Source organism: Apodemus sylvaticus, chromosome 4 (assembly GCF_947179515.1).
Source record: "Apodemus sylvaticus chromosome 4, mApoSyl1.1, whole genome shotgun sequence".
Taxonomy (NCBI): Eukaryota; Metazoa; Chordata; class Mammalia; order Rodentia; family Muridae; genus Apodemus; species Apodemus sylvaticus.
In genome coordinates, this window is record NC_067475.1 from 49846390 (window position 1) to 49918478 (window position 72089).

A 72089-nucleotide genomic window follows, 5' to 3' on the forward strand; every position below is an offset into this window, starting at 1 on the left:
CAAAACGTGTATTACATATATCATATGCATGTAAAATAAATGCTATACAACAGCTAAGAAAGTATTTAAAGAAGCAATTGAGTATAGAGTTAGTACTGAAATGACATGCAGAGACAGTTGCTGATACAGAAGGCTGATGATTATCACTAGATGAAAGATAAATTTAGCCACAAAGATGCTAAGGCACAAAAAAATTAGTCACAGGTCCATATAACAGGCACATTTGAGTGACAGTTTAAAGTGTCTTCCTGAAGCTGACCATATACCATTGACAAGAGGCATGATGTTTGAGGTGAAATCTGTAAAAAGTATGTTCTTTCTCTGGTGCTTCCCACAGGAGAATCCCCTGAGAAGTGACCAGGTTGTGTGCTATGGTGCCAACATCTGGTATTACTACTTCCTTTATAATCTTATGGAGGAAAGTTACATGTGTCTCATGTTACTGATAGCATTTTGAATAATCAGAAATAGAATTTTTAATTATCAGTTTGTCTTTTGATATGTTGGTAAGTAGATGGTGGCTTATTACTTGTTTAAACATGATATAGAGTTGTTCTTTAACCATTGTGCTGACAATGGAGTAAACTCATTAAAAACTCCTTTTTCCCCAAGTAGAGAACTCAGAGTAGTACATAACTCAAAAGCTGCTATTCTCTTCAGCATTGAATAGCTCAGATCATAGCACAGCCTGTTCTCTCCAATCTACCTTGTGACTCTGAGAGCAGAAGTGCAATGCTCTCTGGTCAGAGGAAACACTCATTGTTCTTCCTACATGATGCATCACAGAGATTACCGGTGGATGATCCATGGAAGGATGTTCCCAACCTAATGGCCAAAAATAAAAAAAAATTGTTTTTCTTAGATGATGATAAATTGTCCTGCTCAGGTTAGAGCAGCCATTCTCAGTCCAAATCAGAAGATTCCACCTGCAGTGGAAGGCAGCACATGGTATGTAGTCATTAAAGGATTTGCTAGTTTGAGTATGAATTTCATGTGCATGACTTCTTGTTATTTTGCGAATGCACCTGAGTTTGTGTTTGATATTATGGCTAAATGTTTGTTAAAAATCCATTGACCTGTTTGCTTATTGTTAGTGGAAGGCATTGAGTATTATTTTGAAAGGAATTAATGATACTCAGAAATTACTTGGCTGCACATGAAAATAACTAAGCATGCTCATATCTGAGTATCTATTTCATGTCACAAAGTAATATACATATAAATATACATCAATAAACAATATACATATAAATATATCATCAATAAACCAGAAGCTGGCAATATGATTAAAATGATGTTACCGTTAAAACAGATGCATTTTAATGAAAATAATACTACATGCATGATCTGATCTATGATATTTTTCTTAAAGACGCTTAGAGTATTTCCTTTGATAGCCAGTTCCTCAATAGTATAAGACCCTTCCTTCCCTTTGCAAGTGGTGTGCCTACTAAAAAACTCATTCATCATGAGCTCTTGATCTTTGTTGCTTGACATTATGCTACTTTCTAGCCCTGTGGTAAAATATAGCAAACAAGGATATAATGTTACATTATAGTGCAGGATGGACATTAGGTTAGCAGAGTGAGCTTTCAGTCTTCAATCACAAATGTCCCTGGACCTTTGTTTGTATCACCAAAGAGTTAATATGTTTGAAAAATTATATTACTTCAAATATTAGTCAGTGGTGACTTTGATTTTATTTGTTGAATTTCATGAAATCAAAATATATACTGCAATTCTCATTAGCTAACTGTAATTTATCTGATATATTGACTTATCTCTATGTTACAATTTATAACTTTTGTTCATCAGCTTTAAGCCACCAATTTTTTAAAAATTTTTTAATAGATACTTTCTTTATTTACATTTTAGATATTATCACCTTTCCTGGTTTCCCCTTGAAAAATCCTATATCATCCACCCTCCCACTGCTCACCAACCCACCCACTCCTTCCCTGTCCTGGCACTCCCCTACACTGGTGCATCAAGCCTTCACAGGGCCAAGGGCCTATTCTTGCATTGATTCTGACAAGTCCATCCTCTGCTACATACATGACTGGGGCCATAGGCCCCTCCATGTGTGCTCTTCGGTTGGTGCTTTAGACCCTAGGAGTTCTGAGGGTTCTGCTTGGTTCATTTTGTTGTTCTTCTTATGGTACTATAAATCCCTTCAACTTCTTGGGTTCTTACTCTAGCTCCTTCATTGGGGACCCTGTGATAATTCCAGTGGTTGGGTGAGAGCATCCCCATATGTATTTGTCAGGCACTGGCAGAGCCTCTCAGGAGACAGATATATCAGGCTCCTGTCAGGAAGCAGTTGTTGGCATCCACAATAGTGTCTGGGTTTGGTAAGTGTATATAGATGGATCCCCAGGTGGGGCAGTCTCTGGATGGCCTTTCCTTCTGTCTCTGTTCCACACTTTGTATCTCCTCCCATAGGTATTTTGTACCCCTTCTAAGAAGGACCCAAATATCTACAATTTTGTCTTCCTCTTGAGCTTCATGTGGTCTGTGAATTATATCTTGGGTATTCTGAGCTTCTGGGCTAATATCCACTTATCAGTGTGTTCTTTTGTGATTGAGTTACCTCACTCAGGATGATATTTTCTACTCTCACCCATTTGCCTAAAAATTTCATGAACTCATTGTTTTTAATTGCTGAGTAGTACTCTGTTGTGTAAATGCACCACGTTTTCTCTATCTATTCCTCTGTTAAGGGACATCTTGATTTTTTTTCCAGCTGCTGGTTATTATAAATAAGGCTGCTATGAACATAGTGGAACATGTGTCCTTATAACATGTTGGAGCATCTTTTGGGTATATGCCCAGGAGTGTTAGAGCTGGGCCCTCAGGTAATGCTATGTCCATTTTTTTTTTTCTGAGGAACCACCAAACTGATTTCCAGAATGGTGCAATCCCACCAACAATGGGGGAGTGTTTCTCTTTCTCCACATCCTCACCCGCATCTGCTGTCACCTGAGATTTTGATCTTAGCTATTCTGAATGGTGTGATGTAGAATCTCAAGGTTGTTTGGATTTGCATTTCCCTGATGACTAAAGATTATGAACATTTCTTTAGGTGCTTCTCACCCATTTTGTATATCTTAGTTGAGAATTCTTTGTTTAGCTCTTTAACCTGTTTTTAATAGGGTTATTTGGTTCTCTGTTAATTTTGTACTATTGACAGTGTCCTTTGCCTTACAGAATCTTTGCAATTTTAGGAGGTTCCAACTGTCAATTCTTGGTCTTAGAGGATAAACCATTGGTGTTCAGTTCTTGAAATTTCCCCTTGTGCCATTGTGTTCAATGCTCTTCCCCTCTTTGCTTTCTATCAGTTTCAGTGTAGTTAGTTTTATGTGGAAGTCCTTGATCCATTTGGACTTGAGCTTTGTACAAGGAGATAGGAATGGATTGATTTGCATTCTTCTACATGCTGACCTCTGGTTAAACCAGAACAATTTGTTGAAAATGCTGTCACTTTGCCACTGGGTGGTTTTAACTCCTTTGTCAAAGATCAAATGACCATATGTATGTGGGTTCATTTCTGTGTCTTCTATTCTATTCCATTAATCTACCTGCCTATCTCTGTACAAATACCATGCAGAATTTATCACTATTGCTTTGTAATACAGCTTGAGGTCAGGGATGGTGATTCCCCCAGAAGTTCCTTTATTGTTGAGAATAGTTTTAACTATCCTGTTTTTTTATTATTCCAGATGAATTTGCAAATTGCTCTTTATAACTCTATGAAGAATTGACTTGGAATTTCGATAAGGATTGCATTGAATCTATAGATTGATTTTGGCAAGATGGTGGCCATTTTTACAATATTAATCCTGCCAATTTATGATCATGGGAGCTCTTTCCATCTTCTGAGATCTTCAATTTCTTTCTTCAGAAACTTGAAATTTTTGTGATACAGATCTTTCACTTGCTTGGTTAGTGGAACAACAAAGTATTTTATATTATTTGTGACTATTGTGAAGGGCGTTGTTTCCATAATTTCTTTCTCAGCCTGTATATCCTTTGAGTAGAGGAAGGTCACTGATTTGTTTGAGTTAATTTTATATCTAACCACTTTGCTGAGTTGTTTATCAGGTTTAGGAGTTCTCTGGTGGAATATTGGGAGTCACTTAAGTATAGTATCATATCATCTGTAAATAGTGATAGTTTGACTTCCTCCTTTCTAATTTCTATCCTTTTAACCTCCTGTTATTGTCTAATTGCTTTGGCTATGACTTAGAGTACTACATTGACTTTGTAGGAAGGGAATATGCATCCTTATCTGATTTTAGTGGGATTCCTTCAAGTTTCTCTCCATTTAGTCTGTTGTTGGCTACTGTTTTGCTGTATATTGCTTTTACAATGTTTAGTTATGGGCCTTGAATTCCTGATTTTTCCAAGTCTTTTTTCATGAAGGGGTGTTGAATTCCTTTATAAATGCTTTCTCAGCGTCTGACTGGGTACACATAAGTATAGTAACTATAGTTCTTTATTCCCTGTAAGTTTTGATTGATAAATTAATAACTTGTTATATGTTACAGTTCACACAATGTTTTATGGATTATAGACCAGCAAGTAAATATAAAAAGCATGGGATAAAAAGTGTCAGTATTGAAAGCAAACTCAGAGTAAATCCTGGTGTGGAAGATTGATGCTACTAGCTTAGTGAATGATTAAGAAATTCATCTCAGCACTTCCAAGACCCAGAAAAATAATGCACCTGATAACAGGGCTGGTGCTTTTTTGAGTGTTAGTTGATGTTTTATCCATAGTTGAACTGAAATCTGAGAATAATTGTAAATTTTCTGTGGATCCACCTGAGTAATTCCTGACAAATGACTGGGTGATGTGTATGCCATTGTCGATGTCTTGGAGTGCCTTTGCTTATAGTCTTTATTCATGGGAGAGAGAGCTGGGATCTATTAGCTCATGTTTCTGATACTCCTGAAATATCCATTTGTGGAAAGTTTTGTTGTAACTAATAAAGTATTTATCAGTTGGTGTTTACTTATATAAGCAGCGCATTCATTCTACTTTGGCACTTGCACTCAAAGTGTACTACGTCACGCCAAAATTCTGTTTGTAAAACCAAATCTCTCAGGCAAAGCATAGCCTGAATGTTACCATTCGATACAACAGAGTAGGTCCTGGAGTGTGGCACAACCTTTTCTCTGTGTATATTTAAAGAACTTGTATAAAATCTAATTTTGATACTAAAAGAAAAATAATGGACCACAGGGAAGTGATTTGTCAGATGTTTTAGTAGAAATGATAACTTTTATATGCTTCATTCAAGTTACCAAATGTGTGAAGAAAGTACCCCAAACAAAGAAAGTTCTCATGTGGCAAGTGTAGGTGAAGGTTGCAACTTTTATGGCTTATATTTCTGATAAATATACCACACTGTACACTAAAGAATACACTTTATTTATTTTTAGGTATGCATGTGATTGAGTGTATGTGTATGCATCATGTATGTTCTGGAGCCCATGAATGTCTGATAAAGGCACTAGATCCTCTAGAATTGGAATTACAGGCAAATTGAGGTTATTATATGTACAAATTGCCAAATGGGTCCTGAAAACTTAACCTGGGTCCTCTGCAAGAACAGTAATCACTTTTGACCACTGAGTTATCTCTTTTTCTGGAGCCATGGGTCTCTCCACGTGTACTCCTTGGTGTATGGTTTAGACCCTGGGAGCTCTGGTTGGTTGATATTATTATTCTTCCTATGAGTTTGCAAATCCCTTCAGCCCTTTCTCTAACTTCTCCATTGGGAAACCTTGGGATTGCGTCAATGGTTTTCTCCAAGCATCTGCCCCAGTATATGTCAGGCTCCTTCAGTCCCTCTCATGAGATAGCTATATCAGGTTCCTATCAGCAAACACTTCTTGGCATCTACAATAGTGTCTGCATTTGGTGACTGTATATGGGATGGATCCCCAGGTGGGGCCATCTCTGGATGGCCTTTCCTTCGTCTCTGCTCCACACTCTGTCTCCATAATTGCTCCCATGAGTATTCTGTTACCTCTTCTAAGTTGGAGCAAAGCACCCACATTTTGGTCTTCCTTCTTCTTGAACTTCATGTGGTCTGTGAATTGTATCTTGGGTCTAGGCTTCTGCATAGGCTTGCGCTTTGTGACCCCTCTCCCTACATCTTATAAGTAAGTGTCTTGCTCTCTGCAGGTGGGCAGGAGGTTCACAGAATGTGGACTCATGTCTTGATCACTGTGTCATCTACTAACTTTCTCCTCCAGCCTGCCACCAGTTCCTACCAATAACCAGCTGGAGGATTCACTAAGGCTGGGGCTGGGGTTTTCCTCAGTATACTGTGTCATATGCAAAATTTTATATCTCTTCATCAGACCAGGCATCCTAGATTAGAAGTTTTCCTCCAACAAGCATAGATCTGCAGGGAAGCCACTCATGCCTGAAATTAGGCTTGTTGGTTCTTCAACCAGGTGAGTTTCATTTGATACAGAGCTGAGCCAGCACATGCCAGCTCCTGGCCAGCCTTCCTCATGCTGGGTTTGAATGTGTAGCACACTTACCCACCTTTGTCCAAGTGTGCGAGCCTGCCACCTAATATGGAGAGTGGAAGGCTTTAATGCCACATTCTCATCAATGAACAAGTCATCCAGACAAAAACTAAGCAGAGAAATACTGGAGCTAACAGATATTATAAACCAAATGAACCTTATAGATATTTATAGAATATTTTACCCAAACAGAAAAGAAAATGCCTTCTACTCTTCTACTTATGGAAATTTCTCCAAAATTAACCATATTGTTGGGCACAAAGCAAGCTTCAGTATATATAAGGATTTTGAAATAACTCCCTGTATCCTATCTGACAACCACATATTGAAACATAACCAACAAATCTTACAAACTCATGAAAATTGAATATATCTCTACTAAATATCTCTCTCTCTATATATATATATTCTGAATATATAAACTGGATCAAGACTAAAATAAAGAAATGGAGTACTTCTAAGAATTCAATGTAAATTAATACACAGCATACCTAAATTTATGTAACACAATGAAAGTGGTGGTAAGAGGAACGTTCATATCACTAAGTTCCTACATAAAGTCTCATACTAGCAACTTAAGAGCATGCCTGAAAGTTATGTAACAAAAACAAGTAATTACACTGGAGTAGTAGATGATGAACTCAGACCTAACAATAGACCTTTGATTAAGTATATTTGTTCCCATTATGATCTCATTTATTTTATTGATTGCATTTAGCTCAATGATAAACTAATGTGATCTTTAAACTTATTTTATAAGATTTTTACCTCTCTATTATATATAAGTGATACAGAGGAAAAGTTGAAAGTAGAAAAGGATGTTATATACTAGAAAGCAAAGTGATGAATTATGTTGTAATAGAGGTGGGGATAAAGCTGCAGTCAGGGAAGGCAGTGGTTTCCAAAGGACACCAGGGTGTTGGTGCCCAGTCCATGATAGGTCACTGTGGAGCTCAGATCACAGTGCTGACAGAATCCATATTTGGAGAATTACATAAGGTTGAAAGAGAGGACAGCAAAATGATACAAACTTATAAAATCTTAGTCTGGCCTTTTGTTTCAATCGAAGGGAAACTGAAACCAAAATAGATTTCTATCTTTGCTTTTAGACAGCTTAAATATTCTTGCTATTTATCTCTAGATTTGGTTGGTTGCTGATTTATACAAGTTGATGTGGTAAGTTACTCTTAAAATATATGATTTTGTCCTCCCTTTTTGTACTTAATTAGATTTTTATTTTTATGGTTTGATCTCTGTCATTTGGGGTTTCAGAGTTTCAAGGTCATCTTTTGGTTTGTTGACACATCGTGTTTGCCTGCCTAGCAGCACAGCCTGTACTATTTGTTTTGGAAACACTACTGAGCCTTGGCTCCAAACTTATCTTTAATTTTAGAGATGTGGTAGGCAGACTTGCTAAACTCTGTCTTTCTCTAGCCTTTATATGCAACTTCTGCTAAGATTAACTTGGTATTTTTGTTCTTGTGGGTGGTATTGATGGGTAAATGATTACTGTTTTGAGAGAGAATTCAAGGTAAAACTCAGGTGAATTATGAATTATTTTAAGTAAAGCAAACAAAGCTTGATTACTTTTATGTAAAATATCTTCCTAATAACTTAGAATTTATAAAACTAAAAATAAAACATTATCTCTAATTCTAGAGATAATGTTAATAGATGAAAATGTTAATACAGATGATAAAACTTCATGCAAACTTGTGTCATTAAAGAAACTAATATATTAATGCCATTACATTTTCTACTATAAATATACTTAACTATGAGTCCTCAGGGCTACCTACAAATGGGAAGAATATGTAAGATGTCTTTTACTGACCATTGTTAATTCATTTGTATTTTATAATGACTTAGTTTTCCATAAATTTCAGGCAGAATATAATAAAGAAATTAATTTTGTAAATAATGAATATTTGTATATATAAACAGGGAGATTAGAGAAATTTAGAATTAACTGCATTTTTCTTAACATTTAAATAGCATTTTTGAGTTATCTGACTTTGATATGCATAAGAAGGGTTTCAGCTAAATGCCTGAATTATGGAAGCTGGTGCATAAAGAGGAACCCTGAATTTATATTAGAGTCTTCTCTCTGTAATAGTAACACTGAAGTATAGGATACCTATTTTACAACATTGTTAAGAAAACTGCTTTTGATAATATTATTTATAATTTTGAGTTTTATTTCTTTTGTTGAGTTTTATTTCTTAATAGTTGATAGGAGTTTTAGTTTTTCTTCTTTCAAATATTAATTTACATTATGCATACTTATTGAATATTATATGGAAATTCAATAGTATTACAACACTAATCATATTAGAGTTGTCAGCATTTCCATCTAGAGTTTTTGATCATCTTGTAATTTTTATCCATAATATATAGGTAAATATAGTTCGCAATAGCATATCAAATGTCTTGTGAGTCACTACAGGAAAAGACATGCAAGCAGCCAAAAGAAGTTTCCATGAAAACCACAAAACATATAATATGCACACTTACACACATATATTATAACAAACAATAAGTGGTTTTCATAAGTATGCATTGTGTGAGTGTTGTAATACTACAAAGTAGTCATAAATATTGAATATTGAAAATTGAAGTATTTGTATTTCATGAGAGGAACTGTTTTGTTAGCAAGCTCTCAAAAGTTTTAATATATTATCCAAGTTATATATTCCTATTTTATAATAATATAATATGTATTCATATAATAATATATAACCATATATATGCATATATATATATCAAAGCTACATAAATGTAACTGGTTTAGTGACTAAAGTGCTTCCTTATCTCTATTTGACATTATTATTATTTACAATTTCTCACTTAACGTGTGTACAAGATTTTATGATCTTCTCTTAGTTCTATACCCACACTTTTGATGTCTTCCCAATTTCTTCTTTATTTCTTTTTATTTTTCTGTGCATGTTTTATGCATATGATTATATTTGATATGTATTGATGCTACCACAAACCATGTACAATCCATAAGGGAACTATTACTTCACTCCATTCTCCAAATCTTATTCTCTTAAAATATATGTTTAAATGCTTTATTTGTTTGTAGAGCTGTGCACTTGCACATGCACTACCCTCAGAAGCTATAAGAGGAAGTTGTATCCTCAGGAACTGGAGTTCTTGATGTTTGTGATTTGCTTTATGGTTGCTGGAGACCCAGATCCTTTCGAAGACCACTAGATACTAGTAATTGCGTAGCTATCTCGCCAGTGTCAAGCTCTTAAGATTCTTTCAGATCCTTTTCCATGATGTTTGGTGAATTTTTTTCTGTAATAAAGATGTACTGTTTAGGGCTGAACACTCTGAGTTCCCTTATTCTCAGGTCTTTGAAAAATTATTAGTCATTGCTTTGACTGTCTACACTACTAAAAGAGTTCTTGATTAAGCAGATAGTTATAACAATCTGTTGTTGTAAATGTGACTATTTAGAAAACAATTCAACTGCATGCTGATTTAATAAAACATTGGTAGTATATTCTACCATTAGACTCATAATCTTTCTGACCATAAATGCTTGATTATGGTGTGCATCCTGCCTGTATGGCAGTCCCAGGATCCAATCAGAAATCCTTGGCACTATTATATCATTACTACATCTTGGTTGGAAGATCAGTATTATAGCACAGGGTTCGAGACTGCATTAGATTATTGCTGAATTTTCTCTCTTAATCACTTATCTATTCTATGAAATATATTCAGTGTGGAGGAAGCTTTCAGCTCAGTACAATTTATGTGTTCTGTATCCAAAGAAATGTTAATGTGAGCAATAAGCTCTTGCCATTTTCTTTTGGTGGGTGACAAAGATCATTGGCAAGAGCAATAAACATATTGTCTTATGGGATCCTGGGCCAAACACTCACAGTGTATTCATCTCTCCTTGGGCACTGGGATTTTTGCTTTTAAAACCTTTAATTTCTGGGGAAAGCTTTTGTCTGCACAGACTACCACCATCTTAATAAAACAACAGGTAATTTTTAAAAATAAATTCATGGATCATACCTAGAAAAAATTAGTTACTTGGAAATATTAGTTTATCACAATTGGTCCATCCATGTTATTAACACAATTCTGCGTATTCCAGTATGCCAATGATGCATTCAGCCTCATTCTCCCCTTTTTCTTTTATTGAAAATAGATGCCTCTCTTATATAGTATATCCTGATTATAGTTTCCCATCCCCTACTCCTCTCAGTTACTTTCCACCTTTTCTCCCCTCATGAATCACAATATTTTTGTTTCTCATTGGAAAAGAGTAGACTTCTAAGAGATAACACCCAAACATGAAAAAAAGAATAATAAGATGAAGCCAAAATTATTTTGTTGAAATTTGAAATGTCAAATTAAGAGAAGAAGTAGAGTCGCAAGAGCAGGCACAAGTGTCCAAGAGCCACTGATTCTCACACTCAGGAATGTCCTAAAAGAACTATGCAAATAGCTGTAATATGTATGCCCAAGCCCTGGAACAGACGTAATAGAGGCTCTTTGCTGCTTCTGTCTCTGTACGAACATACACATTATGCTTAGTTTATTCGAAGGACCTTATCCACCAAGCATCCTCAGTCTGTCTCCTTCCTCTTGCAAACTTTTTGACTCCTCACTGTGGGATTCTCTGAGCTCTGAGGGGAGGAATTTGATGGATAGCTCCCATTTAGATCTTCCTGCTACACAATTTCTGATGGTGGTATCCATTATTCTGATTTCTTTATGTATTTTGGCTATTTGTCCTCTATCAGATGTAGAATTGGGTTAAAAAAATCCCATTCTGTAGGCAGCTACTTTGTCCAATTTTCATAAGTTTTTCAATTTCATAAGGTCTCATATATTAAATATTGATATAAGTGTCTGTGCTAATAGTTTTATGTGAATAAAGGCATCTCTTGTGCAAATGAGTTTAAGTCTATTCCTCACCTGAATTCTTTGTTCTTCAGGGAGTGGAATTTTATGCAAGATGATGAATATGGATCTATTTCCATTTTTCTAATGGAGACATCCAGTTTAATGAACAGTAGTTTTTAAGAATGTGTGATTTTTTTCACTGTATATTTTTGGCTTCTTTATTAGAAATCATTTTTCACCTGTGTGTTCATTTATGTTTCAGTCTTTCAGTACTCTGACCCACCAGTCTGGTTTTTTTTTTTATCTTTTCTTTCTTTTTTTCTTTTTTTTTATTGATATATCTTTTATTTACATTTCAAATGATTTCCCCTTTTCTGGGTCCCCACTCCCCGCAAGTCCCATAAGCCCTCTTCCCTCCCCCTGTTCCGCCATCAATTCCTTCCCACTTCCCTGTTCTGGAAATCCCCTATACTCTTGCACTGAGTCTTTCCAGAACCAGGGGCCACTCCTCCATTCTTTTTGGGCATCATTTAATTTGTGGATTATGTCTTGGGTATTCAAAGTTTCTAGGCTAATATCCACTTATCAGTGAGTGCATACCATGATTGATCTTTTCAGACTGGGTTATCTCACTTAGTATGATGTTCTCCAGCTTCATCCATTTGTTTAAAAATTTCATGAATTCATTGTTTCTTTTTTTATTTTTTTTGTCTTTTTTTTATTCGATATATTTTTTATTTACGTTTCAAATGATTTCCCCTTTTCTAGCCCCCCACTCCCCGAAAGTCCCATAAGCCCCCTTTTCTCCCCCTGTCCTCCCACCCACCCCTTCCCACTTCCCCGTTCTGGTTTTGCCCTATACTTCTTCACTGAGTCTTTCTAGAACAAGGGGCCACTCCTCGTTTCTTCTTGTACCTCATTTGATGTATGGATTATGTTTGGGGTATTCCAGTTTTCTAGGTTAATATCCACTTATTAGTGAGTGCATACCATGAGTCACCTTTTGAGTCTGGGTTACCTCACTTAGTATGATGTTCTCTAGCTCCATCCATTTGCCTAAGAATTTCATGAATTCATTGTTTCTAATGGCTGAATAGTACTCCATTGTGTAGATATACCACATTTTTTGCATCCACTCTTCTGTTGAGGGATACCTGGGTTCTTTCCAGCATCTGGCAATTATAAATAGGGCTGCTATGAACATAGTAGAGCATGTATCCTTATTACATGGTGGGGAATCCTCTGGGTATATGCCCAGGAGTGGTATAGCAGGATCTTCTGGAAGTGAGGTGCCCAGTTTTCTGAGGAACCGCCAGACTGATTTCCAGAGTGGTTGTACCAATTTGCAACCCCACCAGCAGTGGAGGAGTGTTCCTCTTTCTCCACATCCTCTCCAACACCTGCTGTCTCCTGAATTTTTAATCTTAGCCATTTTGACTGGTGTAAGGTGAAATCTCAGGGTTGTTTTGATTTGCATTTCCCTAATGACTAATGAAGTTGAGCATTTTTTAAGATGCTTCTCCGCCATTCGAAGTTCTTCAGGTGAGAATTCCCTGTTTAACTCTGTACCCCATTTTTTAAAAGGGTTGTTTGGTTTTCTGGAGTCTAACTTCTTAAGTTCTTTATATATATTGGATATTAGCCCTCTATCTGATGTCGGATTGGTGAAGATCTTTTCCCAATTTGTTGGTTGCCAATTTGTCCTTTTGATGGTGTCCTTTGCCGTACAGAAACTTTGTAATTTTATGAGGTCCCATTTGTCAATTCTTGATCTTAGAGCATACGCTATTGGTGCTCTGTTCAGAAACTTTCTCCCTGTACCGATGTCCTCAAGGGTCTTCCCCAGTTTCTTTTCTATTAGCTTCAGAGTGTCTGGCTTTATGTGGAGGTCCTTGATCCATTTGGATTTGAGCTTAGTACAAGGCGATAAAGATGGATCAATTCGCATTCTTCTGCATGCTGACCTCCAGTTGAACCAGCACCATTTAGCAAAGTGGCAGGTTATAAAATCAACTCAAGCAAATCAGTGTCCTTCCTATACTCAAAGGATAAGCTGGCTGAGAAAGAAATTAGGGAAATGACCCCCTTCACAATAGCCACAAACAGTATAAAGTATCTTGGGGTGAATCTTACCAAACATGTGAAAGATCTTTACGACAAGAACTTCAAGACTCTGAAGAAGGAAATGGAAGAAGACCTCAAAAAATGGGAAAACCTCCCATGCTCATGGATCGCCAGAATCAATATAGTTAAAATGGCCATTTTGCCAAAAGCAATATACAGATTCAATGCAATACCCATCAAAATCCCAACTCAATTCTTCACAGAGTTAGAAAAAGCAATTAAGAAATTCATCTGGAATAACAAAAAACCCAGGATAGCTAAAACTATTCTCAGCAACAAAAGAAATTCTGGGGGAATCAGCATCCCTGACCTCAAGCAATACTACAGAGCAATAGTGTTAAAAACTGCATGGTATTGGTACAGTGACAGGCAGGCAGATCAATGGAACAGGATTGAAGATCCAGAAATGAACCCACACACCTATGGCCACTTGATCCTCGACAAAGGGGCTGAAAACATCCAATGGAATTCATTGTTTCTAATGGCTGAATAGTACTCCGTTGTGTAAATATAGCACATTTTTTGTATCCATTCCTCCGTTGAAGGATACCTAGGTTCTTTCCAGCTTCTGGATACTACAAATAGGGCTGCTATGAACATAGTGGAGCATGTGTACTTATTGCATGCTGAAGAATCCTCTGGATATATGCCCAGGAGTGGTATAACAGGGTCCTCCGGAAGTGTCATGCCCAGTTTTCTGAGGAACCACCAGACTGATTTCCAAAGTGGTTGCACCATCTTGCAATCCCACCAGCAGTGGAGGAGTGTTCCTCTTTCTCCACATCCTCGCCAACACCTGCTGTCTCCTGAGTTTTTGACCTTAGCCATTCTGACTGGTGTGAGGTGAAATCTCAGGGTTGTTTTGATTTGCATTTCCCTAATGATTAATGATGTTGGACATTTCTTAAGGTGTTTCTCATCTCTCCGAAGTTCTTCATGTGAAAATTCCTGGAAACATTTGCTTGTATAATTGTCTTCCATCCTTTTACTCTAAAGTAGTTTTTGTCTTTGACACTGAGCTGTGTTTCCTGTATGCAGCAAAATGTAGGGTCCTGTTTATGTAACCAGTCTGTTAGTCTATGTCTTTTTATTGGGGAATTGAGTCCATTGATGTTAAGAGATATCAAGGAGTAGTGGTTATTGCTTCCTATCGTTTTTGATTTTAATTTTATACTTGTGTGGTTATCTTCTTTGGGTTTGATGAAAGAAGGTTAATATCCTGCTTTTTCCAGGGTATAGTTTCCCTTGCTGTAATGGTGTTTCCCCCTATTATCCTTTGTAGGACTGGGTTTGTAGAAAGATATTGTGTACATTTGGTTTTGTCATGGAATATCTTGGTTTCTCCATCTATAGTAATTGAGAGTTTCGCTGAGTATAGTAGTCTCAGTTGGCATTTGTGTTCTCTTAGAGTCTGCATGAGATCTGCCCAGGATCTTCTGGCTTTCATGGTCTCTGGTGAGAAATCTGGTGTAATTCTGATAGGTCTTCCTTTATATGTTACTTGCCCTTTTTCTCTTACTGCCCTAAGTATTCTTTCTTTGTTTAGTACATTTGGGGTTTTGATTATGTGACGGGAGGTATTTCTGTTCTGGTCCAGTCTGTTTGGAGTTCTGTAGGCTTCTTGTATATTCATGGGCATCTCTCTCTTTAAGTTAGGGAAGTTTTCTTCCATAATTTTTTTGGAGATATTTGCTGGCCCTTTAAATTGTAAATCTTCACTCTCATCAATGCCTATAATCCTTAGATTTGGCTTTCTCATTGTGTCCTGGATTTCCTGGATGTTTTGGGTTACAAGCTTTTTGCATTTTGCATTTTCTTTAACTGTTGAGTCCATGGTTTCTATGGTATCTTCGGCATCTGAGATTCTTTCTTCTATCTCTTGTATTCTGTTGTTGATATTTGCGTCTATGCTCCCTGATTTCTTCCCAAGGTTTTCTATCTCCAAAGCTGTCTTTCTTTGTGCTTTCTTAGTTGTTTCTACTTCTGTCTTTAGATCCTGGAAGTTTTTGCTCAGTTCTGTCATTTGTTTGTGTTTTCCTGTAATTCTTTAAGAGATTTTTGTGTTTCCTCTTTCATGACTTCTGCCTGTTGATCAAAGTTTTCCTGTATTTCTTTAAGTGATTTTTGCGTTTCCTCCTTATTGGCTTTTGTATTCTCCTGAATTTCTTTCAATGATTTTTGTGTTTCCCTTGTAAGGGCTTCTAATTTTTGATCCATTTTCACCTGGATTTATTTAAGTATGTCCAAATGGATCAAGGACCTCTACATAAAACCTGACACACTGAAACTAATAGAAAAGAAACTGGGGAAGACCCTTGAGGACATGGGCACAGGGGAAAAAAGTTCCTGAACAGAACACCAATAGCTTATGGTCTAAGATCAAGAATTGACAAATGGGACCTCATAAAACTACAAAGTTTCTGTAAGGCAAAGGACCCTGTCAAAAGGACAAAATGTCAACCAACAGATTGGGAAAGGATCTTCACCAACCCTAAATCTGACAGAGGGCTAATATCTAATATACACCAGTCTGTTTTCATGTCAAAGTTTTGTGGTTCTTATTACTATAGCTCTGTAACACAACCTGAAATTGGGAGTGGTGGGATATCTAGCAGTTTTTTTATTGTTCAGTATTGTTTTGGCTATTCTGGTTTTTCGTTTTTCTATATAAAGTTGTGAATTCTATTTTTAATGTCTGGTAAGCACTGTGTTGGAATTTTGACAGAAATTGCACCGAATCTGTAGATTGTTTTTTGATGGATATTGGGTTTTCTAAGTCCAATCCTACCAATCCAGGTACATGGCAGATCTTTCCATCTTTTGATACATTCTTAAATTTATATTTTCAAAAACTTGAAGTGTAGCATAGAAGTCTTTCACTTGCTTGGCTAGAGTTATGTCAATATATTTTATATTTTTTAAGACTTCTGTGAAAAGTGCCCCTTCTTTGATTGATTTCTCAGTCAACTTCTCAATTGTATATCATAAGACTACTATTTTTTTGAGTTGATCTTGCATCTGGCCAACTTTGCTGAGATTTTTAAAAAATCAGCTATAGAAGTTCCTTCGTAGAATTTTTGGTTTACTTATATATAAGAAGATATCAGTTATAAATAATGATACTTTGACTTCTCCCATTCCAATTTTTATGCTCTTGATCTCCTTCTGTGTTTTTATTGCACTAGGTATAACTTCAAATAGCATATTGAACAGTTATGGATAGAGGAGATAATATTTTCTTTTTTCTGATTTTTGTGGAATTACTTTGTGTTTCTCTTCATTTGATGTGATTCAATGGATATCATATTATAAAGTACAACTTTAGAAATTTTGATGTAACAAATAAAATATTGATTTTTAGTTATATTCCCAAATTCTGTCACTGTTAATAATTACATAAGCCTATTGGACTTAATTAATTTACCTAGTCATCTCTCTCTCTCTCTCTCTCTCTCTCTCTCTCTCTCTCTCTCTCTCTCTGTGTGTGTGTGTGTGTGTGTGTGTGTGTTGCAAGTATGAGAATTGAGTATAGCATATATTTTCTGATATAGAGCTTGTTTACTATAAATGAGTATTCATGTCCATTTCTTACGAAGTACTTAGAATGTATTACATGCATGTTATCAACATTTATTACCTACATAAGAGTGTTTACTATTCTTTCATTGTATCTAGGAATATTAAAAATGAAGTACATCTTTAATAAGTTTGTTTCAGAAAGGTGAATGTATAAATATAAATATATCTATAATATACATCAAATAGACTTCCATAGCCTTATCTAGAAAAGCTGTCACATATCCAACAGTTACTCATCACACTGGGGACTATAAGCTTTGACTAAAAATGTTCTTTTAACTGAATGTACCTAGTGTACATAGATGGTGGGTCTAGAGAGAACATAGAACACCATGGAAGCAAAATATTGCATGTCAAATATGAACAAAAATCTAGTTTTGTTAAGGATTTATTCATGCAGGTAGTTGTCAAATAAGCAAAAGAGAGAACTGTATTAAGATCCTGACAAAACTATCAGATATGGTCCTTTCTCATTTCATCAACTTAATAAGTGATATTACCTTCAAATACCTTCATGTTTAGCATTTCTATCTTACTTGCCATTAGGCTCCAGTTAGGCCACACACCTACTGTTTTTCTAACAGTAACATACTCTGTACATGTGCCAAGTCGCTTACCTCATTCATTCACAGTTATAATTATCTTCCCGATGACCTGCCATTTCCATTTTTTACATATCTATAACTTGGTTTGGTCCCACTGGCATGAGTGAACTTCAATTGCATTTTTATCATAAGTTTCTCTCTTTATAGTTTTGGTAACTTCTCATTTTCTGGAAAGATTTGTCTGTCTGCCCCTCTAACATGATCTCAATGTACCTTGCCATTTTTCAGATAACCTTTAGTCTTATTGATATTTTTATTCTCATTATTTATGTTTCTGAAGTATTTTAAGTGTGCTATATGTGTAGGCATTCCTGATAGCAACACAAAATTGTCCAGGAGAAGAAAACAGAGATTAATTGATTACTCTGTTTAAAATCAATATACCACTAACCAGTAGCCAACATCAAACTGAATGGAGAGAAACTTGAAGCAATCACATTAAAATCAGGAACATGACAAGGCTTCCCACTCTCTCCCTATCTATTCAATATAGTATTTGAAGTTCTAGCTACAGCAATTAGACAACAAAAGTAGGTCAAAGTGATACAAATTGGAAAGGAAGTAGTCAAAATATCACTATTTGCAGATGATATGATAGTATACTTAAGTGACCACCATAGAACACCTAAAATTGATAAACAACTTCAGCAAAGTGGCTGGATATAATATTAACTCAAACAAATCAGTGCCCTTCCTCTACTCAAAGGATAACAAGCTGACAAAAAAGTTAGAGAAATGACCCCATTCACAATACTCATAAATAATATTACATAACTTGGTGTGACTCTAACCAAGCAAGTGAAAGAAAGATCTGTATGACAAGAACTTCAAGTCTCTGAAGAAAGACATCAAAGAAGTTCTCAGAAGATCTCCCATGCTCATGGATTGGCAGTATTAATATAGTAAAACTGGTCATCTTACCAAAAGCAATCTACAGATTCAATGCTATACCCATCAAAATTCCAACTTAATTCTTCATAGAGTTACAAAGAGCAATTTGCAAATTTATCTGAAAAAACAAGAAACCCAGGATATTGAAAACTATTCTCAACAATATGAGAACTTCTGGGGGAAATTACCATCTCTGACCTCAAGCTGTATTACAAAGCAATAGTGATTAAAAACTGTGTGGTATTGATACAGAGACAGACAAGAAGTTCAATGGAATAAAATTGAAGACCCAGAAATGAACCCACACATATATAGTCATTTGATCTTTGACAAAATAGCTAAAATCATCCAGTGGAAAAAAGGAGGAGTTAGAGAAAGGACTGAATGAGCTTAAGGTGTTTGCAATCCCATAGGACGAACAATAATATCAACCAACCAGACCCCCGTCCCCAGAGCTCTCAGGGAGTAAACTACCAACCAATGAGTACACATGGAGGGACCCATGTCTCCATCCTGTAGCAGAGGATGGCCTTATTGGGCATCAATGGGAGGAGAGGCCCTCCATCCTGTGAAGGCTTAATCTCACAGTATAGGGGATTCGAGGGTGGGGAGGCTGAAGTGAGTGGGTTGTCAGGGGAACACTATCATAGAAGCACGGGGAAGAGGTAAGAAATAGGGTGTCCATAGGGGAAATGGGGAAAGGTGATAACATTTGAAATGCAAATAAAGAATATATTTAATAAAAATAAGAGAGGAAATAAATAATTTTATATGGATACTTAAAACTGTATAAGGCTCAAATTGTAATTCTCCTCAGTAGATGACATCATAAATTTTATCTAATTAAAATCAAATAACACACTAACACCATATAAAACACACCTAAACATTCATGGATATGCATGCACAAACATATATGTTTTTCTGGAAAGGGCTAATATTTCTTCATTGAGAAAAACCATTAAGACACATTAAGAACTTATAGGGCATTTAGATGGTTTTCCTAAGAATGTTTTTGAATGTTTTTCACATTTTGACATTGCTCTTGGCAACTGCTTACAGTTTATAAATATCTAGTACTGGAATATTAATTTGTACTAATATTTATTTCATTATGTATTTTTCAGAAATAAAATACTTGTTAGAAAGAATTCTGTGGACATCATTGCAAATGAAGTTCTTCCTGCTTCTTTCCCTCATTGGGTTCTGCTGGGCCCAGTATGACCCACACACTTACTATGGACGAAGTGCTATTGTCCACCTGTTTGAGTGGCGCTGGGTTGATATTGCCAAGGAATGTGAGCGATACTTAGGTCCTAATGGATTTGGAGGGGTGCAGGTAAGACTTATTCACAATTCAAATGCTGAGTTTACTGGGCTTTTATAAAATTGTTTTCTAATGTATTTTAAGTATTCTGAAGCAATATTTTACTTCACATATAAGTTTCTTGAGGAAGAAAAAATTGTGGGGATGGCAGCTTTCTATTTTGTTTTCAGACATCAAGAGGCCCTCTTCATTGTGCTGTCAATGTTTTCAATGATTCTAACGCAATGGAAATGAATTTATACTGTTTAAGAACTGCAGGATCATTGGTAGTTTTCTACAGGATTTATTTATGTAATGTAAGCTGTAGCTAATCATCTTAACTCATGTATTTTTAGGTCTCTCCACCTAATGAAAATCGTGTAGTAGAAAGCCCTGAAAGACCATGGTGGGAAAGATACCAACCAATTAGCTACAAAATATGCTCCAGGTCCGGAAATGAAGATGAATTCAAGGACATGGTGAACCGGTGCAACAATGTTGGTGTAAGTGATGTTATATGTGATTCGAGTCAGTTTATGCAAAACCATGTTCTGTTTGTTTCTTATTCTTCTTAAGCAAAAGGCTTCACACTTTTAAACTTCTCCCTTTCTATTTATCTATAACTCAAAATTAACTACTGGTTCATGGGCAATTTTACTTTTTTTCACATAAAGAATTTAAAGAAGATAACTTATAAAGGAAATCTTTAATTTTTAATCTTCATGACCATACTCATTTTTAGTTAATCTTTTCTGATCAGAAATTAGAAATTTCAGATGCAAACTTACTCCCATTTTAGGTGATTTATTAGTTGACTCACAATTCCTGCACTATTTCCTCTTTTAATAAAGACAAATATCTACCTTTGTTTTTAAGAGACTGTCTTAGTCAGGTATTCTATTCCTGTACAAACATCATGACCAAGAAGCACGTTAGGGAGGAAAGGGTTTATTCGGCTTAAAGTTCCAAATTGCTGTTCAATACCAAAGGAGGTCAGGACTGGAACTCAAGCAGGTCAGGAAGCAGGAGCTCATGCAGAGGCCATGGAGGGATGTTACTTACTGGCTTTCTTCCCCTACCTTGCTCAGCTTGCTTTCTTATAGAACCCAGGACTACCAGCCCAGGGATGGCACCACTCATAATGGGCCCGTCTCCATTGATCACTAATTGAGAAAATGCCCCACAGCTGGATCTCATAGAGGCACTTCCTCAACTGAATCTCCTTTCTCTGTGATAACTCCAGCCTGTGTCAAGTTGACACACAAAACCAGCGAGTACAGAGACTAAAACTCAGATTAACAACTTTCATAATCAAAATGTCTGCTTTTAAAAAGAAACCAAATTGTAGGTTTTTAAAAAGTTATTTTGTTTTATTTTTTGTGATGATGCTTCTAGTTTTCCACTTACCAGTTCTGTAAATTCTCCACAAAATATAGATTATTGTTGACCTTCATTTCACATTGACTTTTTTGTCCTGTTGAAAATGAAGTTATATCTATCTATGTATCTATGTATGTATGTATCTTTGTATCTATGTATCTATCTATTATCTATACATCTATTATATCTATCTATCTATCTATCATCTATCTATCTATTCATCAATCTACCTATCATTTATCTGTTATCTATCTATATGTAGTTTTGTTAACATGCTGGGACTTTAATGATGGAACTGGAAGTGGAAGCATGAAAACTATAATAATGCCACTCAAATGAGAAAAAATGTTGAGTATTAAAAAAGAAATCTGGGTATCATTATGCACATGGTAGTCTTGGAAAAGAATTTGACATGTGGGTTTATTTTCCTTAGTTAATATAGTATAGGTGGTAGAAACTCAAATCAGTATTCAAAAACCTTTCCATAGTCATTTGATGGCTCGGGGAAGGTGCTAAAAATGTAATGTATGTAACTATTTTTATATATAAACAATATATATATATATATATATATACATAATTTTATACAGTATGTCTATATATGCTTCATTAGTGTGCTGCAGTTTAAGCAGCCTAATTTTAGGTCTCTAAGGTGTTTTGAAGTATTCTTCTCTTCAGGTCCGTATTTATGTGGATGCTGTCATTAACCACATGTGTGCAGTAACAGCTGAAGCTGGACAAAGCAGTACATGTGGAAGTTATTTCAACCCAAATAACAGGGAATTTCCTGGAGTACCATATTCTGGTTTTGACTTTAATGATGGAAAGTGTACAACTGAAAGTGGAAGCATTGAGAGCTACGCTGATGCTGCTCAGGTGAGCAAAAGGATCAGAATGAAAAAAAGAAATCAGAGTCTTATACACATGGAACTTTTGGAATATAATTTGACATGTGGTTTAGACTCCTTATGAAATATATTACTAGGAGTTAGGAATGCAAATCAATCTTCAAAAACCTTCTCCTAGTCTTTTGAAGGCTCAAGAAAGGTGCTAAATATTAAGATTTGTGTTTTACTCCTGTACCACATAAGATAAGGAGAAAAAGGAAAAAGGAAGGACACGAAGTTTCCTCAACTAACTAATATTATTATCTATTTTATTTCTGTCTCATGCAGACAATATAGTGGAAAATATTCGAAGGGTATATCCACAGTAGGATGTGAATGTTTCCAGTTTTTCCATGAAAAGGCTTTATGAAGCTTTTTTGTTGGTTATTATATTTATTTACATTTAAAATGTTTTCCCTTCACAAACTCCCTACTCCATGCCCGCCTCCGACACACACACACACACACACACACACACACATGTTCCCTATGAGGGAACTCTTGCCACCCACCCATCCACTCCTGCCTCACTGCCCTTGCATTCCCTTACCCTGGAACATCGAGCCTCCACAGACCTCTCATTGATGCCTGACAAGGCCATCCTCTGCTACATATGCAGCTGGAGCCATGGGTCTCTCTATGTGTATTCTTTGGTTGGTGGATTATTCCCTGGGAGCTCTGGAGGGACTGGTTGGTTGATATTGTTGTTCTTCCTATGGGGAGACGAATCCCTTCAGCTCCTTCAGTCCTTCCACTTAGTCCTCCATTGTGGTTCCTGTGCTCATTTTGATTGTTGGCTGTGAGCATCCACATCTGTATTGGTCAGGCCCTAGCAGAGCCTCTCAGGGGACAGCTAGAACAGGCTCTTGCCAGCAAGTGCTTCTTGGTATCAGCAATAGTGTCTGGGTTTGGTGTTTGTAGATGGTATGGTTCCCTAGGTGGGGCAGTGTCTGGATCACTTTTCCTTCAGTCTTTTCTTCACTCTTTGTCCCTGCATTTCCTTTAGACAGGAACAATTTTGGATTAATATTTTTGAGATGTGTGGGTAGCCCCACCCCTCAACGGGGACCATGCCTAACCAATGGATATAGTTTCTAGAGGTTCTACTGACTAATTGGTGAAACTTGTTTAGTTGAAGGAAATCTTGGGCAACAGGTGAAATTTAAATATTGAACACAGTTCTGTTCTATTCTGTTTGTCTTAACAGGTCAGAAATTGTCGTCTGTCTGGACTTCTGGATCTTGCACTTGATACAGATTATGTTCGTACCATGGTGGCTGACTACCTGAACCATCTCATTGACATTGGTGTAGCAGGGTTCAGACTTGATGCTTCTAAGCACATGTGGCCTGGAGACATAAAGGCAATTTTGGACAAGCTGAATAATCTAAATACACAATGGTTTGATGAAGGAAGCAGACCTTTCATTTTTCAAGAGGTAATATAATACATATATGTATATATAAAAATGACATTGTTCTTTTAAACAAAAGATAGATGGAAGGTTGTATTAAACATAATTTAATAGGTTAATGTCTGAATGCTTTATAAAATGTGAAATTTCTTTAACTCCCTTTTATGTAGATATAATAGACTCAATTTTTTTTTTATCAGAATAAAGGTCTAAGGGAATGTAAAGAATTTATTTAGCTTGTGACATTATTGTACCACTTAGTGTATACTCAGGGACTATTATGCAAAATCTTAGTTGCTGACTCAAGTCAGTATTTCTAGGCTTAAATCTTGTCTTAAGTATTATTAGATGTCTACATTTTGGATAAATTGATTAATATTTCTGTGGGCATTTTTCATGTGAAGAAGGTTAATAATGTTTGTAATAGTTTTCTTTGGAGAATCTAATGAATTTGTAAGTGCTGAAATTGTTTATCTGACAATAACTACTTTGATAGTATGAATATCTGAATTTTCAATTATATGTTAAGTGAAATATGTCAGCCATTTTTACTGGAAAAGAAATGATATTGCCATTAAATTTCTTTCAGTATTGATATATATACTTAAAAAAGAGTGAAGAAAACTACTTTAAACCTGAACGGTATATATGAAATTTATAGGATATTATTTTACATTAACTAATTTAATATCATTTTATTCAATGACAGTTTCCCCCTATTTCTTTACTAGGTTATTGATCTGGGTGGTGAGGCAGTGTCAAGTAGTGAGTATTATGGAAATGGCCGTGTGACAGAATTCAAATATGGAGCAAAACTGGGCAATGTTATGCGCAAGTTGGATGGAGAAAAGATGGCCTACTTAAAGTAAATACATCACACTTTGTCATTTTGTCTGTCACAGATCTGTTGTCATATTATCCCAATACATAATCATCTTATACATTCTAATTTATTAAATATTTATTAAGATGTTAGCTATTAAGAAGATTGACTGCTCTCTAAACAATAAAAAATCATCCTGAATTAATACATTTCATTTTAAATATCAGCAACAAGGAGGTTTCCTAATAACACAAAATATCACTACAGACTTTTTTCTGTCTTTAATATGAGTCTACCAAATTTTCATAGTTACAATCTGCTAAGGTCAAGATATTACTTGAAAAGTTCTACTACTCATAACTAAAGCTGCAATGTGGTTCGACTGTTGCACATATATACACTGTAATAAATTAACTTGAAATGTTTGCTCATAACACAGAATGCAATGTCTAACCCTTTTTGTTTGTTTTTCATTGTATATACAGTGATATGAATATTTATGCTTCCTGAGTCAATCTACATTGCAATCTTACATGAGCAATGTGGATGACATGTAAATAAATCTTATATATAAAATTACCTTAAGAACATTTTTCTGTGGGATAATCATCTGCTTAGAGAATTATTAGTTAGATTAAAATAGACTATAGAACTATATGAGGTACAGATTTAGGATACTCTAAATGTTTTTTTTCAAGGAATAATGTATACATATATTTTTAAAAACTAGGAACTGGGGAGAAGGTTGGGGATTCATGCCTTCTGACAGAGCCCTCGTGTTTGTGGATAACCATGACAATCAGCGAGGACATGGTGCTGGGGGATCATCCATCCTGACATTCTGGGATGCTAGGTAGGGAAAGCTATTCTTGACATTTGTTTGTGTCCCCAAGTGATAGCAAAATTTCTAGTTTTCTATTGTAATATTATTTTGTAATTTTCAGACTCTATAAAATGGCTGTTGGATTTATGTTGGCTCATCCCTATGGTTTCACCCGGGTAATGTCAAGTTTCTACTGGCCAAGATATTTCCAGGATGGAAGTGTAAGTTTAAATATACTTTTGAAGAAAGAGAAAACAGAGTCCTGTTTTTTTTTTTCCATTTTATATATGCAAGCCACATTTTCTTCTTTTTTCTTTTTTTAATTGAATTTTTTTATTTGCATTTCAAATGTTATCCCCTTACTTTGTTTCTCCTCCAGATCCCCCTATCACATCCCCCATCCCCCCACTTCTATGAGGGTGTTACCCTAACTACCCATACACCCACTCCCGCCTCCCAGACCTCAACTTTCCCTACACTGGGGCATCGAACCTTCACAGGAGATCCTCCTCTCCCATTGATGCCATCCTCTGCTACATACATAGCTGGAGTCATGGGTTCCTCCATGTGTGCTCCTTGATTGGTAGTTTCCTGCCTGGGAGCTCTGGGATGTCTGTTTGATTGACATTGTTGTTCTTCCTATGGGCTTGAAAATCCCTTCAGTTCCTTCAGTCGTTTCTCTAACTTTCTATTTGTGACCCTGTGCTCAGTCCAAAGGTTGACTGTAAGCATCTACCTTTATATTTGTCAGACTCTGGCAGAGCCTCTCAGAAGACAGCTATATCAGGCTGTCATGAAAAAATACACCATAAAAATTATTTAAAACAATTTTAGCATTGTAAGTATATTATAGAACTATGTACTGCTTTATCACTTTGAAACTATAACTTGAAAGTTAGAAAATAAAAACAGAAAGAAAAATTTGGCGTCTAGTAGTTCTTTCCTGGCCCATTTGATGTGGGGATTGTGTATAGTAACATCTGAAAGGAGGATATCAGCTTTTGTTTATTTAACCAAGACCAATATTTGTTAAATACTTTTGGATTTTTTATGGAATATAAAGAAACTTTTCAGTTTAAATGAGGTTATTTAAAAAAAATACACGAAACAAATTATGTTAAATTAAGCACATCAGTTTGATGACTTATTCAAGAATAGTAAACGTTACAAAATATTTTGCAATACCTTAATCTGAACAACTTCAAAAGTCAGCTAAGGTTATGGGGAGATGATTTGGAAAGTAAAACTCTTATAGAGGAAATGGGAGTTCAAGTCCCTGGGACCTTGCAATGCTGAGCTGACTTGATGGCTTATAGTACAAGTGCCCAGCAGGTGGAGACAGCAGATTACTCAAGTATCAAATGTAGCAGAGGATGGACTTGTTGGGCATCAAAGGGAGGAGAGGCCCTTGGTCCTGTGAAGGATTGATGCCCCACTGTAGGGGAATTTGAGGACAGGGAGTCAGGAATGGGTAGGTGGGTGGTGGCACACCCTCATAGAAGCAGGAGGAGGAGGGAAGGGATAGAGTGTTTCGGACGGGGGCATAATTGGGAAAGGGGATAGCATCTAAAATGTAAATAAATAAAATATCCAATAAAAAAAGAACACAGAGGGAATGTTTGTTTTAGAAAGATATTTAAATGTGTTGACATTTAAATACATATTAAATTTTTGGAAAATTTATTACAAAATATCAGGACATATTTATTAGCACCTTTATTTAAAAGGTGGCATAATATCAATTGATATTATATTTAAATACTTCACAGACATTAATATTTTATATTACCAAACTATATTTCTATTTTATAAATAATGACACTCAGCCATAAAGAGCTTATGTATATTAAATTAGATTTTAATTAGCATTGGAGCCTTTTTTTAAAAAAGTTTTTTATTAATTCATTGTGATTTTAACATCAGTTACCCCAATCCCACTCATCTCCCCATTGCCTCATATCTGCCTAGTCCCTTGCAACTTTCCTCCCAAATAAAAAAAAAAAATAGAATAAGAAAAACAAACAAACAAACAAATAAATAAACAAAAATGCCTCATTGTGTTCCACACATATGCTTGTCTACATATGCTTACTTGCAAATGTTGATAGCAATGAGTCATTGGTCTGGTTCAAGGCTTCTGGCTTCCAGGACACTATCAATATTGGATGCACTTCAGTTTGCTGGGGAGAAAGGGGAAGACCATCTCTCCCTTGAATATGCCACTGTGCAGCAGAGTACGGGTGGGGGCTAGTACTCCAGTGATCACACACTGTGGCCAGCTTACCCAAACTCCTGCCATCAGGAACAGCTCTATGATGTTATACAAGTCTGGTGCAGGGTGTGTTCCAAGGTAGGGCAGCCAGTGAGCGGCAGGGCCTTCTTTTTGTAGCCTGCAGAGATCTACATGGTTCCAGGTCCCAGTTCATACCAGGCATGTCCTAATGGCCTTCAGTGGTAATATGAGCCATGGGCAACAGACCCTGCTGCTACATGGCTATGAACCCAGACAGCAGTATGGGCTGATATGTCACCTTGGCCTTGGTGGCAGGACAAGCTACTCACATAAAGCTATTCTTCTCTACCCTCATGTCTCCAATTCTGTCTCTTCATAGAGCTCAAACCAGTCCATTTCTCAACCACATACTTGCACATCATGGTAGCTCCCACTGTGGGTGGGCCATGACACATGCAGACCTCTGCCTGTTTCTGCCTGTCAGCACTGCTGAGCCTGATCTTTAATTCCGGTCTTTCTGATGCTAAAGCTCTTGTCATTTTAGTGATATTAAAGAAGAGAGATATTAAGAAACTGTTGCATGGATGACAATGAGTAAATAAAATGTATAATTCTGGGAAATATGACATAAGATAACTATGGTATATACATTGAAATAGTAAATACTCAATAGTGGTCTGTATAAATACTGAAGGAGTTAAATATTAAGTAGATACTATAGAAACGCAAGTAGCAGAGCACTTTGAGTTTAGCGCAGTGGAAATGCAACATGCATGCTAAAACCTGCGACTTTCCCCTTTATTTAAGGATATCAATAACTGGTTCGGACCACCAAATGACAATGGAGTAACCAAAGAAGTGACCATTAACTCAGACAGCACTTGTGGCAATGGCTGGATCTGTGAACATAGATGGCGTCAAATCAGGTGGGATGTCCCATTCAGATCTTGCCTAATAAGGAAGTTGTTTAACCTTTTATTTTAAACTGTTGAATTAAAGGGTACCAGCATTTCTCATGATCCTGTGCTTATAGGAACATGGTTGCCTTCCGGAATGTCGTCAGTACTCAGCCTTTTGCAAACTGGTGGGATAATGGCAGCAACCAAGTAGCTTTTGGCAGAGGAAACAAAGGATTCATTGTCTTTAACAATGATGACTGGTAAGTGGATATCACTTGAAGTAAGATTATATTCTATTATACTTATATTCATTATATTCGATTAAGATACTACTATGTCTTAGAACCTTCTGTTTACTTTCTGTTCACCTATAGCTTAAAATAGTTTTATTAATGGATTGAAGAAATATAATATATAGTGACCTAAAAACTGTAGGAAGAAAAATGCTCATTCATTCTTAATGTGTTTTTCAATTTTGTAGATTTTTGTTTTAGGTAGAGATTTTGATATTGCTCTTGTTCTCGATGCATTTTTACACTGTCATGTGTATATATTTTCAATATACTCATATGACACCTGTATAAAAGACATAAACATTCAATAAAAATCTTAAAATTCAGTGAAAGGGTGACTAGTATTAGCTTCAAATTATCACACTCTAACTCTGTATCTCAACTAGTTATTTTTTTGTTTCTTTGGTATACAATCTTAAAATGTCTGCCTCTGTGTAATAATTCTCCTTTTCTTTGTGATTAATCTTTTCAACACATCTGAATACTTGGCCAGGGCTGATGGGTTTTCTCAGGAGATAGATGTGGATTGGTTCTACAGTCTCCAATTACTGCCCTTCCATTTGAGATACATGCTTCTTTTTCTTCTCCTTTAACAATTTCCTCCTATATACAACTACACTTTGTGAATATCTTTGTGAGTTATCTTTTGCTCAGATTATCTTTTACATGTTTAGATGATTGTATTTGTTTCTTTTTTGATGCTGTGATTAAACATCATGGCCAAGGCAATTTATAGAGGAAAGAATTTATTTGTGCTTACAGTTACAGAGGTTTGACTCTATGAAGGAAAGGTATGAGGGAAGAAAATGGAAGGTGATGTCTCACATTTTGAGCCAAAAGCACAATACAGAAAAAGCTGATTAGAAAACATACAAATGTTTTTATTCTCAAAGCTGCCTTCAATGACAAAATTTCTCCAAAATTCACATCACCCACTTCCCCAAACTGTGACATCACTTAGAAACCAAGTTTTAAACTTACAAACTTACCATGTACTCTTAATCTATCTATCTATCTATCTATCTATCTATCTATCTATCTATCTATCTATCTATAGTATAACATATGATAGATATAATATATAACTATATAAGCATATATATAATCATTTATTAGGTATTTGTTCATTAAATCATAATTCCTATTTATAAAGCACAATTTTAGACAAGTATTCACTTTGAAGATAGTTTGCTTTCTTACATTTGCCTATGTTGAATTTGATTTCAGAATTAACTTTTCACTTTTTCAGGGACTTGTCAACAACTTTACAGACTGGTCTTCCTGAGGGCACATACTGTGATGTCATTTCTGGAGATAAAGTCGATGGCAATTGCACTGGAACAAAAGTCTATGTTGGCAGTGATGGCAATGCTCAGTTTTTTATTAGTAGCTCTGCCGAAGACCCATTTATTGCAATCCATACAGAGTCAAAAATATGAAATTTAAAATAAACTCAAGTCTAGAGCATCAATCATTTGTATCTCCTGTCTTTTATGTAATTTAATTTTCATGATTTGATAACATTTAGTAAAATCTATAGGCAATAAACCTGAAAAGGGTTAAAAAATAAGCTCATTAAAATCATACATAATTATGAGAAAATTACATCCTGGATTTTGATATAATTTAGAAGATTATCCTTAAATTATTTGTCAAACGAAATTCTCAGATTTACTAAGCCATCCTGACAAATAATATTGCTTTATCATTTATACCATTTCTTTGATGGTATCCTAATTTCTCATTACGTTGATCATATTTACTCCCTTATCTTTTATTATGTCCTAATATTTTCACTAGATCACCTCTTCACCCCAACAAACCCCTCCATCAGACATTTTCATGTAATTTTTGCTTTGGTTTTTGTGATGATGGTTTCTAATTTCCTACTTACTAGTTCTGTAAATCTTCAACCAAATACTGACTATTTTGATTTTCATTTCACATTGACCTTTTGTCCTATTGAAAATGAAACTACAAAATATCTAATCTATCCATCCATTCGTCTGTCCGTCCATCCGTCTGTCTTCTGTCTGTCTGTCTTTGAGATCCACTGCTGCTCTTAAGTCGGGTTGCCTACATGACCATGACCGGAAAGTTACTTCTTGAACAAAGGCAGCTTACCAGTGGAACACTAAGAAATATAATTTTATCCACTCTATTGCCCATAAATTGCTTATTGTTCCATAGGAAGGGATTGAGCCTTCTTGCATCTTCCCCAATAGGTGGTGGAATCTTAATATGTCAAATTAAAAGTGGAGCTTGAGCAATTGACCACAGTTATGTGAGTTCATGGATGCAACACCATTTCATGAACCAAAGATAGCAACTAAACAACATTCCTTTCCATTCTCTGATTTTACATTCTTTCCACCACCTCTTCCATGATACTACCTGATATCTGAATGAGAATTTTAGTTGTCTTGTTTTGAGAGGAAGACTCAATAATCACTTTAATTTTAACACTTTGAGAAGTCATGAGTCTCTGCTTTCTTGGCACTTACATAAAATAAAACCTCACTAACAAAGGGTGACAGCAATGCAAATTGTGGGTATAATCATAACCATGTACAAAATAAATGGATATCATGATGTCTATTCAAAAAAAAAAAGAATCTACTACTTTGGTAGTAATCTTCTACCCAAGTCCATTGTCTATTCTAAAACTTACTATGGAGACCAGGCTGGTTACAAACTCATAGAGACCCACCTGTCTCTACCTCCCTAGTGCTGGGATTACTGGAGTTAAATGCATAAGTTACCATGCTGGCTATATTTTTAATGATGGTAAATCCTCCTTAAAATTATTACTTTCTCCCATTTCTCCACCACATCACTTTTAAAAGCTTTCCATTTTGTGTTCTTGTGATATAGGGACTTTTTAAAAAAATTATGTCCAGGAATGGCATCTTCACAGGCTCGGTCTTCAGGTCAAATTATTCCCAATTTTCTGAGAAACTGTCAGATGGATTTTCAGAGTAGTTGTACAAGATTTTGATACCACCAGCAATGGAGGAGTGTTCCCCTTGCTCCCGATCCTCACCAGAATGTGCTGTCACATGAATTTTTGAGCTTAACCATTCTGATTAGTGTAAATATGGAATATATGGGTTGTTTTGATTTCTATTTCCCTGATATTAAGGATGTTGAATATTTCTTTAAGTGCATCTATGCCTTTTGAGATTTTTCTGTTGAAACACATACTCCACTATGTTCATATCAGCTTTTTTTGGTAATATCCAGAAGCTAGACTAACCCAGATGCTCCTCAACTGAAGAATAGATACATAGAATGTGGTTTATTTACACAATGGAATACTACTCAGGTATTAAAGACAAGGGCATCAAGAATTTCTCAGGAAAATGGATGGAAATAGCAACTATCATCTTGTGTAAGGGGTAACACAGGCCCAAAAATACATACAGTGCAGAGTAGCCAAAAAGTACAGAGTACTCCACAGACACCCCCTCCCCCACAAAAAGAACTAAATAAACCAATCCAAGCAAGGATGCTTGAATTTTACTTAGAAAGGATGTAAAAGTCATAAGAGACAGATGGAGGGAGGAAACCTGGTGGGAGAAGGGATGGGGACAGGAGTGGGAGGGTTCAGGATCAAGATCAGGAGTCAGGAGAGATCAGAGAGCCAGAGGGTCAGGAGAATGAATGGAAATAGGTAGCTGATAGGGTGGGAGAATGGGGGGCATTGGGGGAATCTCTAGGATGTGCCAGAGATCTAGAATAGGGGAGGTTCTCAGAAGTCTCTGGGAGTAATTTTTAGCTGAGACTTTTAGCAGTGGGGAAACTTGGTAGCAGGATAAGGATATCAACCCAATCACAAAATTTATCACCCAAAATTTGTACTGTCTAAGAAATGCAGGGACAAAGGTGGAAAAGAGACTAAGGGAATAGATAATCTATTAGCCATTCTGACTGGTGTGAGTTGAAATCTCAGGGTTGTTTTGATTTGCATTTCCCTAATGATTAATGATGTTGAACATTTCTTAAGGTGTTTCTCACCCCTCCGACGTTCTTCATGTGAAAAATCTTTGTTTAGCTCCGTACCCCACTTTTTAATGGGGTTATTTGGTTCTCTAGGTTCTACCTTCTTGAGTTCTCTGTATATATTAGATATTAGCCCTCTGTCAGATTTAGGGTTAGTGAAGATCCTTTCCCAATCTGTTGGTTGACGTTTTGTCCTTTTGACAGTGTCCTTTGCCTTACAGACACTTTGTAGTTTTATGAGGTCACATTTGTCAATTCTTGATCTTAGAGCATAAGCTATTGGTGTTCTATTCAGGAACTTTTCCCCTGTGCCCATGTCCTCAAGGGTCTTCCCCAGTTTCTTTTCTATTAGTTTCAGTGTGTCATGTTTTATGTGGAGGTCCTTGATCTACTTGGAGTTGAGCTTAGTACAAGGAAATAAGAATGGATCCATTCGCATTCTTCTGCTTGCTGACCTCCAATTGAACCACCACCATTTGCTGAAAAGACTATCTTTTTTCCCCTTGATGTTTTCAGCTCCTTTGTCGAAGATCAAGTGACCATAGGTGTGTGGGTTCATTTCTGGGTCTTCAATCCTATTCCATTGATCCGCTTGCCTGACATTGTACCAATACCATGCAGTTTTTATCACTATTGCTCTGTAGTAAAGTTTGAGGTCTGGGATACTGAATCCCCCTGAAGTTCTTTTACTGTTGAGAATAGTTTTAGCTATCCTGGGCTTTTTGTTATTCCAGATGAATTTGAGCATTGCTCTTTCTAGCTCTATGAAGAACCTGGTTGGGATTTTGATAGGGATTGCATTGAATCTGTAGATTGCCTTTGGCAAGATGGCCATTTTAACTATATTAAGCCTGCCAATCCATGAGCATGGAAGATTTTTCCATTTTCTGAGATCCTCGATTTCCTTCTTCAGAGATCTGAAGTTCTTGTCATATAGGTCTTTCACTTGTTTGGTTAGAGTCCCTCCTCCACAACCTATTCCCACATTGACTCCTCTTCCCTTTCTCGTCGGTGGGGAAACGGGGGCCTTGTATAGATATCAATCAACATTGGCATATCAAGTTGCAGTAAGACTAGGTGCATCTTCTACTGGGTACAAATGATGCAGTCCAGTAGTGAGAAATGATTCTAAAGGTAGACAATAGAGTCAGAGACAGCCCCTAAATATTGGTGATGCTTTCATGGGGCATGATGGACAGGGGCTTGATAGGAGGGTGTCACTGGGTATCATAGGCCTCCAGGAAAGGAGACAGAGTTGTGGAGTCAAAAATGGGGAACAGAGTATGGAGTTCAGTCTACTTCACTTGGGCCTGCCTTTAGGGAAGTTTGTGGGCAGAGGCTTGAAGGCAAGAGGTGCTTATCAGTGATGTCACTGGTTCTGGTTCTGTCAGGCCTCTGTGAAGGTACCAAGAATTGTGCAGTAGGAATGCGGCATAGGATAAGGGGTGCAGTTTACCTTTGTTGAGGGTGCTTTCAAGGGTGTAGACAGCAGGGTCTTGGGTCAGAAGAGGTTTACATGGTCATGTACCTGAGTTTGTCAGGCCTCCATAAAAGCAGGCAGAGTTGTGGTGAGTGAAATGGGGAACTCGGTATGAGATACATTTACTGCTGTTGGGATTTATTTCAGAAGAATTGGCAGGCAGGTACTTGGGCAATTTCCTTCCTTCCTTTCCTTCTTTCTTTCCTTCTTTCCTTCTTTCCTTCTTTCCTTCTTTCTTTCTTTCTTTCTTTCTTTCTTTCTTTCTTTCTTTCTTTCTTTCTTTCTTTCTTTCTTTCTTTCTTTCTTTCCTTCCTTCCTTCCTTCCTTCCTTCCTTCCTTCCTTCCTTCCTTCCTTCCTTCCTTCCTTCCTTCCTTCCTTCCTTCCTTCCTTTCTTCTTTTTACATGAATAGGTTATTCAACATAAAAATACTGGAAAGGAAAATAAAAATATATTATCATGCTAACATGAATGGTTGTAAGATTTTATCTGCTTATTTCTTCCTTGTAAATGACTATCTGCTTTTGCTTTTCTCAAGAATTAGTGATTCCTACAAATTCCTTGGCTTTTTGGCTTTTGCTTCAATTTTCTGTCAACAGTAAATATCATCTGTTCTTAGAATTAAAGGTATTAAGATGATTGTTGTCTCAATAATGTTTTTTAAAAGATAAAATATAATAAGATAAAACAAAACCATGATATCAAAGTTGGATAAGACAAAGCAACAGAAGTAAAAGAACCCCAAGAAGGAATAAGAATCAAAGACCCACTGGTTCAAACATTCAGGAGTACCATGAAAGTACTAAGTTGGTTTACTGATGCACAAGTTTTGTACTTGTTCTCAGTTCTCCCTGCATTTTAATTCGTTTAACACAATTCAAAATAATATTATTCCAACCATAAGAGACATATTCTTAGGTTTCACAGAAAAATGTGCTTTCTCTTTCTTGACTGAGCTTATCCAGTGCACCTTTCCTATTTGGCATTACTAGCGCCTTACACTTACTGTGTCTCTTAAGCACTTTCTTTACTTTTTACCATTTATTTGAAGCTCACTTCAGTCCTATACTTTAGTTCACTTTGATTGCTCATCTCTGGTCTCGAGAAGACCTTTAAGTCAGAGCCAAGGTTACTTCATCAGAGAGGTGCACCCTGACCCATAAGTATGAAAGACCCCAATCTTGAATTCAAAACTTTTTCACTTTCATTATTTAATCTGGATTATGTTTACCAACATTTAATAGTTACAGTTATGTTTACTATCATATTTTCTTCTTTTTTATCTAAAAAAATAACTTCTAAGTTGGGAATCTCTCTGTCTTGTTCATGATTATATCCATAACATCCTCAGTGCTGGCAACAAGAGGTCGTTCTCTAAACACTAGCTGTGCAGATAGAGAAGGTTGTTTTCTCACCTGTACTGTCATTATCTCTCATAGTACTTCACTAACAGTAAAGAAGGAAGATAATTTAAAAATTTTTGAGCTAAAAGATATTTTGGTAAAGGGGAAACTATCACTACCATACTATTGTCAGAGATACTGATTAAGGCCAAGATTTTATGCTTGATATTTCAAATACATTAATGAAAAATGTTCCAATAGTAGAAAAACTTAGTATTCTGTTTCTACTTTGAATTGGAATATTCCATATACTTTCAAATCAATACTTGTAGTTCTAATGGGATTTAATTTTAATTTCTTCGGCTTAAGAGATAGCATCTGAAATAAGACCTAGTATCGTTCAAGTAATACATGTTCTCAAAGGGCATTTTGTTTATTTTCCTGTGAGATTTTTCTGAGTGTATTTCACCTGTTAACATCATTATTGGCAATCTGTCTCTCACTATGAATGATCAATTTGTACTTTAAATATTTATTCATTTGTATTATGTATGTTCAATATATGATTCATTGCTAGAACAGATGTTGACAACTTCAGGGCAAAATAATTTTTTGTGTGTTATATTCTGTCAGTGGGTTCTGTTGGGTTCAATATTACACAGGGATAGATTCAACAGAGTCTCAAAACAGCCTGCTCTTGTCCATGTTTCAGAGGCACTGGTTTGGTATTGACAGAGAACATATGCAATACTTAACTCTCAAATAATTTGGAGGAAGAAGGTACAAGTAATTTTTTTTCACAATTTGAATGCAGAAATTTTTTTCACATATATAAAAATATCTTTTTTATTGAATATAATCTTCATTTACATTTCAAATGCTAAAACCTTTCCCAGTTTCCCCCTCCCTGAAAATTTTTCAATTTTAAATTTAATTCATTTTAAATCACTTTTCTTTCTTTAGATTAGGGAAGTTTTCTTCCATGATTTTATTGAAGATGTTTTCTGGCCCTTTGAGCTAGGAATCTTTGCTCTCTTCTTTTCCTACTATCCTTAGCTTTGGTCTTTTCATTGTGTCCTGAATTTCCTAGATGTTTTAGGTTAATAGATTGTTGCACTTTGTATTTTCTTTGACTGTTGTATCAATATCTTCTGCGGTGTCTTCTACAAGTAAGAGTCTCTCTTCTATCTCTTGTATTCTGTTGAAGTTGCTTGGATCTGTAATTCCTCTTATCTTTCCTAGGTTTTTCATCTCTAGGGTTGCCTCCATTTGTGATTTCTCCACTGCTTCTGATTCCATTTTTAGGGTTGCTTTGTTCAATTTTGTCACCTGTTTGATTGTGTTTTCTTGTATTTCTTTAGGGGACTTATTTGTTTCCTCTTTAAGGGCTTCTGTCTGTTAGCCTGTGTTTTCCTGTATTTCTTTAAGTTAGTTATTTATATCCTCCTTAAAGGCCTCTATCATCTACAAGAGATGGGAATTTAGGTCAACATCATGCTCTTTTAGGTGTTTTAGGGCATCCAGGGCTTGCTCTGGTAGGAGAACTTGACTGATTGTGCCAAAATGCATTAGCTTCTGTTGCTTCTGCTCTCATGCTTGCCTCTGACTACTTTTTTATCTCCTGTGCTAACCAGCCTGGTTGTCTCTGTCTAGAGCCTGTGTACTTCAAGTCAAGTAGAGCTTTGAGGCAGGAAATATTAAAAACAAAAAAAAAGACAAGACTCCCATGCTAGCTCCGGCTGTGTTCTAGTATCACAGTATCCCCGCCACTAGGGTCTCAATTGTCCCCAACACTCTGGTCTCTTGTGGTACATCCTGATAATATTCCCAGCCATGTGCTCCCTGTGTTTAGTCGTCAAAAATCCCTGTAAATGGTAAAATCAAAACTCTAGAGACTGGTAATTTATTAGTCAAGGCTCCCATGTTAGCTCCGGCTGCGTTTTAGTATCATAAAATTTATATAAGTAAATTTTCAACCCACAAAATGCCTACACAATGATCTCAAAACTCAATTGATATAAACACAAGCTACACACCTAGATGGGGCAAACACATCCTGCTTATTATTTAATCATCTATCTAAGAAACCCCCAATACTTATGGCTCCCAGGACTGTGTGGCTCCGGCTATTCTTCCTCTCTGATAGGTTCTATTTTGTCTCTTCCTCTCCATCCCACTCCTCTGTCTCTCTGTCCTTGTCCCTAAAATTCTCAACCCACCTTCTTTTTCCACCTTATCTTTCACCTGCCATCACCTGCTTACAGACAGCAATCTACAGAGCTCTTCAATCTGGGTTGGAGCAGGCCTTCTGGGACGAAGTGTTGGAGGGGCTCCTATGTCCCTGTTTAGGGTATGTCTCCTATGTTCCTGGTTAGGGAAGATTCTGTGAATAATGGTGCTAGAATTTTGAATCTATACTGAATTTATAGATTGCTTTTGGTAGGGCAACCATTTGCACAGTATTCAGTTTTTAGTTCATGTGCAGCAGAATTATTAGTAACTTCATAAGGGTTCAATAATTTCATTTTCAAAGGTTGAAAGTTTGAATTGTAATGATAATTCACTTCCATATTTAAATTTATTTAATAATATCTGTAAGGTTAGTGTGAATGAGATTGTTTTCATTTTCTTTCTCATTCCAAAGGGGGGAAAAACTTAACAAGAATGCAAGCGAGTTTGGAACCACTGCCAAAACTCTGCCAATAGAGAAAAACGTTTGTTATTCTTTTTCATTAGAGAATAATTTGTGAAATGATGAGGGCAATCTATCTGCTTGCTGTGACCAGTGTGTACAGAAAATCCTTAACAAGACTGCAAATATTCCAGAAGGAAGTCACTTAGTTATGAACGAACTAACATATATGAGAACTTCAAAAACTATGTATGGTCTTAAATACTAGACCAGGTTTAGTAATTCCACTTTGTCAGAGTTTATTTCATTCTTTGGTAATGTAATAAGCATAATGGTACCTTTTATAGCACCATTCCAGTCTAGCTGGTGATTCTGTACAGTGTGGTTTAGGAGTTTCTGTGCTGCAAAGTCACACAGCTGCAAAACGTTGAAGAAAATCATTGATGTATAAAAATCTTTAAAATCAGTCAAATGGATGCTTATTATTTATCTTGTTCTTAGTTAATATTTCCTGTGTTCTATGTGGAAGGAAGTCATGAGTGTTTGAAGAGATTTTCTTTTAGCGCCAGTGTGCACTATAAAAACATAATCACTTAGTTCTTAGAAATGTCATAAAACTTGCTGGACATTTTGTCACATTTTATAACCAGTCAGATTCCCAAAAATGGCAAGTGAAACTGGGTGAGGATACTGCAGTTTTCAGAGGGAAGAATGGCAGCTCTTAATGGCAGGGGACATTTGCACAATGATTGAACTGATTTTGGCACCCAGTGGTTCCTGAATTTAAGTCTGGGGGGACATCTTTTTATTTTTGCAAAGATAGTTCAAATATTCTGTGAGCAAAGTTTCTAGCTATTTTCTGTCTTTCTAGCAGGTTCCAGTGACCCATAAGAATGGCAAAGGTTATCTGGCTTTAGGGTTGGAACAATCAGTATAAAATAGCTTTCTGGTGTTTCAAACAAGACATAGAGTAAACAAGTGTAACCACTTAAAGCTACTTGGTAACATGAAAGATTTCTCCATTCTACCTTAGTTTAAACAAATACACACTTGACATGGGAGCAAATTGGTTCTGAAGTTTGTGACTATTTGCTAGTTATTAAACTATTAGTGTTTTTGTCAAGTGGGTAATATAGGAAAACTTTCCTTTTTCCCTTAAGAATGAAATAGTTCCCACTTGAGAAAATGGCTTGCACTGTTGCACATATTTTGTGGACACAGATTTTTGTAGTTTGAATTTTGAAAGGCTAAAGTTTCTTGTTTGTTTGAAACAGTTTAGCACTTTCTTTTCTTTTTTTTAATTGAAAACAATTTTCATTTACATTTTAAATGCTAAAACCTTTCCTGGTTTACCTCCTACAGGAAAACCCCCAACCCCTCCTCCCACCCCCTGCCTCCAATTATTACGCCCCTCCACCTGACCCACTCCTACCTCCCTTCCTTGATTTTCCTTTGTTGGGGCATCTATTGAGTCTTCACAGGATCAAGGACCTCTCTTCTCACTGATGCCTGACAAGGCATTTCTCTGCCACATTTTTGGCTGGAACCATGTGTATCCCTTGGTTGATGGTTTAGTTCCTGGGAGTCCTAGGGCATAAGGGTGGTAGACACCATTGTTCTTCCCATGGGGCTGTAAACCCCCTCAACTCCTCCACTCTGCCCTCCAACTCCTCCACTGGGGACCCCATACCCAGTCCAATGATTGTCTGCTAGCATCTGACTCTGTATGTGTAAGGCTCTGGCAGTGCCCCTCCGGAGACAACCATCACAGGCTTCTTTCAGTAAGCACTTTTTCTCGGTTCTAATGTACAGTATTAGAAGTTCATACTAGAGAATTACTTGCAGTTTTGAAGCTTTTATCCAAATTACTTGGAAATGAGTGGCTTTCTTGTCAGTGGTTGCCCCCAGATGTAATTTTCTTTTTTTATTATTCTTCCTCCTATTGTGTATGTGTTTGTATATGTGTGTAAATATTTACACATAGCAACATTTGCACAAGCACATATATTTCCCATCCATGATATTGCCCTGTAAGCCATATATACAGTTTTGGCAACAAAAGACAGATGTTAAGTGTAACATATAATTGGATCCAAGAGTCATTCAGCTTCATCCTTTACATACCACAAATGAAACATTAAACATCACATGGAGAAGTTTTAAAAAAGAAATACAGAAAAATTACACTTAAACAAGTAGAGGCACTTACAGAGGAAGCTAATAAATCCCTTAAAGAAATATAGGAAAATACAATCAAGTAGGTAAGGAAAAATGAGTCAAACTGTTTAAGATGTGAAAATGGAAATAGATGCAATACAGAAAACAAACTGAGGGAATACTGGAAGTAGAAAACAGGATTCCATTGAAGAGAAAAGGAACAACAGATGCAGGTATCACGTATAAAATACAAGAGATAGAGGAGAGAATCTCAGGTGTAGAAGATATAATAGAAGAAATTTATCTATCAGTAACAGAAAATGTTAAATATTAAAAATTTGTGACATAAAACATTCAGGAAAACTGGATTACTATGAAAAGATTACTAAAATAAGAATAAAAGGAATAAAAGAGGCTGAAGAGTTCCAACTCAAATGATCAGAACATACTTTTGACAAAAATCATAGAAAAAAATGTCCTCAACCTAAACAGAGAGATCCATATAAACATATAGGAAGCTTACAGAACACCAATCAGACTGGGACAGAAAAAAAAATCCTTCTACCATATAATAATCAAAATAGTGAATCTATAGAACAAAGAATGAACATTAAAACTTCAAGGGAAAAGGACCAATTGACATACACAGGAAGAACTATCAGAATGACACCCATCATCTCAACAGTTATTCTAAAAGCTAAAAGGGCCTGTGCATATATATGTCTTACAGATCTTTAGAGACCAAAGATGCCAACCTAGACTACTATACTTAGCAAAACTCATAATCACCATATATGGAGAAAAGAAGATCTTTCAGGACAAACCAAATTTAAACAATATCTCTTCACAAATCCATCATTACAGAATATTCGAGAAGGAAAATTCCAAACCAATGAAGTTAACTACACTTAAAAATGGATAGGAAATAAATAATTCCTCACTACCAAAGAAACACAACCAAACAAAACTGAAGCAAACCAAGACAAAACAAAACAATAACCCTGTCCCTCCTCAACATCAATGGGCTCAATTCCCAAATAAAAAGATACAGGCTAACAGAATGGATATGAAAACAGGATCCATAATTATGCTGCATACAAGAAACATACTACAGCATTAATGGTAGACATTACTTCAGAGAAAAGAGTTAGGAAAAAAAAGTTTTCCAAGAAAACAGACCCAAGAAGCAAGCTGAAGTAGCCATTCTAATAACTAATATAATAGATTTTTGAACAAAATCTAATGAAAAGAGGCTGGGAAGAACACTAAATGCTCAGCAAAGGAAAAAAAAATCTACCAAGATCATATCTCAATTCTGAAAAACTACCCTCCAGACACAAGGGCACCCACATTTGTAAAAGAAACATTGCTAAAGCTTAAGTTACATATCAAATCCTCACATTAATAGTAATAGATTTCAACACTCTACTCTCAACAATAGAACCAAACAGAGAAATAAGGAAACTAATTGACATTATAAATCATATTGACATAGCAAAAAAAAAAAAAAAGAATATACCTTTAGTCTTAGCCCCTCATGGAGCCTTCTCCCAAACTGATTATATATGTTGGTCACAAAGCAAGACTCAAGGTCACAATACAAGATAATTGAATACAATTACATTGACTATACACTGTATTCACATTGTGCACACAATATACAAGCAAAGTAACAATATAAAATAATTGAAGTAACCTCATATATATGCTCAGACTATCAAAGATTAAAGCTGGATTTCAACAACAGAAACAACAGAAAACCTACAAACTCATGGAAAATGAACTACTCTCTTCTCAATGATCACTGGGTTGAGCAAGAAAATAAAGAAAGAAATTAAAAGCTTTCTAGAATTCAATGAGAATGACTATTTAATGTGCCCAACGTGCCTTCATAATGAAATTAGAGAATTCTCTTACTAGCAATTTAAAAGTACACCTCAACACTCTAGAAAGAAAAAGAAGTGAATACACCCAATTGGCATAGACAGTAAGAAATAATCAAACTTAGGACTGAAATCAATAAGTTAGAAGCAGAGAGAACTATACAAAGAATCAATGAATCCAAGAACTGGCTCTTTGAGAAAATCAACAAGATAAAAAAACCCTTCACCAAACTAACTAAAAGGCAGAGAAACAGTATCCAAATTAACAAAATAAGAAATGAAAAGGGAGAAATAACAGCAAACTCAGAGGAAATTCAAAGAATCATTAGGTCTTACTTCAAAAGACTGCTGTCTACAAAATTTGAAAATCTATATGAATTGGATTATTATATACCACTTATCAGAGTTAAACCCAGATCAGGTAAATTAAAAGAGTGCTATAACCATAAGGAAATAGAAGCAGTCATTAAAAGTCTCCTAACCAACGTGAAGTTCAAGACCAGATATTTTTTAAAATTTAATTTGGTTTTTATTTGTTTTACTCACTTTGCATCCAGTTCACTGCCCCCTCCTAGGCACCCCTTTCCACAGTCCCCTCCCCTTCACCTCTGGGCAGGTTTGGCTCCCCCTGGGTATTTCTCCCATGCTTGTACTTCAAATCTCTGCAAGGCTGGGCTCATCCTCTTCCACTGAGGTTAGACAAGGCAGCCCAGTTAGAAGCATATATCTCCTACACAGGCAACAGGTTTTTGGATAGTCCCCGCTGCAGTTGTTTGGGGCTCACATGAAGGTCAAACTACACATCTACTACATACAAGCAGGAAAGCCTAAGTCTAGCCCCTGTATGGTTTTTTTGATTGGTGATTTAGACTCTGTGAGCCCCAAGGTTCCATGTTATTTGTCTCTGTTGGTCTTTTTGTGGCGTTTCTATCACCTTGTCCCACCCTCATTCCTCCTAGTCTTCCATAAGAATCTCCAAACTTGAGCCACTGTTTGGCTGTGGGTGTCTGTATCTGTCTGAGTCACCTGCTGGGTGGAGCCTCTCAGAGAACAGAGCATAATTTTATCAGAAGAGCTAATACCAATACTCCTTAGACTATGCCACAAAATAGAAACAGAAGGACCACTGCCAAACTCTTTCTAAGAGGCCACAGTAACCCTCATACCTAAACCACACAAAGACTCAACCAAGAAAGACTATTTGACTAATTTCCCTATGAACATTTGTTGTGGTAAATATTATTTGCAGATTTCTACTCCACCTTAGATCATTTAGTTCCCAAATAAAAGATGTGAAACCTTTATATTTGTTATAAGCCTTAAAGCACTAGAGCTGGGCAAATATAATCCCTCTATGCTATTTTGACTGTTCCCTGTCAATAACACAGAGACATCACTTGCCATATTTTACCTTGGCTGCTCCTACTCCCACTGTCTGTCCTTCATGGCCATGGGCTCATGATCCATCTACCTCATGGTGGCTTTCTTCTTCCCCTGTGTCCTTTCTTCTCTCTGCCTGGTCCCTGCCTGAGACCCCAAGCCAAGGAACTTTGCTGCCTCTCTTCTGCCCATCCCTGGTTGTAGGCATTTATATTTGACCACGCCAGCTCAGTCAGTCAACAGGTTCTCCAGGGCAGAAGCGAGGATTGAAAAGAAAAAAGACAATTATACAATGTTGTAGCATGAGCCCTGTTAGCATTCTATCTAAGCTCCATCCCACAATTACCTGGCAAGAGCCAGGTATGGTCATAAGCCTGGCCCACTATAAAAGGGGCTGCTTCCCCCTCCCCTCTCTCTTGTCTCTTGTCTTTCTCTTTTGCCTCTTGCTCACTCTTGCTCCCCCTTTTTTCCCATTTCCTTCTCCCCTATCTCCATCTGGTCATGGCTGGCTTCTACTTCTCTACTCTCTCCTACTTTCTGCCTTTCTCTGCCTTTTCTACCCTCTTAACCCCCTCCCCATGCTCCGAATAAACTCTGTTCCATATTATGGTCCCTCAGGGGGAAGAGATGCCTCTGCATGGGCCTTCTGAGACACCTTCTCTCCCCCATACCTGACCACATCCCCATAAAACCTATTGTTATACCTCTTTATCTTTTTATAAACATCTCAACCCCAGTCAATTCTGAGGCTAAAGCAAGTTTATTTTTTTCCAGCCTGCTTTTATACCACTTTAAGTACATGCAAAATGAAAAGATCAGTTCTGGGTCAAGGAACAAGCAAGGCAATAAACAAAATCTGGTAAACACCTTTCTAGGGAAGAGTCAGAAAGATTAAGACAAAAGGAATGCCACACAAACTGAGCCAACTCTGAGCTTTGCATCAACTCAAATGTAAATGTTTGTTAATCTTGGCCTATTTCCTGAGTCCTGGTGCAAAGTCAGATTCCAGCCTTGACCTTACTTCTTTTGTCCTGGCCCCATGTCATTTTCCTGCCAAGAATCTAGAAGCAAGCAGCCCCAAAAAGCTCTCCACATATATTGACCAACTAGGTATAACTTGGGGAGTAAGGTTTACACAACAATAGCTGGTATACTCCTTGTCTTGGAGCAATCAAATATTGGAGTACAGAATTTAATATTTGAATACATAGCATCACTAGATAGGACCACTACAAATATTTATGAAAAAATACAAAATAAAATATTTGCAAACTCAATTCAAGCATGCATCTAGAACACCATCCACTATGATCAAGTAAGCTTCATCCCAGAGATGGTTCCATATACAAAAATTCATCAATGTAATCTACTATATAAACAAACTGAAACTAAAAAAAAAAAAACCCACATGATCATCCAATTAGATGCTGAAAAATCCTTTGACAAAATCAAAAACCCTTCATAGTTAAAATTTTTGAAGAGATGAGGGATACAAGTGTCATACCTAATGTAATAAAAGCATATACCGCAAGCCAACAGCCAGCAGGGAATTAAATAGAGAAAGAGTCATAGCATTTCCACTAAAATCAGGGAGAAGACAAGAATGGTCACTCTCTCAATATCTATTGAACATACTACATGAAGTTCTAGCTAGAGCAATAATACAACTAAAGCAGATAAAGGGAATACAAATTTGAAGGGAAGAAGTAAAAGTCCCCCTATTTGCAGATAATGTGATAGTATATATGAGCAATCCCCAAAATTCTACCAGAGAACTTTTACATTTGATAAACAACTCCAGCAATTTGGATGGATACAAAATTAACTTAAAATTTTCAATATCTCTCCTTTATACAAACGATAAATGGGCTTAGAAAGAAATTAGGGAAACCACACAGTTTTCAATAGCCACAAATAATATAAAACATCTTGCTGTAATTCTAACAAAGCTAGTGAAAAACCTGTATGACAAGAAATTCAAGTCCCTGAGGAAAGACACTGAAGGAGACTTCAGGAGACGAAAGATCTCCTATGCTTATGGATTGGTAGAATTAACATAGGAAAAATGGTCATCTTCCCAAAAGTAATCTCTAGATTCAATAAAGTTCTGATCAAAATTCCAGTACAATTATTTGCAGACCATGAAAGAGCAATTCTAAACTTCATAAGGAAAAGCAAAAAAAAAAAAAAAAACAAAAAACAAAAAACAAAACAAACAAACAAAAAAAACAAAACAAAAAAAAAAACAAAAAACAAAGACAGCTAAAACGATCCTGTATAATAAAAAGAACTTCTGGAGATAGGACCCTCCCTGACTTTAAGGTTTTCTACAGATCAATAGTAATAAAAACTGCATAATATTGGCTTAAAATCAGACAGTTTATCAATGAAATAGAATCAAGATGAAGAAATAAACCGGAACACCTATGGACACTTGACTTTTTCCAAAATTTCAAAATCATATAATGGAAAACTGAAAGCATTTTCAATAATTGGCACTGCACTAACTTGATATCTGTGAGTAGAAGAATGTGAATAGATCCATATCTGTCATGCTGAGCAAAACTCAAGTCCAAATGGACCAAAGACCACAACATATAATCAGAAACACTAAATCTAATAGATGAGATAGTAGGGAACAGCCTTGAACAGATTGACAGAGGAGACAAATTCCTAAACAGAACATGAATAGCTCAGCCACTAAGATTAATAATTAATAAATGGGACCTCATGAAACTGAAAAGCTTTTGCTAGGCTAAAGACAGCATCAATATGTCATAAAAGAAGGCTGCAGAATGGAAACAAATCTTTAGCAACCCTACATAACACAGAGGACTAATATTCAAAATATATTAAAAACTCAAGAAATCATACACCAACAAACCAAATAACCCAATAAAAATGCGTTCAGAGCAGAATTGAGAATTCTCAATAGAGGACTCTCTAAAGGCCAAGAAATATTCAAAGACACGTTCAAAGTCCTGAGTCATCAGGAAATGCAAATCAAAATGACTGAGATTCCACTTTACACAAGTCAGAATGGCTAAGATCAAAGAGTCAGTTTCTGTTGAGAGGTTAGTTAATGTAAGTGGTTTGCCTTGTTTATGACTGGATTTTTCTCTCTTGCTACTCTTAATACTCATTTGCACTGTGTACTTAGTATTTTAATTTTAAGACAATGTAGGGAAATTATATGATCTTACCTATTTTACATATCACATGTTTCTTTATTTGGATAGTCTCCTAGATTTTTGGAGATTTTCCTATGATTATATTAAAATATTTTTTAGTTTTTGTATTTTGTACATCATTCTTACTTCCTTCATCATTATGGGAAGCAATAAAAATAAAAAAATTTCTTGTTTGAAAAAATAAACAAGATAGATAAACCCTAAGCCAGACTAACCAAAGGGCAGAGAGAAAATATCAAAATTAGAAATGAAAAGGGAGATATTACAACAGAAACTGAGGAAATTCAAAAAATCATCATATCATACTACAAAAATCTACGCAACACAACGGGAGAATCTGGAGGAAATGGACATTTTCTTAGACAGATACCAAATACCAAAATTAAACCAGGATCAAATAGACCATCTAAACAGACCCATAACCCCTAAAGAAATAGAAGGGGTAATAGAAAGCCTCCCGACCAAAAAAAGCACAGGACCAGATGGTTTCAGTGCAGAATTCTATCAGACCTTCAAAGAAGACTTAACATCAATACTCTTCAAACTATCCACCAAATAGAAACAGAAGGAACACTACCCAACTCCTTCTTTGAAGCCACTATTACACTGATACCAAAACAACACAAAGATCCAACTAAGAAAGAGAATTTCAGGCCAATTTTCCTTATGAATATCGATGCAAAATTAGTCATTAAAATTCTTGCCCACCGAATCCAAGAACACATCAAAATGATCATCCACCATGATCAAGTAGGCTTCATCCCAGGGATGGAGGGATGGTTCAATATAAGGAAATCCATAAATGCAATCCACTACATAAACAAACTCAAAGAAAAAAACACATGATCATTTCATTAGATGCTAAAAAAGCATTTGACAAAATTCAGCACCCTTTCATGCTAAAAGTCTTGGAAAGGACAGGAATTCAAGGCCCATATCTAAACATAGTAAAAGCAATATATAGCAAACCAGTAGCCAGCATCAAACTAAATGGAGAGAAACTTGAAGCAATCCCACTAAAATCAGGGACTAGACAAGGCTGCCCCCTCTCTCCATTTCTTTTCAATATAGTTCTTGAAGTCCTAGCTAGAGCAATTAGACAACATAAGGAGGTCAAAAGGATATAAATTGGAAAGGAAGAAGTCAAACTATCACTATTTGCAGATGATATGATAGTATACTTAAGTGACCCAAAAAACTCCACCAGAGAACTCCTACAGCTGATAAACAACTTCAGCAAAGTGGCTGGCTACAAAATCAAGTCAAGCAAATCAGTAGCCTTTATATACTCAAAGGATAAGCAGACTGAGAAAGAAATTAGGGAAATGACACCCTTCACAATAGCCACAAACAGCATAAAGTATTTTGGGATGACTCTAACCAAACAAGTGAAAGACCTATGTGACAAGAACTTCAGATCTCTGCAGAAGGAAATCGAAGAAGATCTCAGAAAATGGAAAAATCTTCCATGCTCATGGATTGGCAGGATTAATATAGTTAAAATGGCCATCTTGCCAAAGGCAATCTTCAGATTTAGTGCTATCCCCATAAAAATCCCAACCCAGTTCTTCAAAGAGCTAGAAAGAGCAATTCTCAAGTTCATCTGGAATAACAAAAAACCCAGGATAGCTAAAACTATTCTCAACAATAAAAGAACTTCAGGGCGATTCAGTATCCCAGACCTCAAACTTTACTACAGAGCAATAGTAATAAAAACTGCATGGTATTGGTACAATGTCAGGCAAACGGATCAATGGAATAGGATTGAAGACCCAGAAATGAACCAACACACCTATGGTCACTTGATCTTCAACAAAGGACCTGAAATCATCCAGTGGAAAAAAGATAGTCTTTTCAACAAATGGTGCTGGTTCAATTGGAGGTCAGCATGCAGAAGAATGCGAATCGATCCATTCTTATCTCCTTGTACTAATCTCAACTCCAAATGGATCCAGGACTTCCACATAAAACCTGACACACTGAAACTAATCAAAAAGAAACTGGGGAAGAGCCTTGAGGACATGGGCATGGGGGAAAAGTTCCTGAATAGAACACCAATAGCTTATGCTCTAAGATCAAGAATTGACAAATGTGACCTCATAAAACTACAAAGTTTCAGTCCTGAGGCCTCTGGCGGTAGCCCTCGGACCTCTCCGCTTCTGGATCCAGATCAGCCTGAGCAACAACACCACATCTTCAGGTCCTGAAAGAGGAAAGTGGGGCTGCCGGGCGGGAGGGAAACTTCACCCTGGAAAAGCAAGATAGTAACCTTTCATCAAACCCAAAAGAAGTTAACCAATCAAATTTAAAAAATAACGTCAAAAATGACAGGAAGTAAAAATCACTATTCCTTAATATCTCTTAACATCAATGGACTCAATGCCCCAATAAAAAGACATAGACTAACTGACTGGATAAGTAAACAGGACCCTACATTTTGCTGCTTACAGGAAACACACCTAAGGGTCAAAGACAAACACTACCTTAGAGTACAAGGCTGGAAGACAATTTTACAAGCAAATGGACTCAGGAAACAAGCTGGAGTAGCCATTTTAATATCAGATAAAATTGACTTTCAAACCAAAGTCATCAAAAGAGACTCTGAGGGACACTTCTTGCTGGTCAAAGGAAAAATACAACAAGAAGAACTCTCAATCCTGAACATCTATGCTCCAAATGCAAGGGCACCCTCATTCGTAAAAGAAACTTTATTAAAGCTCAAAGCACACATTGCACCTAACACAATAATTGTGGGTGACTTCAACACTGCACTTTCCTCAATGGACCGATCAGGAAAACAGAAACTAAACAGGGACATAATGAAACTAATTGAAGCTTTGGACCAATTAGATTTAACAGATATATATATAGAACATTCTATCCTAAAGCAAAAGAATATACCTTTTTCTCAGCACCTCATGGTACCTTCTCCAAAATCGACCATATAATTGGTCACAAGACAGACCTCAACAAATATAAGAAGATCGAACTAATCCCATGCCTCCTATCAGATCACTATGGAGTAAAAGTGGTCTTCAATAGCAACAAAAACAACAGAAAACCCACATACATGTGGAAATTGAACAATATTCTACTCAATGATACCTTGGTCAAGGAAGAAATAAAGAAAGAAATTAAAGACATTTTAGAACACAATGAAAATGAAGACACAACATACCCAAATCTATGGGACACAATGAAAGCAGTGCTAAGAGGAAAACTCATAGCCCTGAGTGCCTCCAAAAAGAAAATGGAGAGAGCATACATTACCAGCATAATGACACACCTGAAATCCCTGGAACAAAAAGAAGCTATTTCACCCAGGAGGAGTAGAAGGCAGGAAATCATCAAACTCAGGGCCGAAATCAATCAAGTAGAAACAAAGAGAACCTTACAAAGAATCAACAAAACCAGGAGCTGGTTCTTTGAGAAAATCAACAAGATAGATAAACCCTTAGCCAGACTGACCAAAGGGCACAGAGAAAGTATCCAAATTAACAAACTTAGAAATGAAAAGGGAGATATAACAACGGAAACCGAGGAAATCCAAAAAAATCATCAGATCCTACTACAAGAGACTGTACTCAAACACAACTGGAGAATCTGGAGGAAATGGACAATTTCCTTGACAGATACCAAATACCAAAATTAAATCAGGACCAAATAGATCATCTAAACTGTTCCATAATGCCTAAAGAAATAGAAGGAGTCATAGAAAGTCTTCAACCAAAAAAAGCACAGGACCAGATGGTTTCAGTGCAGAATTCTATCAGACCTTCAAAGAAGAGTTAACACCAATACTCTTCAAACTATTCCACAAAATAGAAACAGAAGGAAAACTACCGAATTCCTTTTATGAAGCCACCATTACGCTGATACCAAAACCACACAAAGATCCAACAAAGAAAGAGAACTTCAGACCAATTTCCCTTATGAACATCGATGCAAAAATACTCAATAAAATTCTTTCCAACCGAATCCAAGAACACATCAAAACGATCATCCACCATGATTAAGTAGGCTTTATCCCGGGAATGCAGGGTTGGTTCAATATACGGAAATCCATCAATGCAATCCACTACATAAACAAACTCAAAGAAAAAAACCACATGGTTATTTCATTGGATGCTGAAAAAGCATTTGACAAAATTCAGCATCCTTTCATGCTTAAAGTCTTGGAAAGAACAGGAATTCAAGGCCCATACCTAAACATAGTAAAAGCAATATACAGCAAACCGGTAGCCAGCATCAAACAAAATGGAGAGAAACTTGAAGCAATCCCACTAAAATCAGGGACTAGACAGGGCTGCCCCCTTTCTCCTTATCTTTTCAATATTGTACTTGAGGTACTAGTTCAGGCAATTCGACAACATAAGGAGGTCAAAGGGATACAAATTGGAAAGGAAGAATTCAAACTATTATTATTTGCAGATGACATGATCGTCTACCTAAGTGACCCAAAAAACTCCACTAGAGAACTCCTACAGCTGATAAACAACTTCAGCAAAGTGGCAGGTTATAAAATCAACTCAAGCAAATCAGTGGCCTTCCTATACTCAAAGGATAAGCAGGCTGAGAAAGAAATTAGGGAAATGACCCCCTTCACAATAGCCACAAATAGTATAAAGTATCTTGGGTGACTCTTACCAAATATGTGAAAGATCTGTATGACAAGAACTTCAAGACTCTGAAGAAGGAAATGGAAGAAGACCTCAAAAAATGGGAAAACCTCCCATGCTCATGGATCGGTAGAATCAATATAGTTAAAATGGCCATTTTGGCAAAAGTAATCTACAGATTCAATGCAATACCCATCAAAATCCCAACTCAATTCTTCACAGAGTTAGAAAGGGCAATTATGAAATTCATCTGGAATAACAAAAAACCCAGGATAGCTAAAACTATTCTCAGCAACAAAAGAGATTCTGGGGGAATCAGTATCCCTGACTTCAAGCAATACCACAGAGCAATAGTGTTAAAAACTGCATGGTATTGGTACAGTGACAGGCAGGAGGATCAATGGAACAGGATTGAAGATCCAGAAATGAACCCACACACCTATGGCCACTTGATCCTCAACAAAGAGGCTGAAAACATCCAATGGTAAAAAGATAGTCTTTTCAACAAATGGTGCTGGTTCAACTGGAGGTCAGCATGTAGAAGAATGCGAATTGATCCATCCTTGTCTCCTTGTACTTAGCTCTAATCCAAATGGATCAAGGACCTCCACATAAAGCCAGACACTCTGAAGTTAATAGAAAAGAAACTGGGGAAGACCCTTGAGGACATCGGTACAGGGAGAAAGTTTCTGAACAGAACACCAATAGCGTATGCTCTAAGAGCAAGAATTGACAAATGGGACCTCATAAAATTACAAAGTTTCTGTAAGGCAAAGGACACCATCAAGAGGAGAAATCGGCAACCAACAAATTGGGAAAAGATCTTCACCAATCCTACATCAGATAGAGGGCTAAGGACAAATCGGCAACCAACAAATAGGGAAAAGATCTTCACCAATCCCACATCAGATAGAGGGCTAATATCCAATATATATAAAGAACTCAAGAAGTTAGACTCCAGAAAACCAAACAACCCTATTAAAAAATGGGGTACAGAGTTAAACAAAGAATTCTCACCTGAAGAACATCGGAAGGCGGAGAAGCATCTTAAAAAATGCTCAACTTCATTAGTCATTAGGGAAATGCAAATCAAAACAACCCTGAGATTTCACCTTACACCAGTCAGAATGGCTAAGATTAAAAATTCAGGAGATACATAAAATTACAAAGTTTCTGTAAGGCAAAGGACACCATCAAGAGGACAAATTGGCAACCAACAAATTGGGAAAAGATCTTCACCAATCCTACATCAGATAGAGGGCTAATATCCAATATATATAAAGAACTCAAGAAGTTAGACTCCAGAAAACCAAACAACCCTATTAAAAAATGGGGTACAGAGTTAAACAAAGAATTCTCACCTGAAGTACAGCGGATGTCGGAGAAGCATCTTAAAAAATGCTCAACTTCATTGGTCATAAGGGAAATGCAAATCAAAACAACCCTGAGATTTCACCTTACACCAGTCAGAATGGCTAAGATTAAAAATTCCAGAGATAGCAGGTGTTGGAGAGGGTACGGAGAAAGAGGAACACTCCTCCACTGCTGGTGGGGTTGCAAATTGGTACAACCACTCTGGAAATCAGTCTGGCGGTTCCTCCGAAAACTGGGCACCTCACTTCCAGAAGATCCTGCTATACCACTCCTGGGCATATACCCAGAGGATTCCCCACCATGTAATAAGGATACATGCTCTACTATGTTCATAGCAGCCCTATTTATAATTGCCAGATGCTGGAAAGAACCCAGGTATCCCTCAACAGAAGAGTGGATGCAAAAAATGTGGTATATCTACACAATGAAGTACTATTCAGCCATTAGAAACAATGAATTCATGAAATTCTTAGGCAAATGGATGGACCTAGAGAACATCATACTAAGTGAGGTAACCCAGACACAAAAGATGAATCATGGTATGCACTCACTAATAAGTGGATATTAACCTAGAAACCTGGTTTACCCAAAACATAATCTACACATCAAATGAGGTAGAAGAAGAAAGGAAGAGTGGCCCCTTGTTCTGGAAAGACTCAATGAAGCAGTATTCAGCAAAACCAGAACGGGGAAGTGGGAAGGGGTGGGTGGGAGGACAGGGGGAGAGAAGGGGGCTTACGGGACTTTTTGGGAGTGGGGGGGCTAGGAAAGGGGAAATCATTTGAAATGTAAATAAAAAATATACCGAATTAAAAAAAATAAGGAAAAAATAAATTCAGGAGATAGCAGGTGTTAGAGAGGGTGTGGAGAAAGAGGAACACTCCTCCACTGCTGGTGGGGTTGCAAATTGGTACAACCACTCTGAAAATCAGTCTGGCGGTTCCTCCGAAAACTGGGCACCTCACTTCCAGAAGATCCTGCTATACCACTCCTGGGCATATACCCAGAGGATTCCCCACCATGTAATAAGGATACATGCTCTACTATGTTCATAGCAGCCCTATTTATAATTGCCAGATGCTGGAAAGAACCCAGGTATCCCTCAACAGAAGAGTGGGTGCAAAAAATGTGGTATATCTACACAATGGAGTACTATTCAGCCATTAGAAACAATGAATTCATGAAATTCTTAGGCAAATGGATGGACCTAGAGAATATCATACTAAGTGAGGTAACCCAGACCTAAAAGATGAACCATGGTATGCACTCACTAATAAGTGGATATTAACCTAGAAACCTGGATTACCCAAAACAGAATCTACACATCAAATGAGGTACAAGAAGAAAGGAAGAGTGGCCCCTTGTTCTGGAAATACTAAGTGAAGCAGTATTCAGCAAAACCAGAACGGGGAAGTGGGAAGGGGTGGGTGGGAGGACAGGGGGAGCGAAGGGGGCTTATGAGACTTTCTGGGAGTGGGGTGGCTAGGAAAGTGGAAATCATTTGAAATGTAAATAAAAAATATATCGAAAAAAAAAACTACAAAGTTTCTGTAAGGCAAAGGACACTGTCAAAAGGACAAAACGTCAACCAACAGATTGGGAAAGGATCTTCACCAACCCTAAATCTGACAGAGGGCTAATATCTAATATATACAAAGAACTCAAGAAGGTAGAACCCAGAGAGCCAAATAACCACATTAAAAAATGGGGTACGGAGCTAAACAAAGAATTTTCACATGAAGAACTTCGGAGAGCTGAGAAACACCTTAAGAAATGTTCAACATCATTTGTCCTTAGGGAAATGCAAATCAAAACAACCCTGAGATTTCACCTCATACCAGTCAGAATGGCTAAGGTCAAAAACTCAGGAGACAGCAGGTGTTGGCGAGGATATGGAGAAAGAGGAACACTCCTCCACTGCTGGTGGGATTGCAAGATGGTGCAACCACTTTGGAAATCAGTCTGTCAGTTTCTCAGAAACCTGGACATGACACTTCCTGAGGACCCTGCTATACCACTCCTAGGCATATATCCAGAGGATTCTTCAGCATGCAATAAGGACACATACTCCACTATGTTTATAGCAGCCCTATTTGTAGTAGCCAGAAGCTGGAAAGAACCCAGGTGTCCCTCAATGGAGGGATGGATACAAGAAATGTGGTATATTTACACAATGGATTACTATTCAGCCATTGGAAACAATGAATTCATGAAATTCTTAGACAAATGGATGGAGCTGGGGAACATCATACTAAGTGAGGTAACCCAGTCTCAAAAGATCAATCATGGTATACACTCACTGGTAAGTGGATATTTGCCTAGAAACTTTGAATACCCAAGACATAATACACATATTAATTGAGGTCCAAAAAGAATGGAGGAGTGGCCCCTGGTTAAGGAAAGACTCAGTGCAACAGTATAGGGGAATACCAGAACAGGGAATTGGGAAGAGGTAGATGGAGGAACACAGAGAGGGAAAAGGGCTTATGGGACTTGCAGGGAGTGGGAACCCAGAAAAGGTGAAATCATTTGAAATGCAAAAAAAAAAATATATCAATAAAAGTAAAAAAAATAATTAAAAAATAGTAAAAAGAAAAAAAAAGAAAAGACTTTTCTCTCTTCTATTCACCTTCCCTCCTCTTCCCATTTAATCTCTTCCCACGAGCTTATATATTATTTTTTAAGTAATAAAAAGGGAGTGGCCCCTTGTTCTGGAAAGACTCAGTGAAGCAGTATTCGGCAAAACCAGAAGGGGAATTGGGAAGGGGTGGGTGGGAGGACAGGGGAAGAGAAAGGGGCTTATGGGACTTTTGGGGAGTGGGGGACTAGAAAAGGGGAAATCATTTGAAATGTAAATAAAAAATTATATCAAATAAAAGAAAAAAAAGAAAAAAAATACTTGACTAAATAGAAAAAAAAAAAAGGGAAGAAGTCTGTGGCGACTTGTTGCCCTAGGAAATGGAGATGTTAGGGGCGTGAGGTGAGGCAGGAGTTAGTGTGTATGTGGGTGGGAGAGCACCATCTTAGAAGCAAGGGGGTTGCAGGTTTTCGAGGGGAAATCTGTAACGGGGACAACATTTGAAATGAAAATAAATAAATGTAAAGTAAATAAATAAACAGGTTAGTAATAATGTAAGGAAATAAAGACCTACTTTTCTTCTAGTTTAAGAACATAGAATACCATTTTGTTTGTTTCAGACAGACCTCCCTCCTTTTGTACTGATATTAAGTGGTATCAAGATGGTATCATTAAGTCATTAAAGGTTTCATACTTCCTCTTTTTTTTTCATTTTTGGGGTTTGTTTACAAATTATGTTAGCATGCCCCGGAGCACAGAATGTTCTATTTACATTGGAAACACTATAGACTCTTGGCTCAAAATGTGTCAATATTGTCAGAGATCCTGTTGGCAGACTTGAAAAACTTTATCTTTGTTATTTGTTTCTAACCTTCTCATGAGACTATGCAAAACATAAGCTCATATCATTTTTTTGGTATGACTCACTGGCAAGTGAACATTTATTGATTTGAAGCAATTGTGCAGAATTCAATGTTAATTTAGAGAAACTTTGTGTTACAGTAAGAGCATTTATTAACTTAACAAACTTCTACATAATATTGCTACTTAAAGCTTTAAGATATTGAAAAGTGAAGTTGAGAAAAATGTAAAAAACTCAACATTTAATGATGAATGTAAAAAATATGACTGGACTGTAAAAAAATTAAAAGTAGTAAAAAAGAATAAAATTTGTTTAAAAATAAATAGGAAAAATGTAACATGTTAACATGTATGGGAGCAATTAAAATCATTCAGCCAATGGGCTCTTTATAGCCTAGAATCCTATTGCCTTTATTGGTACATAAGGTATGGACTATTATAGTGAGGATTTAAAAGACTGCCTTTTCAAAGGCTACCCAGAGCCTGGCCAAACTTGTGATCCATCCCATGAGCAAGCACCAAACCCTGACACTATTACTGACATCATGTTGTGCTTGCAGACAGATCCTAGCATGGCTGTCCTCTGAGAGATTCTACCAGTAGCTGATGATGCACATACAGATGCACATACTTACACCAATCTTTGGGCTGAGGTCTGGGATCCCTATGGAAGAATTAAGATTAGGCAGGAAGGAGCTAAAGGGGATTACAATACTATAGGGAAAAAAAAACCAGTATCAGTTAACTAGAGCTCTCAGAGGCTAAGACACCAACCAAAGAACATACATGGACTGGTCCATGACCCTGACTACAGAGGTAGCTGAAGACTGCCTTATCTGTTATCAGTTGGAAAGGATTGCTAAATCCTATAGAAACTTGATGCCCCAGGGGAAGGGGAAGGCTACGGGGGTGAGGTGGGAATTGGGTGGGTGGGTAGAAGAGAACCCTCTCAGAATCAAAGGGGATGGACTAGGGGGTGGAGAAGATCAGGAATGTATTCTTACATTTGGAATGTAAATAAATAAAATAATTAATAATAAAACATTGTATATAAAAATGTAACAATAAATAATTTCATAAAGTTTTAGTAAGTCATGTGTCTTATTAAAGATAATTATAAAGATATAGAAAGATAATTAACTATGAGTCTTCTAGGGCAATAAATGCAATGGAAAGAACAGTGTGCCTCATTGGTCAATGTTAATTAATTCATTTGCATTTATAAAACCTTAGTATACAACAAAGAAAAGGTCTACACACAGAGAAATAATTTTGTAAACAATTTACAAACACACATATGCAAATAAGAAGCTATGAAATATAAACTGTATTAAAGGTTACTACTTTTTCCTTTATGTCTTCAAAGATCTACAATTACATATTTTTTTTTGTAATTTAACCGTGAGTTAAATGTTTAAATCATGGTACTTGGTATGTTAAGAGAAATCCTGGCTTTATTGAAGAGTCATTCTTCTGTAATATTATTTATATTCAGGGCTTAAAATAAAAATATAGAAACCTTTTCTCTAATATTGTTTAGAAAAATACTTTGGGTAACACTGTAATTTTGAGCTTGAATTTTCTTCTTAACATTAGATATTATTTTTAACCTTTTTCTTTTAAATACTTTATTTTAATTATACACATTTATGGCCTACAATGTGACAATTCAGTAGTTACAAAATAAATAAACATCAAGTCAAGGTAATTAGCTTTCCCATTAAAATTATAAACATGTACTTATTGTTAACATTTTTCTATCAAATATTTTATGAATTACTACATAAAGGAAGAACAAAGGCTCCAATCATATAGGTATGGTATGAACTAAGACACATTATGCAATGTGTACTGATAAGTATGTACTCTGTATAACTACTGTCAAATGACATAGTAGACATAAATATTGGATATGCATATATATGTGTGAATACATATGAATATATATTTATCCCAGAAGAGAATGACTTCCTGATAAAAATCTTATCAAATCTCCCATTATATGTGTGTGTGTTGATAGTAAATGTACCTAAAGCCTCCTAAATCCTCAGCAGAAGTTTTACCAATCACCTACATGCCTAGTGCTATTTTATGTTTTAAACTTTTTGACCAGTGCTATATACAATATCGCCTCATAATTCCCTTTCAATTTCCTTCTTCTCATACTTGTTGTCTCCATTATTTCTGAGTAGTGAAGCTTTTAATTTCTAGTGTCCTTACCTGCTTCTATGTGAGTCTCAGCTGATGTTTCTTTATGTTTGCAAAGGCATATAGAAGGCAGCATTATATATTGCTTCTCCCCATCTGTTAGCTGTCATATTATCATTATTCCTCTTCTACTATGTCCCAAATGACATTGGTGTGAGATGTTTAGATATCCTACTTAGGGATGAACACTTATTCCCTTATTCTTAGTATTTTGATAACTTGATTGTCACCTACTTCTTTATTTAGGCTTCTCTAAAATGAGAATTTCTCCAGTCTATGAGTATATGCATATTTATAAGACATTAACATCTCCACTTAGCAAATTATATTGGTTTTAATTGGTAGATTATAGCCAGTGACCTAGAAAATCATATCATTTTAAGGTTTACAATGTCAAGGACACATTGCCCGCCATAGAGAAAAACACAGGTACATCATGGCTAGCAGGTCTTAATTGTGGTATACAAAGATCAAAATTGGTTAAGACCATTGCGAACCTTTTAGAACTTCATTTTTGTACCCAGTAAACTGTCAAGATCAGGCACTGAAAGCTTGATAAGACAGTCAGTATTCATTGACTTGTGCATAGCAAATGCTAAAGGTGGTGTCTGTTATGTTCAGACAACTGACAAATTATGACTACATATTTTCTATACAGTGCCTCATTTATCATTGCTGTGCTAAAAATTCACAACTGTATCTCCTAGTATTTCTTTATCCCAGCTATTTTTGATCACAGAACACATAATTGTAATTGTATTATTGTCTATTCCTCATAGATTCTTGGCAGATTTCTGTTCTGAAACTTGGCCTTACACAATGACCTCACCTGATTTCATATTCCTTTTTTTTTTATACATGCACTATTTTTGTTGAATTTTTTTGTTATTAATGTCTCTCCAATATTCTAATGTTGTTTCATCTATAGGGTTTACAATGCCATGGTTTGGTTTTTCTGATCTTCAAAGCATCTTTTGCCTTTCATCATTCAAATCAGTGGCAAGGTCATTTCCTTAGTGAAGTATTCACTAAACAATGAGTTGGAAAGACACCTATGGAGAACTCAACTCACTATCTATCATTTGTAAATTTCACTTATTTTTATATTCCTGTAAATTATATTATTAACCCTGTTAATGCTTCAATTATATTCATGAATAAGCTTCCTTTTCTTTCCATTAACTTCAACTGTGAAATTGTTCATCATTATATCCCTAATAATCAGTTCTTGCTAAAATAGGACACTAACTCATCACTTACAGAAAGAAAGGAGTATGTTGCTTCTTTATCTGTACTATAATTTTCTTCCATAGGATTTTCCATAGACAGTAAAGGCAGTGAATTTTTACTTTTTATGAAGTATTATATCAGGAAGAAAAGATACAATACTAAAGAGAAAAAAATTAACACAAAATTAACTCAACAGCTTTGAACACTGAGGTTTCAGTCTAAGGATTGGTGAACAGGAAATTAATATTTCACAATTCTAGAGGCATTTAAATTTAATGCTATCCCCATTTAACAATTCTATTTATTTTGAGTACTTTTTATAAATTGGCAACTTGCACAAAGTCTGAACTTTTTCATTCTTTTTAATAAAATAGTAGGTGCATGCCACAATACTTTGCAGCATCTTAAAATTTAATGAAAAAACTGAAATAGCAAAAAAAAAAAAAAAACTTAAGTGGGGAAAACAAAAACAAAAGAATTGATTATCTCATTGCTATTTGGAATGGTGCAATACAGAGATTTAAAAATGAAAAGTCCCAGATATATTTGATTTCAGTTGTAATTCTCCTTGTACTGGCTGGTGGAGGTCATAAAAAGTAAGATCTAACATCAGTCAATTAATAACTGATAATTAAAAGAATTAACTTTATTCTACATGGGAGTTTCTGAAGAACCTTCAGCTGTGCACATCACTGCTGCTAATCTCACTCCATGATAGACTGTACTTTAAATATTTACTCATGAACATTTACTTTGGAAAACGTCCTTTTTGCAGAAATATAAATAGGCTCTAGAAAGAACACTGACAACTTCAAAGCAAAATGAAGTTCGTCCTGCTGCTTTCCCTCATTGGGTTCTGCTGGGCTCAATATGACCCGCAAACTACAAATGGGAGGACCTCTATTGTCCACCTGTTCGAGTGGCGCTGGGTTGATATTGCCAAGGAATGTGAGCGATACTTAGCTCCTAAGGGATTTGGGGGAGTGCAGGTAAGATTACTTCACAAATTAAATGCAGAACTTACTGTGCTCACATAATATTCTAATCAGGACTAGTGACTTTAGAGCACAACTTCATTTCACACATAACTTTGCTGAGAAATGAAAAAGTTTGGTAGTCATTGCACCTTTATACTCACTGTAGAATATCAAGGGACCTCTGCAATGTCCTTCCATATCTGGTGACAGTTAATCAACAGAAGTGAATGCTTATAGGCTGAGAAGTAACATCAGATTATTGATAGCTTTCTACAAGATTTAGGTCTGTAACATAAGCCATAATCTGGTCCCAATGATAACTATTTTATTTGTAGGTGTCTCCACCCAATGAAAATGTTATAGTTAATAACCCATCAAGGCCTTGGTGGGAAAGATACCAACCAATCAGCTACAAAATTTGCACAAGGTCTGGAAATGAAGATGAATTCAGAGACATGGTGACGAGGTGCAACAATGTTGGTGTAAGTGAAGACACGTTTACTTTAAAATTATCATACATGAAAGTATTTCTCTTTTGTGTCTTTCTTTTTGTTTAAGCAAATTTTAAATTTCTAAAATTTTACTTTCCACTTTACTGTTAGTTCTGTCTTATTGTCAACTTTTTGTTTGTTTGTTTTTTGTTTTTGTTTTTTTTTTGTTTTTGTTTTATTTGAGACAGAGTTTCTCTGTGTAGCCCTGGCTGTCCTGGAACTCACTCTGTAGACTAGGCTGGACTCAAACTCAGAAATCTGCCTGCCTCTCAAATGCTGGGATTAAAGGTGTGTGCCACCACTGCCCAGCTCTCAGCTTTTTTCTATTGGATATTTTCTTTATTTACATTTCAAATGCTATCCCTTTCTTGAGTTTCCTCTTTCCTGGCAACCCCCTATCCCATCCTCCCTCCCCCTGCTTCTATGAGAGTGCTCCCCCATCCACTTACCCACTCCTGTGTCCTTGCCCATGAATTCCCCTACACTAGGACATCAATCCGTCACAGGACGAAGGGCTGTCATTATCTCCCTTGATTCCTGGCAAGGCTATTTTGTGTTACATATGCAGCTGGAGCCATGGGTCCCTCCATGTGTAATCTTGGTTGGTGGTTTAGTCCTTGGGAGCTCTGGGGCTTCTGGTTGTTGAAATCCTTGAATACATACCATTTGAGGTTGAAAGAATAGTACTCATAAAGTAAAATGTTGACTTTTAAAATTAATAACTATTAAAACACCCTAATGTATTTTCATGGGCACTGGTTCATATGTGAGGATTAAGTAATTTTTATGTCATTTCTCTTTCTAACTGCAACTTTTAGGCTTTCTTCCCCATCATTTATTTCTGCTTTGTTCTATAATAAAGAGATATATACTACATGGTCTTTAGCCATGTAGTATATAGATTAAGTAAAGTTTTTTTTTCTCCTTGTAACCCTATAAAATGTCATACATAATCATCTCTCAAATTTAAAACATATCCTATTTCTTCAAAAGCTGAACAAAAGTTTATCTTTCTGGCAGTGTCTGTTTCTGTTTGCTTAAAAGCCGCATATTCTTTTTCAGATAGTATGTCTATAGTTGATCTTATTTTACCATAATTTCCTTTATCACTTGACTCACTTTTCTAAAGTGAATCTACAAAGCAGCAGATGAAATGTTTTGGAGCTTTACTGTGAGATTGTAATGTAACTATATATTCTTGCGTCCTACTGAAGTATGCACTTTTCTTTGTTAGGTCCGTATTTATGTGGATGCTGTCATTAATCACATGTGTGGCGTAGGCAATCCTGCAGGAACAAGCAGTACCTGTGGAAGTTACTTCAATCCTAACAACAGGGAATTCTCAGGAGTTCCATACTCTGCTTGGGATTTTAATGATAATAAATGCAATGGAGATATTAATAATTACAATGATGCGAATCAGGTAATGAGAGAAACAGCGATGGAAATAAAGAATAGTATATGTTTCTACACATGCATAGAAATATAGGAAATGCCATTGGACGTGGGATAAAATGTTACTAATACAGCATGCTAAAAAAATAGAAAGGAAAAATGTCCTGTATTTTTTACATTATTTTGTAAGGATATACTAAAGTCAATGATAAAGTCAGGAGTGCTCTCTCAAAAATTTGTCTGAAAAAATTAAAAGCTGGTTTAATCAATTATATAAATATGATAAAATAGAAAATATTAGAAATACAAATCATATATAGAAACAATCTTCAATGACTGAGTTACAGTCTCAATTTTGTAACAGTTTACTTATGAGCAACTTCTTGGCTTTGATTTTTTGACCTCTGTAAAATAAAGAGAAATGAGGGAAGAGTAAAAGAGAAATGGAAAAGGAGGTGTAGAGAGCGAACAAGAGAGAGAGAGAGAGAGAGAGAGAGAGAGAGAGAGAGAGAGAGAGAGAGAGAGAGAGGATTAGGAATGAGAATAGACTAATTTTAATCTCTGATATTCTTGATATTTACAACAGAGGATTTTAGAGTTTGTGTCCACATTAGAACATCAATACATTTCATTTCTCAATTAAAATCCATATAAAAAATTGCTATTGATAAATGTGTGAAGGACTGAATGAGGAAATGAATTCTCAGGCAGAAATGGCTTTTTATAAATCAATCATTTTTTCTCCCAACAGGTCAGAAATTGCCGTTTGACTGGCCTTCTGGATCTTGCCCTTGATAAAGACTATGTCCGTACCATGGTGGCTGACTACATGAACCGTCTCATTGACATTGGTGTAGCAGGGTTCAGACTTGATGCTGCTAAGCACATGTGGCCTGGAGACATAAAGGCAGTTTTGGACAAACTACATAATCTAAACACACAATGGTTCTCCCAAGGAAGCAGACCTTTCATTTTCCAAGAGGTAGAACAATATATAGGGTTTTTTAAATGATATTATAGTTTAATTACATTATTTCTTCCCCCTGTTTCCTATCTCCAAATACATTTGTGTATTTAGCCTTCATACTTTCCTTCAAGTTCATGGCCTCTGTTTTTTTACTTAATGTTATTATATGTATATGTGTGTATGCACAAATATATGTATATATGTGTGTATATATATGTGTATTTATGTACTCAGACATGTAACACTGATATAGTTCATACTGCTTCATATGTAAGTGATTCAGTTCAGATATTGTTTCTCATTTGTATGTTTTACAGGTTTACTTATTGGTACTAGACAACCAATTGTGTTCTTCCCTCAGGAAGGCTTCCTGTACTCAGATTTCCTCTGTTTTATATAGTTCTTTACATAGGATTCAAAGTCTCATGGGATTTTCTTTAAATATCATTTTGTAAATGATATATATTATATAAATCAGATATTAGATTTCTCTAAGCATATAATTAATTACATTGGTTAATAACTTAGTCATATGTACACTTATCATTCTGTCCTTAAATATATAAATGTTGTTAATCAGAAATACTACATTTAATTCTTTTTTAAAATTGGTTATTTTATTTACTTACATTTCTAATGTTGTCCCCCTTCCCGATCTCCCCTTCAAAACCCTCCCATCCCACCTCCCTCTCCTTTGCCTTTAAGAGGGTGCTCCCCTGCCTGCCCACCCACTCCAGCATCACCCCTCTACCATCCCCCTACACTGGAACATCAACCCTTCAGAGAACCAAAGATCTCCCCTCCCACTGATGCCAAATAAGGCAGTCCTTTGCTACATATGTAGCTGGAGCCATCGAACCATCCATGTATACTCTTTCTTTGATGGTTTAGTTGCTGGGCATGCTGGGAGATGTGAGTATCTGCATCTGTATGAATCAGGTGCTGGTAGAGCCTCTCAGAGGATAGCTTTGCCAGGCTCCTGTCAGCAAGCCTTTCTTAGCATCAGCAATAGAATTTCATGGCAGTGCTAACTTCATTAATCAATCTCTTATACTCAAAAATAACATTTTCCAAGACAGAGATATCATAATGCTTATTGTCTCAAGACAATTTTTTGATTTTGAGTTTTGTGTCATGTTATTAGTGTTGTAGGTGTTTAAGAAAAATGGATGAAGCTGTTTCTTCAGCAGTAATGTCACTGGAAATGTACTGAGGATGACACCTTTGTATCTCTCATTTCTTTAAGAGTTCATAAGTTTATAAGAGCTTCTAATGTAAATAAGACAGCAAGCATTACCTTATTGTGAACCAGTGGATTTTCCCTTCTAGAAGTCATCTTGGAGGATAAAAATGAGACTTTTGTAATTTGCAGTGTAATTTGCTTTCCTTCAATATTGTGACCTATGGTTTATGAATAAAATCAGAATGTAGATATATAGAAAGTCGTTAGTAACATTTCAAACAACAGAACTATTTTAAATAATTCTACATATTTTCTTTCAATAATATGATTTAAAAATACACTTAAAATGACCCTTGTCCCAATGTCTCTCACAGGTGATTGACCTGGGTGGTGAGGCAATTACTGCAAGCGAGTACTTTGGAAATGGACGCGTGACAGAATTCAAGTATGGTGCAAAACTTGGCACAGTTATCCGCAAGTGGAATGGCGAGAAGATGGCCTATTTAAAGTAACTATAGACCATTTCATCACCTATTCTATCATATATCTGTCGTCATTTGGTATCAATAAAATATATCTTCAAATGTCCAAACTTATACAACTATTAAGTTGTTGATTATTAGTTAGGTTTATTGTTCACTAACCCTTAATTAATTACGTTTTTCATTTGGTACATCAATCACCTCATAGCAGTGGTAAGCCAAAGTATCACTTAGTGATTTTTGTTTGTTTCTGATAATCTCAACAGAGTAAGAATGTTTGTTCATGGCCTACTATAGATATATTAATATCCTAAGAATAGTTATACAAAGAAATGATCCACATGATGTGGTCACAGTATGGAATTTCCTTACACTAAATTAAAGAATTAACTGAAAATTTCAAAAGTATATAATTTAAAAGCACAGTTACAAATTCATTTCATTCTTTATTATATGGATGTCTTAATTTTCAAGTCTGTAATAACACAATACAGTAAAAAAGGAGCTAAAGATAAAATTTTCAGAAGGAATGTATATATACTAAGAGCTAAAATTCTCATGTATGTTATCATAGAAAATTATATATATATGCATCTCTTATGAAAGTCTTCATATGAAATTGTCATTTGTTTAGATAATCGAGGATGCCATATGCAATGTTATGCTAAGCATTGTGAAAAAAAAAATCATACGCTGTTTTTCAAATGCAGGAACTGGGGAGAAGGTTGGGGATTCGTACCTAATGACAGAGCCCTTGTGTTTGTGGACAACCATGACAATCAGCGAGGACATGGTGCTGGGGGATCATCCATCCTGACATTCTGGGATGCTAGGTAGGAGATCATTCTTTCTTGCTGTGTAACTTTTAAGGACAGTAATGCACTATATACTTCTGCTTTAATATTATATTGAACATTTCAGAATGTATAAAATGGCTGTTGGATTTATGTTGGCTCATCCTTATGGATTCACAAGAGTAATGTCAAGTTACCGTTGGGCAAGAAATTTCCAGAATGGAAAAGTAAGTCTTGGAGTTATTTGAAGCATATTTTAATCTAGAAAAGAAAGTGGTTCTGTTTTAAGTTCATGTGAAATTATAGCATATGGAATTGTCATTTAAGTGTTCATTCACTGCAGTTTTTTAAATTGAGGGCAATGAAGAAATCTCTGACAATGAAAATGAAATAGTTGAAATACTAACAAAATACAGAGTGAAAACAGTTATGCCTTATAAATTCCTGACTCATAGATTTAACATTGAATTATGCCTGTTAACACTGAAAGGAATGTCAAATTCTTTCAGCCCTTGGTACACACAATAAATGTCATTCTATAAAATACTTTTATTTTTCCTGTGGAATTACAAAGTTTCTGATTTAAAGGTGATTATGGAAATTACAACAAACAGGAGCTTATGGGAGTCATAGAATAGTAATTTGATGAAAAAAATCCATTGGTCCACAGGTGCCTTGAATTATATCCAATACATGTTTATTTATTAGTTGCATACAGTTAAATAACTTCAAAATTTAACTAAGCAATGAGACTACCAGGTGTCTTACAGGCTATAGGAAATATCATATCTCAGTGGAAACATTAAAACTACATAGTTTCACAGAAGTTAAGAACTCTGTGAAAACAATGAAGATTTTAGATAACAATTATTTATTGCAGAGACAAAATTAGCCGAGTGGGCTTGGCTTTTGGTTTTCTGTACTGGCAAGAGTAAGGGAGCTACAGGCATTCGAATGATGTGATTCTTTTAATAATTAAGGATCAGAATGACTGGATTGGACCACCTAATAACAATGGAGTCATAAAAGAAGTGACCATTAATCCAGACACCACTTGTGGCAATGACTGGGTCTGTGAACATAGATGGCGTCAAATCAGGTGGGACGTCCCCTTTAGATCCTATCTAATAAGAAAGTTGTTCAACCTTTTATTTTAAACTGTTGAATTAAAGGGTACCAGCATTTCTCATGATCCTGTGCTTGTAGGAACATGGTTGCCTTCAGGAATGTTGTCAATGGTCAGCCTTTTGCAAACTGGTGGGATAATGGCAGCAATCAAGTAGCTTTTGGCAGAGGAAACAGAGGATTCATTGTCTTTAACAATGATGACTGGTAAGTGCTTAGTGATTAAAGAAGGATTGTATATTAAACTCCAAGGCACTCCTTTTCTTTACTTGTTCATTTATATTTTTCATATGTGAAAAAAATCTATTAAACAAGGAATTTAAGACAAAATAAGTGTTCAGTGTATATAAGAAGAATGATATATGTTTTCCTATTTCCCCTTTGTTAATAAAATTTTGTGTTTTTTGTGATCTTTAACTATAGCCTATAATGACATAGCATACATTCATATTTAAACAATTATGGGAAATATTTCAAAAAGCATATAAATAGTAAACATACATCTTTATTTTATTTTATTTTATTTTTTACTTACCTTGCAAATGATTTCCCCTTTTCTGGGTCCCCACTCCCCACAAGTCCCATAAGCCCTCTTCTGTCCCCCTATTCTTTCATCCACCCCTTCCTACTTCCCTGTTCTGGAATTCCCCTATACTCTTGCACTGAGCCTTTCCAGAACCAGGGGCCACTCCTCCATTTTTTTTGGACACCATTTAATTTGTGGATAATGTCCTGGGTATTCAAAGTTTCTAGGCTAATATCCACTTATCAGTGAGTGCATACCATGATTGATCTTTTGAGACTGTGCTACCTCACTTAGTATGATGTTCTCCAGCTCCATCCATTTCATCTTAACATCATAATTCAATGTGCCATATTAGTACTGGAGTGTTTTTTTTAGTAAGCTTGATTATTACTTCTATATTTATCCATTTTCCATAGTCTTCAATTCCATTTCTATGTGCTTTTAATATTTTTAAGGCATATGTGTACTTGCCTCTGGTTTATGAGTTTCTTCAAGGGGTTGCTTATTCTGCTTTTAAAACCTTCAATATTGTCTATTAACCTATAGTACTTTTGAGTCTTCTGTTATGGTTCCATCAAATCTAGGTGGGATAGGAGAAGTGATACTCAAAGCTTTCCATCTGAGTTCTGAAAAGGGAGAAGCACCCATATTGCTGGTCATTTGAGGTCACCTTGATCTGCAGAGTGAATTTCAGTATAGCAATAGCTATGTATAGAGACCCTGTCTCACAAACAATTCAAAACAAAACAAACAAAACAGAATTCTAGCTTAGAGAATCTCTTTGGGAGCCAGTTAACTATCTCAATTTAAAATCAACTTTTTATCAGGTTGAGGATAATTTTCCGTAATGCTTACTTGATTGACTACAACAAAATGATTGACATATGTAACTTTTTTTTTCAAAGAGCACTTGATTGGTTGTTTAGGAGAGCTAGAATTACTTGATGTAGACACTTTTTTACTATAAACTGATATGTATCTGTAGAAATGCTGCATTATGTTTAATTCTAGAAAAATATTATTTGTGGCATCATGTAATTGAAGAAGTTTTGAATATTTAATGCTATTAAAATTAAAGAGAATCATCAGAGTTTAAGTTCAGCAGAGGATAGACTGGAAACTATGGTTCTCACAGGAGCAATTTAGGGCTAAGCATCACTGGGTTCTCTGCGTTTCTCTTTCTGGTCACTACAGGCCATAAAACTAACACACATTTAAAACAATGCCTGTGGTATAGAGAATTCACTTGATTCCACTGACACATTGTGTGTGTGTGTGTGTGTGTGTGTGTGTGTGTGTGTGTGTGTGTGTTGATTCTCTTATTGAACTCTGAGTGCTTATGTTTTATAGCACAAGGTTGGGACACTTATTTATATAGGATCATCTTGCATTTGAATGGGTTGAATATAAATTAAATACTAACTTTTTTTCAGGGCTTTGTCAGCAACTTTACAGACTGGTCTTCCTGCTGGCACATACTGTGATGTCATTTCTGGAGACAAAGTGGATGGCAACTGCACTGGACTTAGAGTCAATGTTGGCAGTGATGGCAAAGCTCAGTTTTCCATTAGTAACTCTGCTGAAGACCCATTCATTGCAATCCATGTTGACTCAAAATTGTAAGAATCATATTAAAGACATGTAGAGAGCACATCAACTGAGACTGCATCTCTTTCATACGCTCCATACTATATTTTTATTTCTGTTTGTTTCTTTATTATCATGAGTGCATGTGTGCGGTGTCTATCTGAGCACTGGAATGTATGTAGGATGTTTGAACAATCCTGTGCCATGACATAAACTCTCTCCCTTTTCCCATGAGCTCTGCTCATCAAACTGAATTCACCAAGCTTCCCTGGAATTCACTTTTATCTGATATTCTATGTGGCTATCTCACATGTCCCTTAATTGTTGAAGTTTATTTCTTGGTAATAAAAACCATAAACTATAAACTTGAATAGGCAGAAATCTTAAAACAATCAGAGTCATCTGATAACAACATCCTAAATATTCTAAGCATTAGCAGAAAGTCTAAATGTTTTCCTAATAAATTCTCAGATCTCTTAATAAATAGTGTCCTGGCAAATATTTTGCTTTACTATTAGTATAAATTTTTTCATATATTCTTCATCTTCTTTTCCTCCTCCTTCTCCTCCTCCTCCTCTTCCTCCTCCTCCTCTTCCTCCTCCTCCTCTTCCTCCTCCTCCTCTTCTTCTTCTTCTTCTCTTTCTTTCTTTCTTTCTTTCTTTCTTTCTTTCTTTCTTTCTTTCTTTCTTTCTTTCTTTCTTTCTTTCTTTCTTTCTTTCTTTCTTTCTTTCTTTCTTTTTCTTTTTTTTGTTTTTTCCAGACAGGATTTCTCTGTAGTCTTGGCTGTCCTGGAACTCACTCTGTAGACCAGGCTGGCTTCATACTCAGAAATCTGCCTGCCTCTCCCTCCCAAATGCTGGGATTAAAGGTATGCACCACCACTGCCCAGCTCTTTTAAAAGTATGAAAATTTATTTTCAATGAATTTCATTGACAATCTAATTATTCATTAAACATGCTTTGGCTATTTGTAAATCCACCATTGCTCAATTTTATCTTGTGACTTTTTTTTCTTCAAAGTTCCTTCATGAATTATATCCCACAGAAAAAAGTCCTCATTCCACAATACTCACATATGTTTCTTTTATGGCCTTCTGGTATGAGAGGCCTGTGGTTCTTGTGCCCTGGTAGTCCTCTTGTTCAGCAGGGTGCCCCTGCTGGCAACTTGACAGTTTGTATGACCTTTGCTATTTACGGTACTGGTTTTGGCATGGAATACTGGGATTTTAGGAACTGTCATGGCCTCTGGGATTCTGGATAAATCATGGTTTCTGGTAGAATCGCGGAGCTTCTGCCAGAGTTGTGATCTGGGACATTGAGATGAATGAAGGGGGCACTGTTTGGGAAAGTTTGACAGACTCTGAGGAAATGTTGGTGGTCTGCCTCAGGGCCTGCCCTGTGGTTCTGGATGCCAGCATGGCCTCCAGTAGAGCAGGGTGATTCTGCAAGAGTTGTGGGTCAGTATATGGAGACCTGGAAAACATGTATTTGCACCTGTTGTGCTCTGTTGCCAGTTCATATGTACCTTAACTCTTAAAGTTCATTTATTTTTACTAATAGCTTGACACAATTAACTTGAATAGGGAGAAATGATAAATTGCACACGTAATCATTAGATAACTTCATCCAAATTTTACTATACATCAGTAGAAAACTTGATTTCTTTTCCAAGAAAATACTCAGAAATTTGGATAACATCCTGAGAAACATTTTTTTACAATTAATATGATTTCCTTCATGTATTCCTATATATATTATATGAAAACTTATTTTCAATAAAAATTCACTCACTTATTTAACATGCTGGGTTACTTTAAATCTTGTCCTTGCTCAGTTTCCTCTAGTGGCCATTTTCTTAAAATTTGTCTTACAGTTATTTCAAGAAAAAATTATTTTTTTAATTCCACAATACTAGCAATATTCACAGCACTTATGTACTCCATTTTATAGCCAATCTCGTTACTCAGCTGATGGCATTCTTAGTTTGGTGTACAGAAACATTTTAGTGTCATGAATTTCTGTTCTTATTGTATGAGCAATTGCAGTCACATTCAGAAAGCCTTCCTTTTGCAAATGAGTTTAAGCATATGTCCTGTCTGCACACTGACACATCACTTCCCTGATTTGCCCCTCTGTGATGTCTTTTAGATTATCACATCACAATTGCAATGCTTTATGGGCAGGGTATCTGATCTGGTAACATTCCTGCACATTCCTCCTGTTCCCCAGCTGAGAATGCTGCTTCGGGTTCCTGCACCTCTTGACCACATCATACTCAATGTTCATATTTTATACAGCTTTCAGGGTAAATTTCACTCTATTTTCATCTAGTTTAATATTCATAACCTCTGATTCAAAGTTTGTTTTCTGCAATCTCATGGAGGAGTATATAATTCTGTATCACAAGGTTTGATATCCCAAATGTATGTTTTATGGAGAATCTAGGGTAGTAACCCCAGAACAGAGGTAGATACCTTCTTTGTATTTGTTTTTTTTAATTGAAATAGATTTTGTTTCATAAAATATATTTTGATCATTTGTCCTCCCTGTCCAGATCTTTTACTACATACTCACTTCTATTCTTTCTTTTTCTCCTTTGTTATAAACAAATAAGAATCTAAATAAAAATGATAATGATAATAATAACACTAAAAGTTTTCATTATTACAAATTAATAATTAGGGTAGTATCAAAATATCTTAGAATTATTTTTGAAGTATTTACTGCTAAGGTTTGGTGTTTTGCTGTGTATTAAATACAGGATCCCAAGATCTAAGATAAGAGAATCTACACAAGTGATGATCTTGATGTGTAATTTACCACTAGTGGCTGAATAAAGATGCTGACACCCTTTATCTTGGCAGTAGATAGATAGGTGAGGTTTTGGTTTCCAGTCTTGAGATTTGAGGCAGGATCTCAAGAGGGAGGGAGATGGAGAGAAGGTTGATA

The 72089-nt window shown here is 36.1% G+C and overlaps 2 protein-coding genes across 2 annotated transcripts; both read left to right on the forward strand.

Annotated features, from left to right (window-relative positions):
- Window positions 1-7625: 7625 nt before the first annotated feature.
- LOC127683569 (alpha-amylase 1) lies at window positions 7626-30116 on the forward strand. Its single transcript, XM_052180910.1, has 11 exons — window positions 7626-7721; window positions 19747-19958; window positions 20282-20428; window positions 21984-22181; window positions 23400-23630; window positions 24338-24471; window positions 25160-25282; window positions 25374-25473; window positions 28293-28411; window positions 28519-28644; window positions 29927-30116. Exons 2-11 carry the CDS (start codon window positions 19791-19793, stop codon window positions 30114-30116), a joined length of 1536 nt encoding a protein of 511 aa, XP_052036870.1. The 5' UTR covers window positions 7626-7721; window positions 19747-19790.
- A 30282-nt stretch (window positions 30117-60398) lies between these two features.
- LOC127682777 (pancreatic alpha-amylase-like) lies at window positions 60399-69211 on the forward strand. The gene is made up of 10 exons (XM_052179404.1): window positions 60399-60603; window positions 60927-61073; window positions 62317-62505; window positions 63229-63459; window positions 65002-65135; window positions 65820-65942; window positions 66031-66130; window positions 66884-67002; window positions 67110-67235; window positions 68988-69211. Exons 1-10 carry the CDS (start codon window positions 60436-60438, stop codon window positions 69175-69177), a joined length of 1527 nt encoding a protein of 508 aa, XP_052035364.1. The 5' UTR covers window positions 60399-60435; the 3' UTR covers window positions 69178-69211.
- Window positions 69212-72089: the final 2878 nt, after the last annotated feature.

Bases quoted from the DNA above. Each gene is read 5' to 3' on its own strand.
- LOC127683569 (XM_052180910.1), top strand. From the start codon at position 19,791: ATGAAGTTCTTCCTGCTTCTTTCCCTCATTGGGTTCTGCTGGGCCCAG. The intron at 25,283-25,373 runs GTAGGGAAAGCT...TGTAATTTTCAG, and splicing joins CTGACATTCTGGGATGCTAG to ACTCTATAAAATGGCTGTTG. The intron at 28,645-29,926 runs GTAAGTGGATAT...TCACTTTTTCAG, and splicing joins GTCTTTAACAATGATGACTG to GGACTTGTCAACAACTTTAC.
- LOC127682777 (XM_052179404.1), top strand. From the start codon at position 60,436: ATGAAGTTCGTCCTGCTGCTTTCCCTCATTGGGTTCTGCTGGGCTCAA. The intron at 66,131-66,883 runs GTAAGTCTTGGA...TTAATAATTAAG, and splicing joins GAAATTTCCAGAATGGAAAA to GATCAGAATGACTGGATTGG. The intron at 67,236-68,987 runs GTAAGTGCTTAG...ACTTTTTTTCAG, and splicing joins GTCTTTAACAATGATGACTG to GGCTTTGTCAGCAACTTTAC.